The 72,089-nt window shown below is 49.0% G+C and overlaps 1 long non-coding RNA gene across 1 annotated transcript; it reads left to right on the forward strand.

Annotated features, from left to right (window-relative positions):
* Positions 1-18,063: 18,063 nt before the first annotated feature.
* LOC140899812 (uncharacterized) lies at positions 18,064-52,332 on the forward strand. The gene is made up of 3 exons (XR_012155476.1): positions 18,064-18,175; positions 18,375-18,451; positions 51,995-52,332. It is a non-coding gene; the product is annotated as an uncharacterized lncRNA (long non-coding RNA).
* Positions 52,333-72,089: the final 19,757 nt, after the last annotated feature.

Consider the following 72,089-nt stretch of genomic DNA (forward strand, 5'->3'; position numbering starts at 1 on the left):
ATGTCTTCAAAGTGCTTTCAGGCCCTTGGATGGAGTCCACCGGCCCAAGCAGAGACCTGGCTGCAAGGCTCTGTGTGTGTGGCTGAACATGCAGCTTTGCCAGCGAAGCAGGGAGAATGTACAGCAAGGCTGCTTCCCCCTGCACTTTGCTCTCCGTTAGTCCCGTAATGGTATTATCCTTCACGAGCTGACAGCGTCAGGGCCGGTCATTAGGTAACTTTGGCAGGGGTTAGAGTTGAAGTGAATACATCAAGTAGATTTATAAGGGCTGCCTGAACTCACAGAGCTCACAAGGCATGCATTTCCCTGGGAGACGACATGCAGATTTACCTGTCAGACAGCCGCATTAAGGAAACGGATCGCAGAGCCCGGAGATACCTGAGCTCTGTTTAAACCTGTCTCGCTGCTTTGGCAGAGGAGTCATCAGATGGCCACAAGATGCCATCATAATAATAAACACTTCGCTCTCCTAGATCTCAAAGGCAGGTTCCCTTAGGCCTATTGTATAGATGGTGAAACCGAGGGCAGAAGAGGATTGGAACAGCAAAGCAATGGCAGGAAAAGAACCAAGGTTTTGGGCTCCTGATCCAGGTACCTACTGGACGACCCCGGTTGTGCGGCTTCACGCTATGTGCTACAGATGTCACGAGGGGCAGATTTATGGCGCATCAGATCAGTGGGTTGCGTATGTCTCCACAGCCACTCCCAGCTCAGGTAGACCTACGCCTGCTAACCCTGATTGAACTAGTTCCGAAGAGCAGTGGTGTGGCCATAGTGGCCGGCATGGTGGGAGGGACAACCACCCCACAGATGAGCCCGTCACGGATGCTAGACACATACCGAGGGCAGCTAGCCCGAGCCACCACCCAGGCTACGGCAGTCATGCTGCTGTCTTTAGCCACTAGATCGATCAGCGCTAGTGTGCGTACGTCTACCCCATGTCAGACCTAGCTGTGGTGTAGACGTGCCCCATGTCACTGGAGAACTGTGGCTGGAGGCCTGAGAAAGCTTTGGCAGTATAATGTTCATGGCCTCTCTATGGAGGATCTCCCTTCCCCCTCCAAACACGCCCCTGGTTTGCACACCCATCCCAACTCCTCCAGGCTCCATGTCACAATACAGGTTCCTGTTCCAAGCTCTGTGTTTCTCCTTTGCAGGTGGGCACAGAGGGCAAGATTAATCCCGCCTGGGTTTTCACCCCACACTCCCCCGGGGACTCAGTGCCTTCGCGTTAGAGGAAGTGCATGAAATGAAATTGAAACCAGGGATCAGTCATGCACACGTGGCCTTCACAGACTTTGGGAATGAACAGCAAGGGGTGGACGTGCTCTGTGGATGCCTCTCGTTGAGGTACATCCTTTATTTGGCTTCCTCATATCTCTCCAGGGGGGCCAGCTAGTGCTATAAAAGCAATGGCAGATGAGCCACTGGGCCAACAGGGCCTGTACCCCAGCACCCCAGCCAATTGGGGGCCCCCTGGAAAAATGGACCCCCTGGCACCCCGACCCACTCTGCCTGCCAAGGAGCAGAGTTGGGGCATGGGGGCTTCCCCCTCTCCCCAGCAGGAGTGTCGAGTGGGTGGGGGAAGCCCCCATGCCCTGACCCTGCTCCCCCAAAACACCGGGAGGGCCGGAAAAGCCCCTGCACACCGACCCAGCTCCCCGACAGGGCCCCACAAACTCCTAATCTACCTCTGTAAGGTTGTGGTGAGAGAGGATGGACCCCTGGGCTGCCACAGTCCCAAAGACCAAAGAGCCATAAAGGCCTGTCCCTGCAGCTGGTAAGGGTTGGATTGGGCTGGCTCAGAAACACATGACCCAAGCTTTCCATAAGGCAAATCTCTGTCCTCTGTGGCTGTGAAGGAAAACACTGAGCATGACCCGAGTGTAACCAATACAGTGCTGTCTGCCTGAGTCTGAAGAAGTGCAGATTGCCTGATGCATTTGAACAGGGTGTTAAGTCTTTCACCCCTGATCAAAGCACTGGAGAGAGACTCTTGTCGGGAAGGAAGACGGGTCTGGTGGGTGAGATACTGGAGCTCTAGGTTCAGGAGATCTAGGTTCTATTCCTGGTTTTGCCACAGAGGCTCTGCATGACCCTGGGCAAATCCCTAAATCTCTCAGGATCCCATGAAGATATTAAAACATCCCTTCTTATCTGGGGTGCTGTGAAGCTAATTCTGTCAATGTTTGCGAGCTGCTTGGATACTAAGGTGGCAAGCCCTGTAGAAAGCCCTATCGATAAATGCAGAGATGCACAATCTACCAGGAGTAGCCTCTCACCTTTGGGTCACAAGTAGGGGGAACTTGGTTGGTGGACAGAGTTTAGCAGAGTACCACCATAGCTACATTTTTCCACTTCAGCCTTTGGCCCCAGGGTCCCTTTGAAACCATCTAAGTCCCCCTCAGAAGGACTCTAGAAAGGCGAGGCACTCAAGGGAATGGAGCTAAAGAAAGACCGAGAAGGAAAGGAAGAGGCACATCCTTCTTGGCTTCTCCAAATGACTGTGAAAGACTGTCCCTTTTGTGACACAACCTGCCAGTCCTTAGCAGGAGCAATGCACGGGTCACGGCCTCAAAGGAGGACGACTTCTTTCACATCTCCCACCGCGGGGGGCTTTCAGAGGCTAAATTTAGCTCTTTCTATAGGACAAGAGACAAATCTCCGTAGCTCGTGCAAAAGTAAATTGAGCCTCTCTGACCTGGAAGAGTTAAGAGAACAGTGGATAAAAAGGAATGAGTGAATATATAAAGAGAGATATTTTGTCCTCCAAATTTCAAAAGCTTTATCATAAAGTCCCCCAGAAGAGGATATTAAGGAGACGTGTTGACCAGCGGGTGGAAGTTAAACCCCTGTGATAGATTAATACTGGTGGAGAGAATAGGAACGAATGGCTGATTTTCAGCAAGTAAAAAATGACCTGGGGGGGCTGTTCTTCTGGGTCAGTGCTATTTGGGTTATTGTTCAGCCTATGTGCTAACGAGGATGACCTGGGGTGACGAGAGAGGTAGCAAAGTTTGCTGAGTGCTCATTTTCATTTTGCTTGTAAGGAGCCCCAGGAAACTTTAACACAACTGGGACTCATGTGGCCAGATCCCCCGGTGGTGGAAATTGGCTAGTCGCACTGGCTTCCATAGAGTTTTGCTGATTTCCACGTGCTGAGGATCAGGCCCCATTGCGAGCAGACAGAACAGACAGGACGCAGGTCTGATCTGCTCTGGAAATTCCCATCTGCCTGACGAGCGGTGCTACTTCCTCTGGCTTGTTTGGCTGCCACATGTCTCCCAGCTGAAAACGGTGGGTCTGAGCAGCCAAGCAAGGCCAGCTGCTGGGGTGGGGGTACGTCTAATTAGTCCACAGCCCTGCCAGAACATTCTGAGCAGGATGTTTATTAGCAGAATCTAATTAGGAGAGCATCAGAGAAGCCAGACTTGGTGCTTCATCCCACATCCATCTATCCTCCCTATACACATGCATCCCCGTCCCCATACACATCTATCTATCTATCTATCTATCTATCTATCTATCTATCTATCTATCTATCTATCTATCTATCTATCTATCTATCTCCATACACACCCATCATCTATCTACCTACCTACCTACCTACCTACCTACCTACCTATCCCTTCTGGAAGGTGCTGCAGTCAACGGCTGAGATCCGAATGAGAGATTACATTGTCCCCACACTGTCTGACCCCTGTTTCCCAGTCCCTGGCTCCTCACAGCACACTGTCATTTCCAGTAAAGCAGGCATGAGCAAACCCAGCTGTATGTTTTCCCGCAAGAGCCACCAAGGCACCCAGGATAATTCGCGTCATCTGAAAGGGTCTCACCCCAACAGTGCCCCCTCCTCCACTCTCTCACCCCCATTTCCTCACCCATGAATTAGAGCTGCATTGAACAAGAGTCGTTAGCCAGAGTTTGCTGCCTGGCACCTGAAACCAGCACCTCCTTTCATTTTAATTGTCACTCTCTTTTTCTTTTCAGACGCTGAATTAAAAGTGTGAGCAAAAGTTCATTTGTACGGGGGACATGGCAGCTGGGAATGGATCAAGATGAAGAAAAGTGTGAGAGCGGGGAAGTATGGCCGGGCTAGCAGGCTCTCAAGAAAGGGCAGCTTAATCCAGGCTCGTTCCTGAGTTTAGAGATCTCCAGCTAAACCCTGCATGTGCCCTCATTTTCTGTCCCCAGGATGTAGTGCTGAGGGAGGTTCCTCCTAGGATGTATCCCTCCACCAATATTCAGAGTGGAGCTAAGACGGCGGATACATCCACACTGGAGCTTGAGGTGTATTCTCCTGCTCGGGCAGACGGACATGCTCTAGCTATGATTGAGCTAGAAGGCTAAAAATAGCAGTGTTACCTCGGTGGCCCAGGCAGCAGGATGGGCGAGTCCTTCAACTACGTACCTCGGGTCTCGGATGGGACTGTGCTCAGGTCACTAGTCTGAGCAGCTGCCTGCGTAACCCATGTCTGCTCGGTGTGGTGCTCTGTCCCGGTCTAACGGCACCTAGAGATTGATGAGTCTGCTACCGCCTTGGCTAAGAGCCCCGCGGCTTTTAGCTCATGCAGCAGAGGCTCACACACTAAGCCTCAGGGGTCCCGGCTTCAATCCCGCCCGCCAACGCCTGGGGTCTGTCGGCCTTACTCCTGCCCCACCAGGGCGACGCGGCTATATTTGGTGCACCAACTCGATCAGAGCTAGCGCACGTACGTCTGCCCGAGCTGGGCATTTCACCTCCAGCCGCAGTGTAGGCATAGACTTCCTGGCGACCCAGCTCCAGCACGGGCTGTGACTCGAACTAGGCATGGGACGCCTCTTATTGTTCTCCAGGTGAGAGTTCATGGAGGTAGACATGCTGACTTTATTATCTCAACTGGAGATGGGCCCATGCCACCCAATCCTGTGCTGGTGGCTGGCCCATGCTGCCCCTTCCTATACTGATGATGGGGCAGTTCCACCCCTTCCCATGCCAGCAACCTTTCCCGTGCTGGCAATAAACTGAGCACCCCTTCCATCCTGATAATGGGCCTATAATGCCACTTCCCATCCCACCAATGGCCCACTCTTCCCATCTCAGTGATGGGCTTGGAATCCCCTTTCCCATCCCGACAATGACCCCATGGATGCCCCTTCCTTTAATGGCGACTAATCCTTCTATGCACTGAGCTAATGAGTGTGTGTTTATTTATAAGACTTATTCATTGTAATTGGACACATTGCCCCAAGTTTATGGGCTCCAGACCCTTGTAAAGCCCGGCCAGCAGAAGCTGCGCTTCCTTTAGGAGCTTTTCCAGAGCCGTCCCCCTCGTCTGTAAACAAAGACATTATCCGCGTCTCTGCAGTGGCTGGGAGACCTTCTGACATTTCAATCTGTGCCCAGATTTATAAGAGGGAAGATGGTGGCTCATCTGTTAAATGAAGTGTCTGAAACAACAACTCCCATTTCGATTTATTGAGACAGTTATTATATAATAATTAAGCACCGATTCATGATGGAAAACGTATTTATGGAGGTTTAACAACTGCAGCCTGCAAGAGATAAATACATGCTGTATAACTGATTGGGGTTTCACATACTGTAACCATCCTATTAAATCTCAGGGGAAGGCAGAGCTTAGTGTGTTCAGAGTTTAGGAATCAGTGGTCAGCATTAGATATTAGAACCTGCTCTGTTGGGACACGGCTCCATCTTAAAGCTCCTGAAGTCAATACCACTGCTGTTGATTTAAATGGACTCAGGATCAAGCCTGTAGTGAGGACACTCCTCTGCTGCTCTTGAAAAGTTTGAGGACCCATGAGATGTAGGCCGTTGGGTTTGTGGCTTGATGACTCTGTGATAGCTAGAGCAAGATCTGCAATATTCTTGGAAAAACCTGTTGTATTAAATGCAATGTTTATGTATTATTGTGAGTTCGGATTGCATGTAATCTCTAGGGGGCAGGTGGGATGTGATGCCTGGGAGTTCAAAGGACTACACTGAAATTGTGCCCCACAGGAATGGACTGTTTGGGACAACATGTGTGAAATGGGAAATACCGAGTGAGAGGTTAATGCAAATTCCCCACCTCTGGTTAGGCAAAAACCCAGCCTTTTGAAGCTATCCCCTGAGGAGGTGATAATTGATCTCCAACCCTTGAGAACAGGTGATCAGCAGACAAACTGTTAAAGAAGGAGGCTGATCTGCCCAGTCTGGGTACTGGTTCTGAACTGGAAGAAGTTCTGAACTTGTAACAATGGGGAAAACCCAGTTGTGGGTTTTGAAGGACAGACACCTACCAGAGCTTGAGTTTGGAATTTACCTTTGGCAAGGTAATTAGCATGTATGTAGGTTCTTTTATGGTTTCTAATGTTTTCTCTGTAATGCTTTAACCGTAAATATGCTAAATTAAGCGGCTGCAAACACGCAGCCAAGGTCACACCCATGCACAAACAGAGACAAAAGGAGAAACACACTCAGACCCACACACAGGTGCAGACACACTCACACGGATGGATGGAGCCAGAATTACACACACACACACTGTAAAAAGAACAGGAGGACGTGTGGCACCTTAGAGACTAACCAATTTATTTGAGCATGAGCTTTCGTGAGCTACAGCTCACTTCATTGGATGCAAGCTCACGAAAGCTCATGCTCAAATAAATTAGTTAGTCTCTAAGGTGCCACAAGTCCTCCTGTTCTTTTTGCGAATACAGACTAACACAGCTGTTACTCTGAAACACACACTGTAATGCACCCACATGCGTACACAGACACAGGGTATCCAGAGCTGCACCCCCCCCCCACAGATGCATGCAGTCAGTTAGGCACACACCTATACACACACGCAAATGCAGACATACCCACCCACCTACGCATATTTGCAGTCACACTCCAATGCATGACACACACCCTAGCTCTAAACACACCCACAGTGCCATTTCTCCTTCTCTATTCATGGCATTTCACTGCATCCCTTTTCTTTTCTTTTCTTTTCTTTTCTTTTCTTTTCTTTTCTTTTCTTTTCTTTTCTTTTCTTTTTAGAACAGCATTAAACCAATAAAATAATCATTATTACTGCAATTATTTCCAAGCAGATTAAATGTCTGCCAGGCTCGCAGTTACACAATAAAAAAGGGGACCTCATAAAGCATCCTAGTGCATAAAAACAGAGGAGAAAACGGAGGATGACATTTCAGGCCAATCCCTCACGGGGCTGTGTAGTTACTGGGAACATTTGCATATTTTTAATGCACTCCCTCTTTAATAAATTCCCCCCTCCAGACACATTAAAAATGGTGCATGTGCTAGACTGTCGCTGAAGAATGGGGAAGATTATTGAACTGAGAGTCTTAGTTAAGGTCCAGAATTCACAAGAAGGGGTGGGGGGCTGTGGGTGGAGGGAGGCCAGGTCATTTTTATATACACCGGCAGGAATAGCTGTCCGCTCAATTTTGGACCCTTTCTCTGGGTCTGACCGCCTTTGAACTTGACCAGAATTCCCAAGGGTTCACATTCAAGTGCTGGATTACTCGCTATTCAATTGGAATCCAAGGAAGAAAGAGACTTAAATTCTTCTGCTGACCCATTAAGCTTCTCGAGAGTAAAAAAAAAATCTCCTGTAATTTCAGCTTGTTTTTTGTTTCGGTGAGCGTGCAGCCCAGCCCCAAACTTACACGTTAAGCCTCTTATGGTGGATTTCTGTGTTGTGGAGACTGGCCTTTCCGTTAAGTTCCCATGTCGATTTCAATGCAGAAATGCAATGGCTTAGCGGCTGTTTCCTGTCAGGTTTCACCGATGGCATTGCAGGCTCGTAGTTTAAGGTCCAGTAATAAATATTAAGGGGCAGGGTCTTTGGAAGCCCTCAGCACTGGCTTAACTCTCTTGTCAGTGTCTTCCATGGAAGCACACTCAGGTTTGGGAAAATCTCCTCCCAGCAGGACCCACCCATGTGGCAGATCTTGTGCTTGCTGAGCTAGGCTTTGCACCCTGCCCCGGGGCCCCTGGGGAACAAGCCACCCCCGGGAGAGAGCTGCTCTGACTGGCCGTACAGGGAATCGTATACTGCACACTGCTAAGGGGGTGGCACAGCGGAAGTGAGATGCACTGGCTCAGTGCATGGGACTATTTCTCCCACCCCAAGGGCAAGAGCCCCGTTACAACTGAAGGCCAGTGGAGTTTCTCCTTTAGCTCAAGTGGCTGAGGCTTGTGCTTTGGTGCTGAAGATCTAAGGTTCTATCCCCCCAGAAATAAACACCAGTGAAAGAGGAAGGGTGGTCAGTAGACGTAGACTGTAGCTCAGCAGATCTGGGTTCAATTCTGTTGTCCTGCCACCGGCTTCTTCTGTGACTTTAGGGAAATCACTTAAGGGCCATTGTAAAGGTGGAAAGGAAAAGATTAATAATGCTTCTGTTTTCCTATCCTGGTCTACGTAGGGCTCATTCCTTGATGACGTTGCTTGAGGAATAAGGTGCAAGTCAACATGGCCCTTAGATGTAAGCGTTGTACAAGGAGGCCTTGGTCTCACTTGAAACCTCTGGGTGCTACTCAGGGCTCAGCTAAAATGTTTTTTGACAAAACAATTTTTCTCATAAAACGTGTCTTCCTTCCACAGAACATTTCAATTTTTTGTCAGAAGACTTGATACCCCCAAAATGTTTGGTTTTCAAACAAGATATTTCAGTCAAGACCAACTATTGTGATTTAGAAGTGCTGCCATGGTGCCTCATGGGACTTGTAGTTTGGAGGCCTCATGCTCCCACTCTCCTCTCTGGGATGGGCTGCTCAGCCAGACTTTGTCTCCCACAATGCATTGCAGCCAGGAGACAGCCAGGATGTGCCACCTCCTCTCACCAGGAGGGGAGACCATGGTGCCTGGAAGATTCATTCCAGGTTATAGAGGAGAGTGAGAGCATGAGGCACCTGAATTGAAACCCACATGAGGCACGGATCTTTATTTCATTGTTTTTTCTTAACTTTTTTGGCTAAAATCGTGCAGTGTTCCGTGAAAAAACTCCCCCATTTTCGGACCCATCCTAGACCTACTGTAATACAAAGAATGATTGAAGCGAGTGCTACCATCCAATGCCTTCTCTCCACCATGCACGGCTGAGCCCATCTGCCCTCGATGTCTGAAGACACAGAGGATAAGCATCAAATCAATCAATAAATAAGAAGAGTTTTAGTTAATGCACTTCAGCAAGTTGCCTTCCAAAACACCTCAGACTGACTCTTTTGTCGGCAGAACAGAGTGAGGGAGAAATTGTAGTTGAAACAAATACAGAAGATACATTAAGAGAGTAAGTAATGAGATCTGGGAGAAATTGCATCTGACGAAAAAGCAATCTGCAGCTTAACACGTGAGGAGGAGGAATTGTATGAACTAGATGGAATCTCCAAGAAGGAATGAAGGAGAACATTACAAACAGGCAAAGACAGTCAGGTGTATAGTGCAGACTGGGGAAGTAGTGACATTTGGAAGTAATGGAAGAGGTTATTTTATTATTCTCTTTGATGGATATTGGTCTCAGTGTTTCTTGGTTATGGACAGAGGGAATTTGGGGAAAGAGGTGTTTGTAAAATGGGCAAATAAGCTGCACTGTGGGGGAGTTTTTTCATGGTTGAGGCTTGATCAGGGATCTTGTCTTGCATAGTGCTAAGTCCCGTATGCACATACAACAAAAAGACAATCCCTGCCCCAAAGAGGTCAGAATCTAAGTAACCGTGGGATGATCGGGGCTGGTTCTCTTGCAGAGGAAGGGACCCTGCAAGGGTTGGGAGTGACCTGAGCTGTTCCCTGTATCCGAACCCTAAATCTGAACTCAGTATTTTCATGATTTGTCTTTTTCTTGCTGGTTTTTTTTGTTTGTTTTGTTTTTGTTGAAATGGTCTGAAAAAGTCCCTCCTTGGGATAGGAAGCAGAAGAAACATTGCGTAGAAGTTGGGTGAATCGGGCTATGTGACTGCAATGCCTTTGCTTTCTGCAGGCGGCCATTTCACATTCAATTCAATACACGCCGTCAGAGACACACACACTGTGCGTGCTCATTCGCCCGGAGACCTGGCTTTTGTTCTTCTTTGGTTTTGATTGTCCTTGCTATCTATGACAAGGCTTGTTTGGAATGAAAGAATCTGGCGGCCCTTTGGCTTGAAGACTCCAAGAGCTGGAGAATCCACCACTTCCCTTTGATAGTTTGTTCCAATGGTCTTTTGTTCTTTTCTTCCAAGTACAAACACAAGTGAGGGTGATCAATAACTAGATGAACTAGTGACAAAGTGAAATATAACATCTTGTGATATGCAGGTCAGACTAGATGATCTAACGGTCCCTTCTGGCCTTGAATTCTATGAACTAAAGACCTGTTCTCGAAAGATTCCTAACCAGATTCTACTGACGGAAGAGTTCTGGTTAGATTGGATAATATGGTTATTTCAACCCACTGGAGGATACCACCTCACTAAGGGCAATTCTATGACAGTTCAATTTCCTGTATTTAGTGATCGGATCCTGTCCCTATTGGAATGAATGGGATGAGGATTTGGCCCAAAGACATCATATGCATGGGGTATTCTGAGCAACCAAATGACTGTCATTTGCTTATTAATAATCCAGATCCTCACTGATATGTGCATTCTCCTGAATTTCAGGACCAGATTCTCCCTAGTTTCAGTACTCATCCAGTCCCCCCATTACCAGAGTATCAAAGCACCTTACAGTCTTGAATGTATCTATCGGGCAGTGCTTTTATTCCCATTATACAGATGGAAAACTGAGGCAGGGAAGATAAGTGACTTACCCAAGGTCACACAGGAAGTCAGTGCAGAGCAGGGACCTGACTGCAGTTCTTCCAAGTCCTCAGCCAGTGTCCTCAGCACTGAACCATTCGTCTATTTATCGTCCTCTTCCTTCTTAATTCACTCATGTCACTATAACCCAAGAGTAGCTGTGGTGAAGTCGCTGGCATTAGCCCAGTTTATAAGTGGGGTAAGCAAGATCCAAAGCAGCTCCTCGCTGTACGGCTTTGTGCCCAAGAAGTGGAAGCCTCTTCAGGAAGTCTAGCCTTTGTGCCCTCTCCCATCTCCAAAATCACTTCTCCTCCTGTGTCATGTGTCCCTCAGAATGCACAGGTCAACAGACTCCTGACAACCCAACCCCCCCCCCCCCCAGCCTTTAACAGATTGTCTGCATTCACACTGGCTGGTGACATTTCACATACCCTGGGCCTCATTAGCATCTTCCCGAGACAACCATCATTAATGCAGTGGACTTCATTAGACAGACACGTTGAGGTCATGTTGACTTTCCAAGGTCAGCCTGACATATCTGTGGAATGTTCCCTTTTGTTTGTTTCCCCCGTTGGCTTGGGAAAAGCTGAAAATGCTAATGAGTGGTCTAGGATGCCGGGTGCCAGATAAGAGGTGCCGGCTATGTTTCTTTTTAACACTTGGAGGAGCTGATCTGAAGACCAGCTTGAGTTCCCCCACCCAGGAGGAGTGTGCAATCCACTCAGTGTAGCACTCTGTCCTGTGTTAGTGGCGGACCATGGAGAGAGATGGACAAGCCTGCTATGGATTTGGGTGGCAGAGCCGAGGTATTTAGCTCAGGCAGGAGAGGTTCCTTCTTTCAGAACCAGAGGTCCTAGGTGGGATCTCTGCTCCCTGCACCCCAAACAGGATGCCGTAGGGGGTCTTCAGAACCCGAGACCTCTGGCTCTAACCATCACGCTGAGTGGATTGCCGTAACGTTGTTCTGTCTCTAGCTTCCACCATGCTGGAGTGTGAATGAGGCTTAATGTCTAGGGGAAGGAAACGAATCAGCAGAGAGAGCAGTCTCCCAGGAACGGAGGATGAAAGGCTGACTAGGTAACTCTGCACGAAGCAGCTGCTTTCAGAGGTCGCTACAATGGTAGGACATAAATGGAAGGTCTGACTATTCCCACAAGCCACAAGCCAGTGCTGTCTATATTCCCTCAGCCCCTGAGTAACGGTGCCTTCTCGTTATTCCAAAATGGCTCCCAGCTCCTGGGGTTTGCCCTGAGACAGGCTGAGTTGCTGGGTCCTGTTATGTCCTCGGGGGGAGCAGGTCCAGAGATCAGGAGCGGATAAAAGGTAACCAGGGCCCAGCTCCTCAAAGGTGTTTGGGACCCAACTCCCATGGCTTTAACGGGAGAGAATACCTAGTAGCTTTGGGGGTCTAGGCCTCGGTGAACCTTACACAAGCCCACTGGGATAGAGTGTGGCATTGCTGAGAGAGGGTGGGCTCTGCAGTTCCACTAGTGCACACAGTGGGGGAGCTCTGAGACCATGAGAGGGTTCGCACCATTGCCCTGAGAGGGCCAAATTCCTTCATAGCTCAAAGGGCCGGATCTTGGCAAGGAGCTGACTTCCCATTGAAATCAAGATGAGCCGAGGGTGTTCCAAACCATACAGGGCCTGGGCCTGTGAGATGCTGAGCACCATGAGAACAGAGGGAACTCGACGCTTTGAACGAAACCCCGGATGGAAAATGTCTGGCAGCAATTCAGACACAGAGCGAGCAGCGGGCGGGGAAGTAATGTCTTTACAGCTCCTCCTTGGCCTAGAGTCCTTCAAGACTCCCCATGAACATCCTTTTTGGTTTTAACTCATTACGCCCTGCGTGGGAGCACAGACCTTGAATCGCTGAATTAGGGTGTCCCATCCACCTTCTCGTGTGTCTCTGAGCCGTGGCTTGAGGTGTTTAACGCCAGCCCTGAAGGGAGAGGGGCGTTCTTTTGCTTATCAGGCTATTCCAGCAACTTCTCTTTGAACACTTCAGTCTCTGACACTGCCTCATCTCTATTACCTGAATCCAGCCGATATTTCGCCGACTTCCTCTGTGGCGAAAGCCAACTCAAAGACACTGGATTAAAAGGAAACCGCCTGACTAAAAGCCTGTCACACAAGGCAGCTTTATCCCTCTCTTAGTCAGAAAGAAAAAGCCATTTCCTTAACCGGTGAATGCAGGTGAAATGGTACAATTTAATTAACTCAGTAATCTCTTAGACCGAAGAAGCGCAGCCGAGATACAGCACCTGTAATTGGTTTTAGGTTTGCTTAATATATCCATAGACACCCTCCCACCCACGCAGAATCATATCCTCCCCTCCACCCCCGCCATTCCCCCTCCGGACTGTGTAACTGAGACCCCACCTCCCTGAAATCCTCAAGGATTGGACAGATGGGACCACACTGGTTGAGGCATTTACTATTGTCGTCATCATGAGGGTGGGCAAACCCAAAGGGACGTAGCCTCCTTGCAGATTGAGCCCCACGCAGACAAAGACAAAACTCTCCCATCTCTAGCCAAGAGTAAAGGTGAGCTGGAGCCACAATATTTGGATCCAAGTCTACATTTGGGAACTCGGTTGCCAGTTACAGCTCCTTCATTTTCAGGCCTCCTCACTGCCAGTGGCCGGAAAGCTGCATCTAATCAAGAGCAGCTGGGAGTGGCCCCAAAGGGCCATCCAGCAGCTGAGCACAGCTGCAGCCCATTAGTGCTCTGGCGATGCGCCTTCTCTCCCCCGGCATGGCCCCTGTGCCGGAGCGGGGAGGTATATGTGGTGTAGGAGTTGGCTTTGCCAGCTTTATGCCTGGTCGTGTGTCATCTCTGCTGGGAGAGTTCTGAGCGGGGGAGATCTAGCTAGTTTCTGAGCCCCTTTTGTGGCGCAAAGGGGGCAGGGCTGTGTGGGGAATCTGGCCTGCTGAGAGGAAAGCACCGCGCAAGTATGGCGTCATATAGAATACTAGAAATGGTGGTCTGCAAAGCACCTGGAGAGCTTATCTCCTGCAGCCTTCTGCGCTGAGGTGGACCAATAAACCGCGACCATCACTGGCAGGTGCGTGTCCGACCTGTTCTTCAAAACCTCCAGTGAGTCCACAACCTCCTTTGGAAGCCTGTTCCAGAGCCTCACCACTCTACGAGGTTACATATCAGGAAACCTTTTTAACTAAGTCCCCCTTGCTGCAGATTAAGGCCTTTACTTCTTCTCCTACCTTCAGAGGACATGGAGAACAGTTGATCCCTGTCCTCTTTACATCAGCCCTTACCATGCTTGAAGACTGTGATCAGGGCCCTCCTCAGTCTGCTTTTCTCAAGACTAGATATGCCCAGTTTTTTAAACCTTTCCTCATAGGTCAGGTTTTAAAAGCTTTTTATCATTTTTGTTGCTCTCCTTTGGACTCTCTCTGCAATTTGTCCACATCTTTCCTGAAGCGCGGCGCCCAGAACTGGATACAGTACTCCAGCTGAGGCCTCGCCAGCGCTGAGTAGAGCAGGACAATGACCTCCCATGTCTGTTCATATATCCCAGAATGATATTAGCCGTTTTTGCAAATGCATCACATTGTTGACTCATATTCAGGGTGTGATTCCCTTTTACCCCCCAGATCCTGTTCAGCACTACTGCCACCTAAGCAGCTATTCCCCATTTTGTGGTTGTGCATTTGATTTTTCTTTCCTAAGTGTACAACTTTGCACTTGTCTTTACTGAATTTCCTCTTCTTGATTTCAGACCAATTCCACAATTTTTCAAAGTCATTTTGAATTCTAATCCTGTCCTCCAAAATGCTTGCAATCCCTCCCAATTTGGTGTCATCTGTAAATTTTATAAGCATACCCTCCACTCCATTATCCAAGTCACTAATGAAAATATTGACTAGTAAGGGACCTAGAACTGGCCTCCGCAGGACCCTGCTAGACATGCCCTCCCAGTCAGACAGGGAACCATTGATAACTACTCTTTGGCATGGCATTTTAACCAGTTGTGCAACCACCTTCTGGTAATTTAATCTAGAAACCACATTTCCCTAGTTTGCTTATGACACTGTCATGTGGGACTTTGTCAAAAGCCTTACTAAAACCAAGATATATCACATCTACTGCTTCCCCGCATCCACGAGGCCAGTATCCCTGTCAAAACAAGGAATGAGGTTGGTTTGGCATGATTTGTTCTTGACAAATCCACACTGGCTATTACTTACAACCCTATTATCCTCTAGGTGCTTATAAATTGATTGTTTAAAAAATGGTTCCAGTATCTTTCCAGGTGTTGAAGTTAGGCTGGCTGTTCTATAATTCCTTGGTTCCTCTTTGTTCCCCTTTTCAAACTATGTACTATGTTTGCCCTTCTCTGGTCCTCTGGGACCTCACCCATCCTTCAGGAGCTCTCCAAGATCATTGCTAACAGTTCCAAGACTGCTTCAGCTAGTTCCTTAAGTACCCTAGACTGAATTTCATCAGGACCCGCTGACTTGAATACATCTAACTTATCTAAATATTATTTATCCTGTTCTTCCCCAATTTTGGCTTGTGTTCCTCCCCCCTTGTTGTTAATATTAATTGTATTGAGTATCTGGTCACCATTAACCTTTTTAGGGAAGACTGAAGCAAAATAGGCATTAAACACCTCAGCCTTCTTGGTTTCATCAGTTATTAAGTCTCCTTCTCCGCTAAGTAGAGAACCTCCATTTTCCTTTGTCATTCTCTTGCTCCTAACATATTTGAAGAACCTCTTCCTCTTGCCTTTTATGTCCCTTGCTAGGTGTAACTCATTTTGTGCCTTAGCCTTTTGGGTTTTGTTCCTACATCGGGGTGGGCAAACCTTTTGGCCCGAGGGCCACATCGGGGAATAGAAATTGTATGGCAGGCCACGAATGCTCACAAAATTGGGGTTGGGGTGTGTTCGGGGGGTGAGGGCTCTGGTTGGGGGTGTGTGCACTGGGTTGGGGCTGGGGATGAGGAGTTTGGGGTGTGAGGGTGCTCTGGGCTGGGACCGAGGGATTCAGAGGGCGGGAGGGGGATCAGGGCTGGGGCAGGAGTGCGGGAAGGGGTGCAGGTTCTGGCTGGGGGTGCGGGCTCTGGGGTGGGGCTGGGGATGAGAGGTTTGGGATTCAAGAGGATGCTCTGGGCTGGGATTGAGGGGTTTGGAGAGTAGGAGGGGGATCAGGGCTGAGGCAGGGGTGTAGGGCATGGGGAGAGACTCAGGGGTGCAGGCTCTGTGTGGTGCTTATCTCAAGCAGCTCCAGAAGCAGTGGCATGTTCCTTCTCCGGCTCCTATGTGGAGGCGCAGCCAGGTGGCTCTGCACGCTGCCCTGTCCACAGGCACTGCCCCTGCAGCTCCCATTGGAACATGTAGGAACTGGAGCGGGGCCATGCCACGGCTTCTGGGAGCCGCGTGGTGTGGCCTCCTGACCCCGCTCCCCAGCGGGCGCTCACGGGCTGGCTTAAAATGGCTCCGGCCCGTAGGCCATAGTTTGCCCACCCCTGTCCTACATGCTTGTGCTATTCTTTTGTGCTCCTCCTTAGCAATTCATCCACATTTCCACTTTTTGTTTTTCAGGTCATAAAGGAGCTCTTGATGGAGCTATATTGGCCTCTTGCTATTCTTCCCATCTTTCCTTTGCATCGGAAGAGTGGGCAGTTGTGCATTTAATATTGTCTCCTTGAGAAAATGCCAGCTCTCCTGGACTCCTTTATCCCTTAGATATTCTGGCCATGGGATGTCAAAAAAGCAGACGTTAACAAACTCAGAGAACCAGTAGGTAAAGTCCACTGGTCTGCTGCTCTCACATCTCCCTTTCGTTTCTACCATTTTATGATCACTTTCACCCAAATCACCTTCCCCCTTCAGATTCACAACTGATTCCTCCCTGTTGGACAGAGTCAAGCCTCCAATTGTCAATAATAATCACTCCAAACACCCGCAAAGCCTCAGGGTGCACAGAGCTGGGACCATGGGGTGCTCCATCTCACCTCCTGAGTGTACGATAGTCCCATTGTAATCAGCGCGGGGGTTTCTGCAACTGGATCAGACGTTGATGGATCAAGGCAGGATGTGAGGCTGGGACTATGAGGAAGAAAAGCCTGCACTGTGCAAAGAAAAGGAGCTTTGATAACAAAAGAAGAAAAGTGGCCAGGGAAATTATTTTTAAAACCAGTCCCATGAAACGTACATGCATTTGCAGGGAGGCGCAGTGCATGGGGATGTGTCTGGCAGAGTGAAAATCTCTGTGTGAGGAAACAAAGAACGAAACTGAACTACTGAATCTTCCAAACCAGCTACTCTTAGGAGACTGAACAATAATGGGAAATAAATCTGTATCACATTTATCTCAGACAAGAGATAGACAATAGCTGGGCATTAGATATTGTTAGAGGCTCTGCACTGAAATGCACTGGGGAGCTTGGCCTCAGGTGTGGAGTGGCCGAGCTGGCTGTTGGGGATGGGGCTATATGGGGACGATGCAGCTCACTAGCAGAGCTGGGGTGGGGAGCAAGGCTTGAAAAACAGAGGAGCCACAGAGCAGGAATGAGGGGCAATTTAATAATCCCTAGCTTTTTTCCTCAGCAGCGCTCAAAGCACTTTACAAAGGAGGTCAGGAATAATCACTGTTGCCATTTTACAGGTGGGAAAACTGAGTCACGCAGCAGGCCAAAGCTGGGGAGAGAACCCAGGTGTCCTGAGTCCCTGTCCTGTGTGTCATCCACTGGGCCACACTGCCTCCGATAGAGAGACTTCTGCACTTGGAACATCAGGGATGCAGGCCGGGAGGTTTCAGGTACATTGGCAGAGTTTTCAGAGCAGGGAGACGGGGGGTGGGGGGGCTGTTACACAAGTCGCAGAGCAAAGGGGGTGGCAGGCTGAGGCTACAAGTGAGTGCCATGACTCAGGACAGAGGTGCCATTGCAGTGCTAGACGGGAGCGGGTTACGCTCTGAATTGCAGTGGGTAGGAGGTCGGGAGGGAGGTGAGGTCTGGAGGCCAGCGCTGGAATAACAAGGGGTGATGCAGGTCCCGGCTGACATGCATTAGCTGAGCTGCGTGGGAAGCAGGTGCAAGGCCTGCCTGCATTCTAGCTGCCTCCCCCACCCTCGTGCTATTAGACCCTGACGTTCCTGAGCACCAAAAGTTAAATGTTTTTTTAACAAATCCCTTATCATTAATTCTTCCTGCTGGAAGCCTGCGCCAAGTCCCGGCCCCTGGTTGGGTTGTCACAGCGCAGACTTATCGACACCAGGCGGCGGCTCATAAACACGCCGTGTCGTCCATCATCCGGCGGAGACAATTGTGAGATGGGGAGTGAGAAAGATGGTGATGGAGCTGCCATATCGATCTCAGGCGGGCGGATTGTGCCGTCCGGTCCAGACACGGCGGATGGCATTTCTATTAAGGTAGCACCTTACAGCAGCCTGAGCTGTACCAGGCCTGGGTGCCCCACCTCGTGGCTTGTGCAGAGGGGGTTTGAGTCACAGTTAAAGGGTGTTAATTTAGCATCCAGGCCTGTATATTTGCCTGAGACAGAATTTGGGGGGTTGTTTGCCGGTTTGACTTATGATAGTCTTTTATCTTTTCTAACATGTGTGAACAAAGGACAAAGACACTGTGTGTTGCATCTGCCCACAACCAGATGGCGTTTATCGCACCATGAGAAAAGCTAAAGAAGAGAGGTAAAGTGTTGCTGGTTTGGGTGAGAGTTTAATGTCTCAAGACAAGGAGGGAGGGGCGAGGGGGGAGGCATAAGAAACACTAAAAAGCCATAAGAAGAACTAAAACCACAACCTCCCTCCCTACCCCTCCCATGGGATACAGAAGCGGTGCCAGACCCAGGACCCTCCAAAAGGGAACGTGGCCATAAATTGGAAGGGGTGGTGCCAGGACTGGGCACTACAGGCATAATCGAGCCTGCTGAGAAAGAGGAGGGGGGACAGGAAACAGCTGTACTGGGGAACAGAGCTACGGATAGGCTTGCTTGATTCACCAATAAACGTCTCATTGCCTGCACTTCGGACTCCGGTCTTCTGCTTTCTGTCTGCGTGTCCAGAACCAAAGCAGGGCGAGGGGAGGACACCACCGGGCGCGTACTGGGGGAACACAGCAGAGACGCGGGTTCCTAGAACCCCGGTGCAGTGTTGCCTGGGGCCCACGGTGTGGCTGTGTTACTCAGGTGTTAATGTGCCACAAGGTGGTGGGTCCGTGAGTGCTCTGTCACCAGGTCTACGGAAAGGGTTACTGGCAGATGGCGCTCAGGAGTCCTCTCCCGGCAGTCATCCAGAACTTTTCTCTCCTCCTTGCTGTGTGCAGCAAATCGCTAACTGGGTGGCGCCCTATCCAGGGATCTCTCACTTGATCCAGGCACTCGGGCTATGGCGACTTTTCCTGCTAAGTCACTGCTGTGAATGTAGCCCCTCACCATAGTACCCAGCAAAGAGGCACCCTTGGAAAGTCTGCATGGGACTAAAGAGACCTGGGATTTGTTCCAAGCTCTGCCACTGAACTGCTGGGTGACCTTGGGGCAAGTTACTTTGCTGCTCGGTGCCTCAGTTTCCCCAGTGGTGCAATGGGGACAATGATCTTGTTCTGCTGATGAAAAGTGCTGTAGAAGAGCTAGGTGGTGGTGTTATTACTCTGTGGAAGGCTAGGGGCCGCAGAGCTCACAAGGTTTCTTGTTGGTGTTTAGCCACTGGTCTGCACGGACGGCAGCACAAAGAAATGATGGAGCATGGGACCGCTGGAGTCCTAATGCAAGAAGTGCTGGAAGGCAGAGAAGTGGGAGGCCCCGGGAGGGAGCAGGGGTCAGTGGGGCGGCTAGGAGGAAGATAGGGGCAGTGGGGGAGGCCCAGGAGAGCACGGTGTGAGTGCCTACAGAGCCCCTCCTGTCCCCACTTCCCCCTGACCTGTGCCTGACTCCTGTTGCCTGCAGGCACCCTGTCACCTGGCTCCAGACCTCCCCCAGCCTACCAGCAGCTGTGACCCTCACACCCTCCTCCGCGGTCCCGGCTGCAGCATCCCCGGCTCCTTCTGAACTCACCCACTGCCAAGCGCCCCCGGCCCAGCCCCAGCCGGCTCTGAGCTGGGAAAGGAGCCGCCTGGCCCAGGACCGGCAGAAGTACTGAAGGGTGGTTCTGGAGCATTCCAGGGCTGTCAGGAGACATCGTGCCTCCAGAAGGTCCCGTCCCTTGTGGAGCTCCCTGGGACTTCACAGTCTCCACCACCACTAAGGAGAGGGTGGCATGTGCCCCCTTCTCAGCTGGCTACTGTGTGTGTGTGTTGGGGGCGCGAGTCACGGTTCTGCCTCTTCCTCCTCCAGCCCAGTCCCCTATGGGGTGACTAATGCTTCTTAACCAGATACGAGCCCTGAGCACAGGGGAGCACAAGGAGTGCAAATGGGTCTGCCTCTTGCACAGAAGAGAGGGTGCTCTCCTCACCCCTTTGCATCAAAGCCTGCCGACGCAATGGCCCAGCCTCCATGCCCTCTCGGGGTATAGCCACCCTGCAATCGGGGGCATGATTGCATGCAAACTGTGTATGCACACCCAGGCTAGCTTTCATCTAGCTCGCTCAGGTACTGGTAGCCAGGAAGCCGGCTCAGCACAGACTTCAGCGTGGGCTAGCTGCCCCAGTGTATATCCAGGGTCCCGGGTGGGCCCATGGAGCTCCAGGCTGCTGGAACCTCACTGTTATCGATAACTGAGCTGCCTAGATCGAAGCTAGCTCAGGTGGATCTACATTTGCTCTTGCGACACCTCTGACCGCAGTGCCACCGTACCCTAAGTCTCGGGGCGGGGGGGGCACTGGACTTGTAGGAAGCTGGTAAGAGGGTAACCCCAATGTCAGTGACCGATCCAACCTCCCAGGCTTTGGGAGTACACATCAGCTCATGGCCAAGATCATTTGGGGGGAGGGATAGCTCAGTGGTTTGAGCATCGGCCTGCTAAACCCAGGGTTTGAGCTCAATCCTTGAGGGGGCCGTTTAGGGATCTGAGGCAAAAACTGGGGATCGGTCCTGCTTTGAGCAGGGGGTTGGACTAGATGACCTCCTGAGGTCCCTTCCAACCCTGATAGTCTATGATTAAAGGTGTGTGGTGACTCTGAGTCCCTGATCTGAGACACCAGTTTTTCAGAGGGCACTGTCTGAAAACCAGGTCCCTGTTCAACATCTCAGGTGAGACGCTGAAAACCACTGTCATCCCCAAACCTTCCTCTAGACCCGCTCTCCTCCAAATCCTTCGGTCTGACTCCCGCTCCTAGGTGCTTTGTACATGTCACTGAATCCATGAGATCTGAAGGGGGAGGGAAAAAATACAGACGTAGAGCCCATGCAGTCAGAGAACAGTTTATTATTTATAATGCTCAGCTGTAAGCAATAAACACAGGCTCCAAATGTAAATTCTGTCACTTCCCCTACCCTCTCCATATAATTCCCCCGTAAATTTACATTGCTCACTGTCTGACTTAATGTGCTTCTATTTGTCTGATCTACAGATTTCTCTCTGTGTTTTTATGATAAAATAAGAAGTCTAGGGACAGTCTCTCTCCTCCCCACCCCCAGACAAGTCAATTAAATTCATTTAGAGTTTGAAGGGATAATCTTCTATTATAATGATTCACTGTATCATTGCAGGTCACAGCACCAGGTTGTAATATACACGTCTGTGCTCTCATGCAATTTATAAGGCTTTGTCCGTCCAGAATCTAGCAATATGATTTGTAGATCCATAGGAAAAGATGGGAAGGTGCGATGCCCACTTCCAATGCAAGCTCAGTTCAGCCTAGCAGATCCATGAGTCTGGAGAGCTCAATGGATAGACCATCGGCCTTTTAATCCGAGGGCTCCAGAATCTAAGATTTAATTGAAAAAAAATACCACTTAGTCATTTACGGTTGTTAAGGTAACATTGCAGAATGTGAACTGGGCATCAGTCGATGCAGTGATAGCTGCCTGAGTCTGAAGAGAGCCTGAAACAATTGCTCTTTCCATTCATTTCTGTGGAATGAAAACTCTGAAGCCTAATGATTTAAATGTTGTTTTGCCAGTATTTCAGTGTTGGTCAAAGAAAGAAGCTGGCTGGGTGTGAGGAAGGATGACCTTGCAGTCAAGGCTATATTGCAGGATGCCGAGACTTGGGGTTCAATTTCTGCCTTTGCCACAGCCCCTCTGTGTAACCTTGGGCACCTCAATTAATCTCAGTGTGCTTCAGTTCCTCATCTTTAAAAGGAGGTGATAATAATGTTTTCTTTCACTTACTCTTTGTCAATAATGCCTACTTAGATTGTAAGCTTTTGGGGCAGGGGCTGTCTCTTTGTATATGTTTGTACGACACCTAGCGCCATGGGTTGCTGATTTCTGTTGGGACTTCTAAATGTTACTGTAATAAAAATGATTGGCGGTGGGGAGAAAATGCAATTTCCATCCTATGGCAAATTCTTACATGTAAAAAAAAATCGTTCCAAATTGGGATGAAAAGTCACAAAATGGAAATTTCAAAATATTTTGATTTGGAAACATAAAAATGACCACAGCAAACGATTTCATTTTGAAAATGTCAAACCATTATAATATAATACCAAATATGAAATATGCTATATGGTATTACACACATGATATAAAATACCACATGCAACACTAAATATACGATAGAAAATCCAATAGTAAAATTAATATTTTATCAGGCAATATAATATCAAAGTGGAAACAAAACAAGCTGAGAAAGTCCAGGCAAAATACTTCATTTTGATTTCCAGTCGTTTTGACCATTTCGCGTTGAAAACGTACTCAAAATCAGCATTCTCCCACGAAACATTTCAATTTCACCAAACCAGCTTTTTCCAGTGGGAAACTGCTCCAATGAAAAATGTCCTACCATCTCTACAAATAATGAATGATTAAACAGCTCGTCAAAGAATGGCACTGCTTTTTGTGAAAAATGCATCCCTGTTTTTCGGGGAAATATTTGGAAATCTTCCCATCAGCCCTATTAATAATAAGTATAACGGTCACTGCAATCCACCGGGAGCAGCAGCTCATTCTGATGTTGCGAAGGCCTGCAGCTTAGATGAAGAGTGGATTTTGGGACAGAGCTGTGACTTGCCTGGACCCTCCGGCAGTCCAACCCCTGTTTCAGGTAGGGGAAGTCTGCACCAACAGAACACATGCTGTCCCTGCAGAGAGCTTCTCTCTAATGGTGTGAATCTGACACTGCATTCATTTCAGAATAGCAGACTGCTACATTGCTTGATGAAAAGAAACAAACCAGGCTTCCCAGGTCTGTTTGTCACTCACGGGGAGCTTAGCCGAGCAGCGACAAAATGCGTCTCCTTACGGATGCAGCGTGGCGGACTCGAAGGTTCCTTTGCAGCACTGGCAAGCCCCGTAATGGCTTCGTTTCAGCCACATAATGAAGACTGCTCATTCTCACTGATCATACATCATATTTGCAAGGATTCCTTCGGCGTGTTTGGAGAGTCGATGAGAGTTTTGTAATTTATGAGACTCTTACTGGCTTAATTATGCCGTCAACACCATCTGTCACTTAACTGATATAAGGAACGATGGGTTGCCATTAGCTGGCTAATAGTTGCTCCAAAGTGTATTGTTTTATGCCATTAAATAGCAAGAGCAAAACCAGGTTTTGCTCCCTGATATTCACGCATGCTGTGGTAAGGAGGTTTAAAAGGTTGACCCCTTGAGATCAGTGCCTATGCTTGAAAGTTTGCTCCAGGAAATTAAAAAAACAAACAACAACCAAAGCCAGCAACCCTAATCAGCTTTGCTATTGAGATGATTGTCAGTGGGCAGGGGCCGCTCTACCAATTTTGCTGAATTGCCGCCCCGGGACCCGGACCGCCGCCCATGCTCAGTGCCGCCCCAAGCAGCTGCTTGGAAAGCTGGTGCCTGGACCCAGCCCTGTCGATGGGGCATCTACATTTTCACCCTCAGGCTGTTCCATTTGTGGAACTCTGAAAAACCAAGAGATGGCCCCATGGTGCAACTATTTCCCCATGTCACGAAGGCAAAAAGCCGATGGTCTGATTCACCTTAGGTGTGTATCTGGCCCTATTTACCGTAGTATTGGAGTAACTCGCCCTCTTTAATGTATCTGTCTGCCCAGCACTCGTGAGCAGCACAGCCCCGCTTTAAAGAGGGGGAACTACAGCACAGAGAGACAAGGGACTTGTCCAAGGTCACACCGCGAGTCCGTCCCAGAGCAAAGAAGTGAACAGGGAACGCTTGCTAGCCCCCTAACCAGTGCGCCATCTTCCTCTGCCAAGCCCCCGGTTGGTAGGCAGGCACCTTCCTGAATCTCCACCCACCTTTGAAAAGCACCTGGCCTACAACACATTATTTGCATTATGGGAGCATTGTGCTAGGCGCTGTACATACATACAGTGAGAGGCAGTCTCTGCCCCATAAAGAACTTACTGTCAAAATAGAGAAGATCGAGATCAGGTGAGGAAACTGAGGCACAGAGACGTGTGTCCCTTTCCCCATGCAGCTCCAGTCTGAGCTTCAACCACCAAGCTGTCTCAGTCCTGCCCGCCCTACCGATTGAGCAGTTGGGCTTCAACCCAACTGTCCAGCACTCTCTGATATTAGTTCTTATTCCTTCTCTGCTCTGCCAAGGCGCCTGGATCCTGACATGCAATATCCACTTGTTACTCTAGTCCCAGGGACTCCACACAGCTCAGCCAGTGCACCAAACGCCCACTGGTCTGTACGATACAGAGCACTGGAAGCACTAAACACCGTTGGCCAAATCAAGTCATCTTCTTGGTGGTTTCGTCTTGACACCAGTTCTCTTATTCCCCATTCCCAGAAGGCAGCAGGCTCTGGTGGCTCCCAGAGTTCCATTCAACTGGTATGACTCCGTGCTGCGACCTACGTCCTAGTACAAGAGGTGTTAATTCACTTGCCAGCCGTTGGCCGCCGGTCAGTTTCCTGCACAGATAAGGAGCCATCAATCAGCTGGCTATCTGCAGTAGTCAAACTGTAATAAAAGGGGAGAGATTATTTGCTACAGTGCCATTCATAATAAATGTAACCCAAAGTGCCTTACAGAATTAATTAATAGCCAAAGGAGAGAGAAATTAAGAGCGAGAGGCCAGGAATAAAAGACACGTTTTGAAATGGGATGTGAAAGGATGTGCTGGAATCAGGGAGGCACATGGGAACAGGCAGGGAGTTCCAGGGGTGGGGGCGCAGTGGAGAAGACTCTTTCCTCAGTACGTGGCTGGCTAGAAGAGGAAGGCAGCTGGTCAGATCCTCAGCTGGTATAAATCAGTATCATGCCATTGACTCCAGTTGAACTCCGGGTGATTCACAGCTGGGGAATGGCCCATTGACCTCAATGAAGCTACCGGGAATTATGGGTATGGTTCAATATGACGAGCAGGGAACTGGGGTCAGGATCTCTGGGTTACTTTTCCCAGCTCTGCCTCTGACCCCCTGTGTGACTTTGGGCAGCCCCTGCTCTGTGCCTCAGTTTCCCCCTCTGTACCATGCATGTACTATTACTTGTGGGGTGTTGCAAAGTTTCATTTATCAATGGTTAGAAAACACATTGGGTGAAAGGTGCTACATAAATCCCAGCCCTCTGAGCTTGTTACTTCTCTGACAGCCACACCTGGAGGCCCCCGGTCAAACCAGCCCCGTTACTCTAGGGGCTGTACAACCACATAGTGACCGACAACCCCTGCCCCAAAGAGCTCAGACTCTAAACAGACAAGACCAACAGAGGGGCAGTGATTTGGCGATGGTCACACAGCTGGGATGAGCACCCAGATCTCCCCATTCCCCAAGCACTGGGCCACACCCCTTCTCCTAGCTATTGTTGGGCACTGCCAGTTTTATGGTGCAGTAGCTCAGGTAAATGGAGGCATTGGCAGGAAGCTGGCGTGACACAGCAGAGAGCCAGGAACTGAAGGCAAGGAGGAGAAAAGATCGCCTCTGTTTTATACTCACCCGGGTGCAAAGGAGTCAGCCCGAGGCTAAGGCACCAATTAAGTCCTAAGAGCTTGTACAGAAAGGTTGATTCCTAGATTCCACGGCCAGAAGGGACCCCTGTGATCACCCAGTCCATCTTTCAGGAACACGTCCGCAGCCCTTGGTGAGCTGTTCCAGTGGTTAATTCCTCTCACTGCTGGAAACTGATGCTTTGTTTCCCGTCTGAATTTGTCTCGCTTCAACTTCCAGCCATTAGATCGGGTTACACCATTCCCTGGTAGAGAAGAGCCCATTATTAGAGAGACAAGGTGGGTGAGGTCATCATCACTGTAATGACCTCACCCACCGTGTCTCTCTAAGAGCCTGGGACTGACGTGGCTACACCCGCATGAGCCCATTATGAAATATTTGTTCTCCATATAGGGTTTAATCATGGGCGAAATTCATCTGAAGGTCTAGGTCTTGGTCTGGCCTTGTGCCCAGGGGTGACCTTCACCCCAGGTGTCTGCTCGATTTCCCAACAGCCCCCGAGCGTGGTCCCGCAGAGGGGCAGAGAACACTGCCAAGTGAGACAGAAGCCACCAGGGAGCCGTGAGCCCAGGCTCTGACACTTTACACTCATTCCCATTTGTTAAATTGACATGCAATAAAGCAAAATGCCAATTTTCTTTTGAAATGTCTTTTATGGCAGATGTGATACGGCCTGACGGATTGATGGCCCTGGAGACTGACAGCCTCCATTTGTTCTCCTGAAGCATAGGTGGCAGCCGTGAAGGCTTCCCCAGGCTGTTGCAGCCCTGATCTGGAAGGACCACCCTTGGGGATCATCTCCCTGCTCAGTCAATCTCCGCAGTCTTTCCACTGAGACAGTGCTGCCGGCTTCTGTTAGGTGGGCATCTGCTTGCTGTTCGACTGAGGTCACCAACCGGCCATCAGAAGTTTCTATCCTAGAGTTATGTCTCAACTCCAACCACTGTGATAGCAAAGCCAGTTCTCGCAAACAAGGCCTGAGATTCTTAAGTGCTCAGCTCACGTTTAACCACCAAAATAAACAGCCGTGTTCTCCAAAGATCCCAGGTTGTTGGATATGTAGCTTTGGAAAATCTGACCCCAGTGTCACACCGGGAGCTTTGCACCCCTGAAAATGTGGCCCTTCTTTGGGTGCCTAAATGGGCATTGAGCTCTGTGGGGAATCTAGCCCCAATTATGGGCACTGAGGCCTGGGGAACATGGCCTAGAGCACTTCCCAGCAGGGGAGAACTTTGAGTCACTTACTGAGCTGGTTCCAAACCAGTCACCTCGAAGTGCCAGGCACCATCCAGGACCAATAGGTCAAGCCAACCAGTCCCCCACGGAATGATATTGCCAAATGAAAATAGTGTCTTCAGAAGCCACATGTGCACAAGGGTCACGTTGCTGGAGAGCCCAAGGCAATCTCTGCAGAAGTCCCTTGGGGAAACCACAATCTCCACACAACACCGTGAAGTCTTTTGAAGATTGTGCTGGAAACTTGAAGAGGTCGCCCATTCGGTACCCAACGACAGCTTTCTGTCTGCCCCCCCTTATCCTCAGCCACCCTGTTGACCAACTCTGAAATGTGCTGGAGGCTCTGGTTTCCCCTAGAAGAGTCCCACATCTCTGTATCCTCACTGGTCCTCCACAGATGGGCTGGAGACCCCCTTTGACACAGCAGCTTTAACCTGGCCACCTTCATCCACACGCATTGCAATACATTTCCTTTAGTAGCTGATCATATATCCCTGACTCTCCATTGGGACCTATGCTGGGCATGTGAGCAGGGATCCAAGGGGGTCACTGAGCGTGATGGGCAAGTGAACTGGTGCACGTGGTAGGGATCTCCAGGGTATATTTGGAGTGTAGCTGGGTTGCAGCGTTTGGGTAAAGAGGAGAAATGAGTCTTCAGCTGTGTAAAGCAGATGGGCAGATGCAGCTCTCCTGCTGCTGAGGGTAGCACACAGGCCTATATCGTGGCTAGCTGCACTGGGAGGATCAATAAGCAGGACAACAGCCAGCACATAGCTGTGGTCACTGCTGAAGCCCTAATTTCCTCATACTTTGTGTTTCTAACTTCTAAGCTCTCCCATCCAGTGAAAACAGTTTCTAGTCTGTTGAGCTGTGCTTTCATGAAGATGTTTGCTGTGGGTAGAGCTCACTGGATCTCATTTCTTGTCATCGGGGTACCCAGCAAATCTCAGGAATCTCCATTTCAACAGACCTGCAACCCAGAGCCTTAAGTCCTGTTTCAAAACTTCTGCTGTGACAGCAGCAGACAGAGAGGGAGGCTGGCCATGTGATTAAGGCACCGGGCTCTGACTCAGAAGAGCTCACTTCGAGTCCTACCTTCAGTCAGAAATGCCTTGGGTCAGTCATTTAATCTCTTCGTGCCTTCCATTTCCCAGCCCTACACTGGGGATAATAATCCGTCCTTTGTCTTATGTATTCAGATTGCAAATTCTCCAGTGGCGTGCTTTGTGTCTGTACAGCACCTAGCGCCATTGGACCCTGGCCTCAGTGTGCGCCCTCTGGATGCTACAGTGGGTGCCCCTTTGCCTTGGGGTGCTGCCCCCTGGCAGTGTCCCCACACTCTGGGTCTCCCCTCCCCGGGGAACCCCCCAACCCTCTATCCCCACCTTGCCTCAGTGGCTACTGCCAGTCAGCATGTAGTCCCTGCTCACTGGGGCAGGCTGCAGTCTGTAAACCACTCATCACTGGCACGGGGGGTTTTGGACCTGCTGCCTTTGCCTAACGCCAGGCTATACCCCTGTAGCCTCAGTACCTGTTTTGGCCTTTCTATCAGGCCGCAGCCTGGGAAGTCACCAGGCCTGAGCGCCCCAGCCCTGCGCCATTCCCTGAGCTCCCAGGCAGCCAGGTCCGCCTCTCTCCACAGCTAGAGAGAGACTGCCTGAGCTCCTGGCTAGCAGCTGCGGCCTGATTGGGGCGTGGTCCCAGCTGTGGCTGCTTCCCCAGTCAGCCTAGCCTCCTCTCTTAGGAACAGGGTAACTGCAACAGGAGGAGATATATATATATATATATATTTAAAACACTTTCTGCGCAAGCCTTTCCTGGACAGTTAGAAAGAGCCCTGTGTATTCTGCTGACTCAGCGCTTCTGGAGGACTCCACCGTTAGCCGGCAGAGAGGGGAGTGGGCGTTTCGTTTCTGCTGACGGGCTGAACATTAACATAACAAAGGCAGTATTTTTCAGAACTGGGTGAATATGCTGAGAGGTGCAAAAATGGCTAAAGCAGACAACAAATAAGTGAAAAGAGAAAAGAAAAGGAGGACTTGTGGCACCTTAGAGACTAACCAATTTATTTGAGCAAAAGCTTTCGTGAGCTACAGCTCACTTCATCGGAATACAGACTAACACGGCTGTTACTCTGAAACCAACAAATAAGTGGACTTTCTTTCTCGCTTTCTTTCTTTTCGCAGTGTCGTGCCACCTCAAATACATTCTGGCAGCCAATCATGTCTGAAATAACCCTGGTAAAAAGTTCTCCCAAACTGCGGTGATGTCTTTCCCAAGAGCATGGCGGGTGTAAGAGGAGAGATGCTGCTCTTCTGAGTGAGGCCCAGAGAGCCAGAAAGCAGGAAGAAACCTCTTGCATGGGGTAAACTGCCCCTGCCTCCCACACAAGACAGAACCAATGCTGGAGAGCACATGGCATCCCCAAAGACACGCCAAGGTGAAGGACCAGAGAGGCACCCTCCAGGCCTTGAAGGGCAATGCCAGCTTCTCAGTAAAGTCAAAGGGAGATGAGGAGGATGGCAGCAGAGACGTCACCAACGTTCCCGCCTCTGCCCTCGAACTGTGGGACTTCAGGAGAACGCTCCTTGGTGCCTGGCCAGGCCTTGCATGCATGCAGAGTGTTGGGCAAACAAGCACAAAGTAAAACATGCCTAGCTCCTGCATTCATGACAGTGCTGCTCAGTGGCTACCACATACGTCCTGCCCAGGAGCGGTTTAAGGCTTGATAACTTTTTAACCCAGCAAACCCAGCTGTCATGGTCTGAGAACATCCCCTCCCTGGGTCTGACCGACCATATGCTCCCGACACAACCAAAGAGGCTGTTACGACAGAGAATCCCTCTCAGGTTTTTACCGCGAGCACAGTGCATGCTGGGATAAGACGGGAGGCTACCCATGATAAAGCTCATGAGGTTACGTGCCTCACTGCTGACTCTCGGTGCCATGTGCTGCCCCGGTGACACGGCACAGCCAGCCTGTGATGGACTCTACCAGCTGGTTAAGTCTGTCACCACATAGCTAGCACAGCTGCTGCACAGAAGGAGTTAAGGACGCTGCAGTCGGTTGGCACACTTTAAACATAGCTATCTTGACCTCTGCTGGGCCTCCCACCTGCAGTGGGAATGTCCAGTACAGGGACCTTCCACCCCTACCAGCCCTGCCTTTTCCTCTTGATTCATTATGATCTGTTACAACACAATGTACCAAGGAATTTTTATCTCACGGACAGTTATAAGGACAAGAGGCCAGATTCTGCTCTCAGCTAGGGAGGAAGGACAATTTGCTGCGAATATGCTGGATGAGCCCTCAGAAAACCGGCATTCAAGTCCTAGCTGCATGTGTGAGCTGGGATGAGACCATGAATCCTTCTGTGCCTTAGTTTCCCTGTCTGTAACATGGGGGAAAATGATACATTCAGAAATTCACAGCAGGCCTGTGAAGATGAATTGATTTTTATGGCGATGGGGCCACATAAGCAGGAAGAGAGATAGTTACATAGGTGTATCTCAGTGCTGATTCACCAGTTCGCTCCAGTCCTTTACCTGCTGTCTGGTTCTCCCGCTCCTCCTAGCATCTCAACCAGACATGCCCCCTGCCCAGTGTACTTCAAAGTGACATCGACCAGATCTGGTAAGTTTCACCTTGCTGCTCCATCCCCCTTGATGTGCAGGTCAATTTCACTTGAAACTGCCATGCTGCAGACACAGGGTGGGACACAGCTGAAGCAAGGAGATGGCTTGTGGGACAGACGAGGCGGGGAGTTAAGTGGAAAGAAAGCAAGCAAGCAAGAAAGAAAGGACGTTGGATGGAAGCAGCAAAGGTAGGAAGTGGAAGGGGAGAAGACACCGTCTGTGGAATGGGACAGACAAAAGGAAAAGGGAACAGCTCAGCAGGGGCCTAGGGATGAGGTGGCTCAGGAGGAAAAGGCAACAGAAAGAAACGGAGCCCGACTGCCTTAGAGTGTTGTGCAGTGTTGGCCACTATGCAAAGAGTTCATGGCCCAGTTAGAGTCTACATGGCCCCAAGCAGGCCTTATAAATCCTTTGTAGCCTGATCGCAGGCAGCTGTGATGTGGGTAACGGCAGGCAAGGCACTAGAAGGAGGAAGTCCAAAGAAGACACATGCAGGGCAGGAGCTCTAGCAGGGGAATGGAAGGAGTAAACTTTGCTCTGCTTTTACTAGGAAAAAGCAGTCCTATGGCATGAGCATTCAGTGTAATGAACAGTGTTTGGGGTAAGGAGAAAAGTCAGCTGAATATAGATCCTTTCAAAGCTGCGCCTTTGCTCAGAGCAAATGCTCCCATTTGTTCAGTGGTTCATAATAAACCCTTTCAGACACTAAGTTGTTCGGGGGGGGGAGGGGGAGAATCCACTCTGAGAAATACGCACACGTCGTGACTGTCATAACTAGACCAAGCAGAAAATTTTCCGTTGGCTTTTTGTCAAAGGGAAATTGTTTTTGCTTTTCAGCTTTTCCCCGAAAAAAATCAATAAAAATGATTTTTCTTTTCCTTCTCGTTGACATTTTTCCACAGGGACAAAATAAATTTCCTGACTCTCTCTAGTCAGGGGCTTGCAGAACTGACAAATCTTAAAATATGTATTTTTGCGTAACTCTCATTTGTCCCATTGTTTCCTTTTACTCCCCCATCTGTTTGTGTCCATCTGTTGCCTCTTGTCTTATAGGCAGATGGCAAGTTCTGTGGGGCAGGGACTGCCTTTTTGTTCTGGGTTTATGCAGCTCCTAGCACAATGGGTTTCTGGTCCATGCCTAGCCCTCCTAGAGGATACGTTGGTGATAAATAAATAATAATAATAATTAAGAACTATTTTGTTACTGTGATGGGGTGTTCACCCCACAATAGCCCTGAAAAGGTTAAGGAAGCTGAGAAAGGCCACACAAGAGGGGAATAGGCAAGAGAAACAGCCCTGACTGGGAGATGAAGCTCAGGGGAGACCTGTGTATAAAGCCAGGCAGCTGGCAACAGAAATGGCTGCAGCGAGGAAGTCTGCAGCCACGTGCTGTGCATTAGAGAGGGAAGTGGGGAGCTCAGGGAAAGAGTAGAGCCCTGGGAGCCTGGTCCTGAGGGAAGGGTGGACCCAGATGAGAGAAGGGTGGAGAAGAAAGCCTTGGCGAGGCAGAGCAGGAAGCAGCCCAGGGAGAGAGCAGCAAGGCTGGAGACTTGGCTGCGTGTTGTATGGTCACTGACCGGACCCCTGAGTCATGGGTGGGCCCAGGTTCCCCTACCAACCACTGATGGAGTGGCATTTCCTGGGCAGCTGGTCCAGTGAGACTCGAAATCACATAGTGCCCTGACCGGAAGGCCGACTCATGAAGAGGAAGGTACTGCTCCTGGCATGAGAGAGGACAAAGGGTTGAGAGACCACAAGGGAAGGCATCAGACTTGGAAGAGAGCTATTTCCCACAGCATCCAGGAGGAGCTGCCCCCCACAGTGAGTTGACCCCATGACAAAACTGTTGCCACAAAAAATGTCCCCAGGTTTTGATTTTGAAAACATGCTTTTTTTAATTATTCATTTCACATTCTACTCTGGCTGAAGAATGCAAAAATTATTTATCTGGTAACATCCTAAGCCAGATCTAGTCATTAGAACCAGTCTGAAGTGGAGGGTTCTCCTCTCCCATGGGGAGTTTTGATGAAAATGAAAAATAAAATGAAATAAATTGTTGCCATTTTCCACTGGAAATTGTGACGTGTAGTTGAAAAACCAGGACCTTAACATTTTTGGCTGAAAACCGTAAACTTTTAATCCCCAAAGTCTTCAGTTTTCAGCCCAAAAATGTTCAATTTTTGTTTTTCTGACCAAATGTAAACAGTTGTCTGCAAAAAAGTTTCACTTAGTTGAAAGTCCAATTTCCTGTAGAAAAAACAGTGGTAATGGAAACTTGTCAACCGGCCCCAGTCATAATGGAATTGCTTACTCTTAGCGCTGGTTTATACAGCGAATTAGTGTGTGGCAAGCAGTACACAAAATGCATGAGGGAGGTTTTAGTATATGGCAGCAGGGTCCACACGGGTGGTCAGAGCATGGCAGGCTAGTGTGCTGTATACTTACACCCCAGCTTTCCGCCCACTGCGTATAGATAGATGTGCTCTATATTTTAGTGTTCTGTGTAGCAGAGGGCAGAATCTGATCTGTAGCCTTCTGTCTGCTCAAACTGAACTTCAGATTAATAATGAAAGATCTGGGGTGTTTTTCCTCGTTCTCCTTAGGAATAATAAATAAATAGCTCCCTCACATTCTGCAAAGGAACGAACCACAGGTACTTAGCACATAGGTGAGCAAAGTACTAAAATATTCTATTCCTTGGTGGGTCTTTAATGAAACACTTACAAGATCAAACAGAAAATGGTGCCTCTCAGGGCCCTTTCAAAGCTGTAATTAATTGCAAAGTAACTAGCATGTACTTGCTTTCACCAGCACCCCAGAGAGCAGGGCGATACCTTGACAAAGGTGCAAGTGCAAAGGAAGGTTAATTAACATTAAAAATTAAGTGGCTAATTACATTGTTCTGACAGCTCAGTTCACTCTCCAGGAAAGGTGGTGCTCAAGAAGGTTTTCATCCCAGCCTGGCCCCTGGGGTTATTTCTGGGGCTGACCTCAGAGATTCATAGACTGTACAGCCAGAAGGGACCATCATGATCATCTAGTCTGACCTCCCGTACATCGCAGGCCACAGAACCTCACCCACCCACTCCTGTGATGACCCCGAATCTCTGGCTGAGTTTCTGATGTTCTCAAATCTTGATTTAAAGACTTCGGTACAGAAAATCCACCATTTCTTCTAGTTCAAACCGGCAAGTGACCCATGCTCCATGCTGCAGAGGAGGACAATAAAACCTCAGGATCTCTTGTCAATCTGACTTGGCGGGAAATTCCTTCCAACCCCAAATACAGTGATCAGTTAGACCCTGAGCATGTTGGCAAGACCCACCAGCCAGACCCCTGGGAAAGAATTCTCTGTGACTGATCTGTGAGGAACTCCACTAGTAACCTCCCTCCAGCCTGACAGTTCACCTCTTGACAATCTCCTCTTTAACCAGTTCCTTACCCACCTCTCAATTCTTTTATTAGCTTCCATCTTCTCCGATTTAACTAATTATTTCCCATGTGGAACTGTATCAAATGCTTTATTGAAATCCAGGTAGATTAGATCTACTGAATTTCCTTTGTCTAGGAAATTGGTTGTCTTCTCAAAGAAGGAGATCAGGTTGGTCTGGCATGATCTACCTTTTGTAAAACCATGTTCTATTTTATCTCAATTACCATTTACCTCTATGTGCTTAACTACTCTCTCTTTCAAAATTGGTTCCAAGACCTTACATACAATTAACAGACCTGTAGCTTCCCAGATCAATTTCCCCCCCTTTCTTAGATATAGGTACTGCATTTGCAATTCTCCAGTCATAGGTACAACCCGCGAGTTTATGGATTTATAAAAAATCCTTCCTACTGAGCTTGCAGTTTCATGTGCCAGTTCCTTTAATGTTCTTGGATGGAGATTATCTGGGCCCCCAGATATGGTCCTGTTAGTCTGTTTGAGTTTGGCTTCCATCTCGGATGTGGTCCTTTCTACTTCCATATCCTCATTCCCATTAATCCCTCTGTCCACTGTCCCCAGGCTCCTCATTATCCTTATTAAAAACTGAGGCAAAATAGTCAAGTGTTGGCCATGTCTAGATTATCTTTAATTTCCATCCCATCCTCAGTGTTTAGCTGTCCCAATTCTTTCCTTGTTTTTTTGTTTTTTGTTATTTATATGGTGAAAGAACCTTTTTAATTTTAATTTAATTTAACTTGGTTTTAATTTCCTTTGCAAGATCGAACTCTGCTTGGCTTTTGGCAGTTCTCATTTTCCTCCTACACATTCTGACCTCCAAGAGGCAGCTTTCCTTGCTGATCCATCCCATCTTCCATTGCTTGTAGGCTTTCTGCTTTCTCTTAACCAGTTCAAGATGCTTGCTCCTCCAGTTTGGTCTGCAGCCCTTCCCGGTGAGTTTTTTCCCCTTGCTTGAGTGAAGGCTCCAGATAGTTTTTGCAAATTTGATTTAAAGTAATTCCAAGCCTCCTCCGCATTCAGATCCTTGAGTTCTCATGCCAGACCACAGTCATTTTACTGCCAGTATCGCTAATCTGACTGTTACTGTCAGTGGTATTAGCACCGTCTTTTCTCTTGTCGGCCATTCTCCTACCCTCTCTTGGTCCTTTCTCCATTGCTGTACCCTCTTTTACTTGACTTTCCTCGAACTCAATATTACAATCGGACGTGAAGGTTACTCAACCCTAACCCTGAATTCCTAGTTTAAAGCTCTTTTAATCAGTTGTGCCAACCTCCATCCCTAGCAGTCTATTTCCCTCCCTACTCAGGTGGGGTCCATCCCCTGGGAACAGTCCTCTGTCCGCAAATGCCTCCCAGCAGTCAACCATCCCAAAGTCCTCCTTGGAGCACCATTGCCTGAGCCACCTGTTGATCATCATAATCTTGTCTTGCCTTCACTCTCCTCCTCCAGGAACAGATACAATCCCACTGAAGATCACCTGAGCCTCCATTTCTTTAAGCACCTTCCCCAGCTGGGCATTGTGTTCCTTGGTCTGTCCCAGGGAGAATCTAACAGTATCATTTGTTCCCACAGGTTTCAGAGTAGCAGCTGTATTAGTCTGTAGCCGCAAAAAGAACAGGAATACTTGTGGTACCTTAGAGACTAACAAATTTATTAGAGCATAAGCTTTCGTGGGCTACAGCCCACTTCATCGGATGCATAGAATGGAACATATAGTAAGAAGATATATAGAGAGATATATACATACAGAGAAGGTGGAAGTTGCCATACAAACTGTAAGAGGCTAATTAATTAAGATGAGCTATTATTAGCAGGAGAAAAAAACTTTTGTAGTGATAATCAAGATGGCCCATTTAGACAGTTGACAAGAAGGTGTGAGGATACTTAACATAGGGAAATAGATTAAATATGTGTAATGACCCAGCCACTCCCAGTCTCTATTCAAACCCCTAGGATCGTCTTCAGCTTCAGGTCCATATCCCAGCAGACAGCACACCTTTCTGTTCTCTAGATCAGCTCCGGTGACTAGCCTGTCTGTTCTTCTTAGTAGGGAGACCCCAGTCATGTAGACCTGTATCTTCTCAGTGTTGGTGAGATTCTCCAGCCTTCCCCGTCTTGCCTTTTGTTCTCACTTCTGAGAGTCATTCTCCGTCTTCCTGGAGCTCTGAACTCTGGCTATCTCCATTGTCTCTTCCCCTCCTCTTGTAGGACTAGCCACTCTTCTCTTCTATCTTGCCCTCCCATCTTCTGTTATTGCCTGCCTCTCCCTTTCATTTTCCAACTCAGCAAATCTGTTCTTCAGCCCTGTTTCTCCTTCACTAGCCAGTCTTTTCCTCTGCCTTGTTCTTGTAGTCACATGCTACGGCTGGCATCTTTCCTCATCCGGCAGTCTCCCCTCACAGTTCTCTGGTCCAGCTTGCATCTGCAAGTTATGAGGTTTTACTTCAGCCCCCTCTCTGCTGCCCTCCATCATCACTGGGGGGAGGGATAGCTCAGTGGTTTGAGCATTGGCCTGCTAAACGCAGGGTTATGAGTTCAATCCTTGAAGGGGCCATTTAGGGATCTGGGGCAAAAATTGGGGATTGGTCCTGCTCTGAGCAGAGGGTTGGACTAGATGACCTCCTGAGGTCCCTTTCAACCCTGAGATTCTATGATCCGCTCAAATTGCCTTTGAAACGCAACCAGTTTCTAGCTGCATCTCCAAACCTCAGCTTTTCTCTTCCATCAGATCTAGGTATCCTACAAACGAAGCACCTTTCAGGTACCCGCTCCAGGAGAATGTACATCCCACAGTTCCCATCTTCATTGTCTCTTCCATTCGTCAGGTCGTTACCAGTGCTGCCTCTGAAGCTGTCTAGCCTTTCCTCCTAAGCTCCTGTCAAGGAAAAAAGCCCCACCCACAAAATCACAGGGTTGGAAGGGAGCTCAGGAGATCATCTAGTCCAACCCCCTGCTCAAAGCAGGACCAATCCCCATTTTTTGCCCCTGTCAAGGTTCCTCCCCCACTCTGAACTCTAGGGTACAGATGTGGGGACCTGCATGAAAAACCTCCTAAGCTTATCTTTACCAGCTTAGGTCAAAACTTCCCCAAGGTACAAAGTATTCCACCCATTGTCCTTGGACTGGCCGCTACCACCACCAAACTAATACTGGTTACTGGGGAAGAGCTGTTTGGACGCGTCTTTCCCCCCAAAATACTTCCCAAAACCTTGCACCCCACTTCCTGGACAAGGTTTGGTAAAAAGCCTCACCAATTTGCCTAGGTGACTACAGACCCAGACCCTTGGATCTTAAGAACAATGAACAATCCTCCCAACGCTTGCACCCCCCCTTTCCTGGGAAATGTTGGATAAAAAGCCTCACCAATTTGCATAGGTGACCACAGACCCAAACCCTTGGATCTGAGAACAATGAAAAAGCATTCAGTTTTCTTACAAGAAGACTTTTAATAAAAATAGAAGTCAATAGAAATAAAGAAATCCCCCCTGTAAAATCAGGATGGTGGATATCTTACAGGGTAATTAGATTCAAAAACATAGAGAACCCCTCTAGGCAAAACCTTAAGTTACAAAAAAGATACACAGACAGAAATAGTTATTCTATTCAGCACAATTCTTTTCTCAGCCATTTAAAGAAATCATAATCTAACACATACCTAGCTAGATTACTTACTAAAAGTTCTAAGACTCCATTCCTGGTCTATCCCCGACAAAGACCAGCATATAGACAGACACAGACCCTTTGTTTCTCTCCCTCCTCCCAGCTTTTGAAAGTATCTTGTCTCCTCATTGGTCATTTTGGTCAGGTGCCAGCGAGGTTACCTTTAGCTTCTTAACCCTTTACAGGTGAGAGGAGCTTTCCCCTGGCCAGGAGGGATTTTAAAGGGGTTTACCCTTCCCTTTATATTTATGACAGCCCCAGATCAACTTAACAGCCCCCTCAAGGATTGAACTCACAACCCTGGGTTTAGCAGGCCAATGCTCAAACCACTGAGCTATCCCTCCCTCCCCAAACTCCTCTCCTTTCATCTCTGCTGGCTGCTGGGCTCTCTGCTGGCTGCCGGTTGGCCTGCTGACCAGGAAGCCCCGCCCCCTAATGAAGGTTCAGCTGTGACCAAAGGCTCCACTTGTCTCACAAGACACTGCCCCCTACCAGAGCTTGCAAGCTGAGAGCAATCTGCAGGGCGGGGCCCCAAAGGTGGTTTCATGAAACATGAGCGACACTCCGGGATCGATGGAGGCTCCGTGTGGAGCCCCGGCTACAGGACAGCGCACCGTCGCTCCGCTTCAGGAGCCCGTTGCAAGTCTCAGAGTTACAATTTGCCTCCCGGTTGCCCGCTCTGAGGGGGTCATACTCTGTGCCAGCCACATGGCTCCTAGCCCTGGCCACATCGCTGGTGGTGGGGGCACCATCAAAGCTCCATCCATTCCCTGCACACGCCCCCCCCCGCTCCTGGGCGGGGTGGGCATGGAGCAGCCCTGTAGAAGCTGTTCCCCCCAGCCTGAGTCAGGGCTACCAGTCCTGTCCCTCAGTGCACAAGGGAAGATGCTCAGATACTGTGGTGATGAGGATGGGATACAAACCTGCATGGAAAAGAAGAGGAGGAAGAGAAGGAAGCCCTGAGGGGGATATTTTTAGAGGAGGGCGGTTCAGTTTCACACATGGCTCATGCCCGCACCCCAGCCTGCAGGGTGGCTGAGCGAAGGCCCCTGCTCTCCCGGTCCCCCCATGTGCCTCCCTTCTCCAGCTTGCTTTACCTGGGGGTTCAGCCATAGAACTCCTAGCTGTGGGACTAGCCAGGCTTTGAGGTGTCTCTATAAGGGTACCTCTACACTGCAAAAAACAAACAAAAATCCCTGGCAGCAAACCTCGGAGCCCAGGAGTAGCGTGTCGGGCTCATGCAGCAGGGCAGAGTAGACAAGAACCATGGGGTTTGCAACCCTTCCCCTGGATAGCGCTGCCAATGCACCTGGATACTCACTCACAGCACCCCCTGCTTTCTCAGGCCTGGGCTCCCCACACCCCGCTCAGCCAGTGCCCCATAATCCTCACCCACGGCTAATGCAGCTCAGGCCTGACACGCAGCCCCCCCACCTCTGCTATTGCCATCCTGGGTCTCTGCACACTGCTTTCATGGCAAACACGAATCCTGACCTGCACCATCCCAGGCTCCAGAGCAGAGATGGCCAGTCGTGGTGAATGGCACCGTGAGCTGGGCAAAGGGGCGGAAGTCGGCATCTAGAATAAGCAACTCTGAATTCCCAAAGCAGGACTTGAACTCAGCTCTCCCGAGGCAAGTCCCTAATTCACTGCCCCCCTGAGCCCACGCTGGGGTGTCCCTACCTTGCCCATTCCACCCCCTGCTGCTGGGACAAGCTGGGTGTAGACGGAAATGTCTACCTCTCCTCCCTGCAGGGGGACGGGTTCAGAGAAATGTTTGCCTCTGGCTGCAGAATTCTCTCCCAACAGCGCCTTCCTTAGAGACATTTAAAAGCAAATTGAAAACCTTCTTATTTGCAAAGGATTAGCGTGGCTCAGGCCCAGCTGAGTTGCCCGGAGAGTTGGTTTGGGGGTTTATTGTATCACAGCTCACGGCTTTTGTGAAGCGTTTGACACGAAAGGTGCTTTGGAAATAGTTTTCCCTTTGCCGAAAGGCGAGCGAGGAGCTGATTGCATCGCACGCACCAGCGAGTCTGTGCCTGGCTCCCAGCCTCCCCCACCGGGGTGTGGGGAGTAGGGGTGAATACGTGACTCTCGCCCTCATGGTTCCCCTACGGCTTTAGTTAACCAAAGTGATCACTCTAGATAAGCTACTACCAGCAGGAGAGTGGGGTGGGGGAGAGAAAACCTTTTGTAGTGGTAAACACCCATTTTTTCTTGGTTTGTGTGTATAAAAAGATCTTCTGTATTTTCCACAATATGCATCCAATGAAGTGAGCTGTAGCTCACGAAAGCTTATGCTCAAATAAATTGGTTAGTCTCTAAGGTGCCACAAGTCCTCCTTTTCTTTTTACGAATACAGACTAACACGGCTGTTACTCTGAAACCTGTCATTATGCGAGGTGAAAATAGCATCACACAAAAGCTATTTGACTAGTAATGGAGAGTCCAGCTGCTCTATCCACGTTCTGGAGACCGGGAAGCCAAGAGGAGCCTCAGCGAGCTCTCTGAAGGACTGGCTGGGTCAAGAATCAAATTGGTGTATGTGTGAACATTGAAGAAAGGGATTAGAAAGAGTCTGAGAGAGCTGCTCCTACTTCGGGCTTTAGGAAATTAAAATATAACCTCTCTGGCTCACCATCCCTGCTCACAGGCGCTCAGGAATCCTTGGGGACATGCAGCCACCAGTGTGACGCTGGCAGGGTGTATTCAGTCCAATTCACTTGTGTATTAGTACAGAGCAAAGTGATTGTTACATGTAGAAGTGTTTGGGTGTTTAAACGTCATCAAACTAATGGGGTGTTACATGCATTGTTTTTACTTATCAGAGTCCTGCCATAATGTGTTAGCAAACATCTACATTGCAAACACCTCTGTAACTAAATAACTCACCAGCCATCAAAGAAACCTTGCAGAATGCAAACGAAGGACTTTATCAGAATGGCCACTGTGTGTGATGACCGGAGGTCAGAGACTCAAAGTGCATTCCCCACCCACCGTCATCAAAGGAAAAGCCCATGTGGGAGAGATACTGTCAATTGACTTTCTGGCAGAAGAAGCTGGATTTGTGGAAAGATCTGGCACCTCTACAGTTTGGACTCTTCCAGGGAAGTGTATCAGATGCAAGGTGGAGATCCACAGAGACAATCCAGGTACCCGGAAAAAACTTTTGGGAAAAGAGCAGTTTATTACATCCCTGCCACCATTTGGGATTACGAACTATGACTCACCTGTGCATATATTTAACCTCTCTTAACTCTCATTCTTTTCCTTAGCTAATAAACCTTTAGTTCATTGGCTATAGAATTGGCTGCCAGCGTTGTCTTTCATGGAAGATCTAAGGTACCAGTTGATCTGTGGTAAGTGACTGATCTCTTGGGACTGGGAGCCATTGGATGTGACGTGATTTTTGGTTTAAGTGACCTTTTATCACAAAACCACTTTGTCTGGGAGGCAGGATAGGCTGGAGAGTCCAAGGGGACTGTCTGTGACTCCAAGGTATGACTGGCATAGTGATCCAGGAGTGCAAGTGTGTTACTGGTTTGGTGAAATCGAATTATAGAACACACCACCGGCTTGGGGTGTCTTCCCTCTTTCCAACAGTCTGGCCCGAGGTCAGCACTCGCGGTTGTGAGTCACTCCAGACAGCGTGACAAAGCCAAACAAAGCAAACACAATAACAACAGATGGTTTTATGTGTGGTGTGAGAAAAGCCCAAGCAGTGTCCCAGAATTGTGCCCAACCCCACAGCTGTCATGTGTGAACTATTACTGTGGCCCACAACTGAGTCACCCATGTGTCCAGTTAGAGTCAGGGGTAATCTAGGGGGCTGGCTCTCCTCTGCCCATCTGCTCCCGCCCAGAGAAGGCTGCATTTTAGGTTGTGCTCATGACTGGGTCCAGTTTTGTTCTGTGACATCAGCTCCGCGCTACCACGTGCTACGGTTCTGTGAAGTCAGCTCTACACGGCTGATTGTTGCTCCCGCCGTCACCAGCCCAGTCCCGTCAACCAGCCCAGGGAATGGACCAGTTGCTGATGACCTGTTCTGTTCAGTCCCTCTGGGGCACCTGGCCCTGGCCACTGACGGAAGACAGGACACTGGGCTAGATGGACCTTTGGTCTGACCCAGTGTGGCCGTTCTTATGTTCTTATGTTCTTAACCACCAGAAGGAGAACCCAGAGCAAACCCTAACATCCCCCCTCCCTGGGGCAGCCCGCCTCATCTCTACAACACAACCCTCCACCCTCTCTTGCTGAGCTTGAATGCCCGTTTCCAAACGCTCTTCCACCACCTGTGCATTCAGTGCAACCCGCTCACTCCCGGGCATGCGTCGCACACTTCCTACGCCCTTTCGTAAGTACGGCCGCAGTCATGACAATCAGAACACGGGCAAATTCCCCTGAAGGACACCCAGACACACTATGGGTGAGCAACATGACTATTCACGTAAATGAGGCTTGCTAGAGCTGGCTCTTCCCCTTTGCCCCATAGCAGGAGCAGAGAATTCCCTCCCCCTAAGCCTTCTAGCTGGGGAGTTTACATCTGCAAGTGGGTGGGGTGCACATGTGAGGTTGTGTGATAACAGTAGCAAGGAGCAGGCATCTTTTGACACGGTCTCCCACAGGATTCTTGCCAGCAAGTTAAAGAAGTATGGGCTGGATGAATGGACTCTAAGGTGGATAGAAAGCTGGCTAGATCGTCGAGCTCAATGGTTAGTGATCAATGGCTCCATGTCTAGTTGGCAGCCGGTATCAAATGGAGTGCCCCAAGGGTCGGTCCTGGGGCCGGTTTTGTACAATATCTTCATAAATGATCTGGGTGATGGGATGAATTGCACCCTCAGCAAGTTTGCAGATGACACTAAACTGGGAGGAGAGGTAGATACGCTGGAGGGTAGGGATAGGATACAGAGGGACCTAGACAAATTGGAGGATCGGACCAAAAGAAATCTGATGAAGTTCAACAAGGACAAGTGCAGAGTCCTGCACTTAGGACGGAAGAACCCCATGCACCGCTACAGACTAGGGACCGAATGGCTCGGCAGCAGTTCTGCAGAAAAGGACCTAGGAGTTACAGTGGACAAGAAGCTGGATATGAGTCAACAGTGTGCCCTTGTTACCAAGAAGGCCAATGGTATTTTGGGATGTATAAGTAGGGGCATTGCCAGCAGATCGAGGGACATGATCGTTCCCCTCTATTCGACACTGGTGAGGCCTCATCTGGAGTACTGTGTCCAGTTTTGGGCCCCATACTACAAGAAGGATGTGGAAAAATTGGAAAACGCCCAGAGGAGGGCAACAAAAATGATTAGGGGACTGGAACACATGAGTTATGAGGAGAGGCTGAGGGAGCTGGGATTGTTTAGCCTGCAGAAGAGAAGAATGAGGGGGGATTTGATAGCTGCTTTCAACTACCTGAAAGGGGGTTCCAAAGAGGATGGATCTAGACTGTTGTCAGTGGTAGCAGATGACAGAACGAGGAGTAATGGTCTCAAGTTGCAGTGGGGGAGGTTTAGGTTGGATATTAGGAAAAACTTTTTCACTAGGAGGGTGGTGAAACACTGGAATGGGTTACCTAGGGAGGTGGTGGAATCTCCTTCCCTTGAAGTTTTTAAGGTCAGGCTTGTCAAAACCCTGGCTGGGATGATTTAGTCAGGGATTGGTCCTGTTTTGAGCAGGGGGTTGGACTAGATGACCTCCTGAGGTCCCTGCCAACCCTGATATGCTATGATGCTATGATTCTATGATCTTCCTTTGTTCAGAGAAGCAAAGTTCCATGTGCTTGGGCACAGGCTAACATAATAGTACTAACTCTGGGCTTGATCCTGAGAGGTGGGTCTGCAGCTGCTTTGGAGTTTTTCATGCTCCGTACATGTAAAGAGCATTTAAAAGCAGCCTTGAGCAAGCATTTAAGACTTTTCCTTGTGCAGGCGAATTCCTGACCAGCATAAACTTTACGTAGCTTTACATGTCTTTGTGTCATGCATTCTTCCCTTCCCCCTACCCCCCTTCAACATAGAGGATGTGTCTGGGGCTCATTGTTGATGGGATGGGATAGGTGGGATGGGGCCTGAGTGCACACCACCCGGACCAATCCTCAGACAGTAGAGAGGTTCCTTGTGACCATTGTAGCTGACACAATTTAGAGCAGCCACTAGGGTGCTTTAAATTTTGCCAGGGGCTGTTTTGGCCTGAGGATCAGGATTGGTATGAGCAGTTCAGGCAGGATCCCAGTGGTTTCAATGTGAGCTGTGAGTATTTGGCACCTGTTTGGGTCAAATCATCTATGAACAATACATAGGTCCAAAGACAGATAATGCGCTTGTCACGTTCTAGCATCAGGGGAAACCATGCGTCCCCTCAAGGGCCCTCCTCCTACAGCTGGGTCTCCTTATGCTAAGCTGTTTCAGGACACTTGTTTCCCAGTATGGCTGGCAAAGGAAATCAACTTCAACAGGAGAAAGATGTGGTTCAGCAGAGATTGTGCAGCGAACAGCAATGGAAACAGCAACCCTTCCCACTCTTACTTGTCAACTAGGGACCTTCTTTGGTTACAACCCACCAGCTGATTCAAGAAACGCAGAGGAGACACAGCACCAAAGAAAATTATGCATCCACTGAAGTGAGCTGTAGCTCACGAAAGCTAATGCTCAAATAAATTGGTTAGTCTCTAAGATGCCACAAGTCCTCCTTTTCTTTGTGCGAATACAGACTAACACGGCTGCTACTCTGAAACCTGACTAGCTGATGAAAATCCCAAACCACGAGACTATTGGAGGGGTCTCACCAGAGCTTGGGATAGGAAAATGTAAGGCAGACCCATCATCTGGAGGCTTCTGTGGTACAGGGGCTCTCTGCACAGGGGTGAATTTCGCCTCTCGTTCCTAAATGATCAGTCTGTGATGGGTGGAAAAGGCCCAGGTTCTCCAAGGGTATTTCCTGAGTGATGCTGACTTAAAGTAACAGCTCCATCAGCTCAGCACTGCAGAGTACTTGTGTTGTCTGTTGGAAGTGCAAGCCATGTAGCAATACCCTGTCAGTCCCTCCCAGCTTTGATAGCTCCTGCCAGCGTTCGGGTCCCACTGGAAGCACTAATGGATTTGGCACTGGCAATCCATGTAGCTGTGGCTTGTTCCTGATGTCACCATGACGCAGGGATGGAATTAACAGACGCAGGGATGGAATTAACAGACGCGTAGTACGAAGAGCACTTAGCTACGACAACTGCAGCAGACAGTGTCTCACAGCAGCGCCGGGTCATGAACCTTACAGGGACATAGCAACCACCCACCATTGCATTGTTCAGATTGCACAATGAATATAGTACTCCAATCTTAAAGGGAATTCAAGAGGAGGGGGGCAGGATGGCTCAGGGGATTGGCAGTGAAATATGGAGCCTTCCACAGCTAAGGTTGTGGTCTGAATTTAGCTCCTGTTCATAGTGGCCAAGTGTTGCACCCAGCAAATGTTTTTTGGTGGCATCTCTGAAGCAAGTTGTGTTCCATCTCCACCCATTTGGAGCTTCTTAATTCAAAACACCAAAACTTGATGGTCAACGACATAACCATGAGCCATACTGATCGTGTGCACACTGTGGGTAAAATTCACCCATCTGCAGAGGGCCAACACTAGAGCTATGCCCCAGGTATGCCCTGCTGAACATCACCAGCTGAATGAATTGTCACATATCACTCAACAAACTCCCAACATCTTGTTCTAGGCTACCTGGAAGGATTCTCACGAAGCTGGAAGAAATGCACATCCCTCCTCCCCGGAACATTACAAGCTGGGTGAAGAGGTTCAGTCCAAAGGTACCAATGGACAGATGTCGACATCACACCAAGAAAAAAAAATCTCCGCAGCTTGAACTAGTTCTTGCTGACAGCCTCAGAGGAGAGATCTAAGACTGCATAGGCCAGGGTGACTGAAGTACACTCTCCTCCTTAGAGCAGGTCCCACATGGATAAGTAACCCAACATGTCCGAATCACAGAAATGTTTGGGGCCTGATTAACTCAAGTTTGCATGAAGAGCCTGGGCCAGCTTCTATTTTGGCCCATCTTGATTTGCCTGTTCCTAGCTGAACCCTAGGAAGAAGAGGTGAATTAGCGCATAATGCGGTTCACCAGCATTAGCGATAGGCTGAACTAGGGAGCCTTTCGCTCCAAGATCATGGGTTCAGATCCAGAACAGGTCAGTAGGGAGTGAAAGTTGTTTCTATTCAGTGGCTAAGAGTGCTGGAAGTTGGCACCATCTAATGGCTAGTGAGGGGTTCATGGAAAGTGGGTTGATAGGTATCCATGTTACTCAGTTGCTTATCTGGTCCCCATCACCATGGTACATGGACACTTCACAAACTGTAGTGTATTTGGCCTCAAACTCTTCCCTGTGCAGCAGGGCAGGGCTATTACCCCTGAGGTCCAGAGACAGTAGGGCCCAGACCATCCAAAGGTATTTAGGCTCCGAACGTCCATTGATTTCAATGGAAATTGGGAGTCAAAATGGCTTGCCAAAGAGCACACAGGAAATCTGTGGCACAGCAGAAAATTCAACCCCAAGGCCGGTCAGGCTGGCCCCTTTCATTCTCTCATCCAATGAGGACAGCACCCCAGGTGGCCTAGGCTTGATCCCACCCACGTCCCACAGCCTGCTGGCGATCTCATTGGAAGCTGGCTGCTGCTGCATGGAACGATGGGCAGGTGGGCGGGCGCACTTGGCTGGCATGGTTCACGGAGACCCTGATGCCTGCCCCTCCTGCAGCAAGGGGGAGACCCTGGCACATTCGCCTGCAGCCCCTCCTCTGGAACCTCCTGCTGTGGTTCTAGCAGCATTTGCCCTTCACTCTCCCTTCCCCCCGATCCCTTCTCACTTACGCACGCCCCATCCACGGCACCACAGAGTTACAGGGCCTCCTGGCGCTAGCCAAGATGGCCATCCAGCAATCCCAGAGTTCCTGTGGCTGGCTTCCTCCACGGAGCAGTGGGCTCCATCCCACTCTCTTGGGATGCTCTGCTCTGCTCTGCTCTGCTTGGTGTCCCCATCCAGGTCCCTTTTTTTAAACCTATGGCTACTCCTGTTCCTGTTTTCTCATTGTTTGTCCACCACACGTAACTGTCTCCAAGCTCCTGTGGGTAGATGTTTAGCTCTGTGGCGTTCTGGTGGCAAAATTCCTCCCAGGCCTCCATTCATGGTGCAGGGAAGGCTTCCAAGCCACCAGAGGATAAGCAGTGAAAGCTCCCTGTCAGTCCTGTCAGAAGCAGCCGTCGTGTCTTCACTTTGCCTTCTGCAAAGCTCCAGTTGGCTGGAGGATTGCGATTTGTCAGCCTGTTGCACGGTGCTTCTCTCCAGCCTTCAATCTCACCTAACGAGAGTGAAACATTTAGTAAGCACAGAGGAGGAACCAGAAGACAAAAAGCATGTTAGGAATTTCGGTAGGAACAGATTCAAGCGAGAGAAGTGACCGCACTGAAATATTTGCCTTGGGCAATGCACCTTAGTCTGACAAGCTACATACAGGTGCTCCTCAGGGTGGGCATCCATCCAGGTGAGGAACTGACAAGAGATGGATTATCCTATCAATATTTGCTCTTTCTGGTCCCATAGGATGCCAGAAGATTCCTCTTTCCAGCCATGAACATTACGAGGTAAAACTGCATCTTCCTCACATTAGACTAGTGCCTAGAGGCTCCAGCCAAGATCAAGAGCTAGATGGACCTTTGGTCTGACCCAGTATGGCCGTTCTTCTGTTCTGATCAAAGCCCCATTGTGCTAAGTGCTGTACGCATATGTAGCAAGACAGCCTATGCCCAACGAGACAGGGGTGGGTGGAGAAGCAGAGCTGAAGGGACTTGCTTGAGAACATCCACCAGGAACAGCACCCTGGTCTCCCGAGGTGAAGCGCATTGCCTTACCCACTAGACTACACTTCCACCACCGTGCCTGGGCACATACAGGCGTCGAGACACCTCCCTCACCCAGGAGACAGCAGAAATTGCCCTTTACAGGGCTGGGTACTGCCAGGAGAAGCTGCCCTGTCTGGTCCCAGACAGTTGGGAAGCATCAGGATTTACAACAAACTTGTTTCTTAGCTAGCCGATCTTGCTTTACTTGCCCCAGCTTCTCCAGTGGCTTGTCTCCCTCCACTATTTTGCCAATAATTCTGGGGGTATTTCTTCAGTCTGACAGTGAAAATGCTGCAGCTCAGGTAATAAACAGAACATTCGCCACGCTGTGTCAGGATGAATGATGCTTCCCTGGAGAGGAGTCCCAGAGGCCCGGGCAAGAGGAGTTACTCTCCTGAGCCACATCTTCACTGTGCTCATCAGAATCATCTCTTCCAGCAAAGGAGATTGTCACCTCTGCAGCACTGGAATCATGAGGGGCTGGCTCGTTTCCATCTGCTGGATTGAGCAGGTGGGGAGAACATCTCGGCTGTGGAGGTGCCCGAGAAATGTTTTTCCTGTGGTGTAAAATTTTTTGAGATTTGGCCCTTTTTTCCTATCCAGAATCTCGAAACCATTGGTGAGCCAAAAATCGGAAGAAGAAGAAAAAATCTGTTTGGCTCAATCAAAATGCTCCATTTCAATAGGTTTTATTTGGCCCATTTCATATTTTTTTTTGTTTTAAAACAATTTTTTTTTCACTTTCAAAAACTTTTTTTGAATTGTATAAGATAGCTGCATTTTTCAAAGGGGTGAAATCAAAATTAAATATTTGGATCGACCCCCCGACAAATTTGGGGGTGAACTTTTTCCAAAGAGTTTTGAAATTTCCCAGTTTCGTTCCTAACAGAAAGCAAGCAAATGCCAAATTCCTTTGTGAAAGAGAATTTCCATCCTCTGCACCACTCTGCCTGAAGGTGGTTGCAACCGTGAGGGTGTCAGCCACTGCAAAATGGACTCAAGGTAGGGTCCCTGGGAGGAGCCTGTTTCTGTCCCCTGCCACTCCAGTCTCTGCTCTGGTCCAATAAAGAAAAACTCACTTCTACATTTTTCTGACTGTGCTCCAGAAAGTGCAGGGACTCTGTGCTGGGCAGGTCTAGCAACAAGCTCATCCGATAAAGCAGCAAGCCCCAGCTCAGAGGGGCTTAAAAAATAATACCAAGATTTATTTTAAATGAGTAAGTACAAGAAAAACCCTCCATGAACAACTCCACTAGACTCAGGTTCCTCCAAGTGATCCTTCCTCCTGCAGCTCCAACTCCCAACTGGAAGCCAGAGACTTTTATGAAATACTTCTACCCAGAATCATTTACGGGGAAGGGAATTCCCTCCTTTGTCTTTGTGGGTTATTGACACCCCAACTAACGCATCAGCAATCTTCCCCTCCCTGCTGGCTCTACAAGACCTTCACCCCACCACACACCCCTTGCTCACCAGAGACGGCAGCGGGCCCAACTCGGGGAGGGCCCTCTCCATGCCTCAGTTTCCCCATCTACAATAAATGGATAATTATGCTGCCCCTCCCCATTTCACACTGCTTTGAGAACTAGGGATGGAAAATGCCTGTATACATCATTTTTAAAGCCACCTATGAGAATTAGGCGATCAACCTCCATTGATATTCAATGGGCATCTTAGGTCCCGTTTGAAAATCCCACATCATCATCACCATCATCATCCTAATTAAGCCAGAGTCGCACTGAAGAGGACCAGCCATAGTACCACTCACTTCCAGTAGCACCACAGATGGCTGGCAGGGCTGCTCAGTGGGTGAAAGGTAGTTAAGCTACTAGCCTGGGCTCTATAAACCTGGGTTCAATTCCCCGTCTTGCCACAAGTTTCCTGTATGTCTTAAAGTTACCCAGATAGTGGAGAACTATTGAAGAACAGTTCTGCTGCTCGAGTTCCTCCTGTAGGCAAGCTGTTAGTCCCTCAGGGTACATTTTCACTGTAATAAAAGATTTGCAGCGGTGGGGCAATAAAATAGCAGTGTCCATGTTCAGGATCAGGCCGGAGCCTGGGTTTGCAGATCCCGCAAGGTGGGGACGGTGTCTGGGCCTGAGCCTGAATGTCTACGTTGCAATTTTATAGCCCTGCAGCCCACGTCAGCTGATTCAGGCTCCAAGACTTGGTGCCAGGGGTTTTCTATCACAGTGTAGACATCCCTTTAGTTCCTTATCTGCAAAATAGGAATGATAGTGCTTGCCTACCTCCTGTGGCTCTCATGCCATATAAGCACCAATCAGAGATAAGGGTTTGAGAACTTGGCTTACTATTCTCCACCGAAACCTCACCATGTAATTGCCCTGCTACCCTGGAGATCCAGCCACCTGCCTCCAGGCCGAAACGAATTCTCCAGCCCCGCTCCTTTGCCCCACCCCAGCCTCTAGCTCTCCTCGCCGTCTCCTTGCTTCGTGTCTCCCTTGGCATTTCCCCCCGCCCCCAAGCGAATTAATGGCAGAAACAATAATAATCAAGCTCTTCAGGTGGAGAAGAGGGAGTGCTGCTCTTTCATTTTTCGATTGCGCTTTGTTTGTATTTGCGCGCACGTGAAATATCTTCTAATAGGAGCACAATGTGCTAGAACATTGGAAATGCGTTCAGGCTGTTAGGCAGTTGCCCTAGCTGGCATTACGCCGATGGCTAATTAGGCTGGTGCTCGTCCCAAAGTGATGAGTTTGCAGGGAGGCTGCTGCGCCGAAGGAGATGGATGTCGCATGGCTTATCAATTTTCAATCTCAGCGCAGCGAGATCTTTATCAGGCCACCGAGAACAACATTTTAATGGCATCCATTGCCAATCGCCAGTTGCTGCTGCTTCCGGGCTCATTTGGATTTTTTCGATTGGTTTTTTTTTTCCCTCTTGTGCCCGGCAGGAGAGGGGGAAAAAGAAAAAAAACCAACAACAAGAACCACCTCAAAGGGTTTGTTTCAAAATTGCTGATCTCCTTTCATCTCTTCCCCATCCCCTTCCCGACCAAAAAGCTCATGCCTTTAATTTTGAAAAAAGAAGCCTTGAACAACAAGGAACTGTCTGATATAAACACTGCAGATAAAGAGATGACACTGGGAGGAAACCTGGACTGAGACCAAAAAATTAGCAGTTGAAGAATCGGCTTGCTGTCATTTAGTCATTTCTTTGGAGGAAAAACAGAGTAACATTATTGGGCCAAAGCCCTACCTGGTGTAAAACAGCACACTCCAATGAGCTATGCAGATTGGTGCCAGTTGAGGAGCAGGCCCAGTGCATCTTTTACACATTTGTCAGTTACACTTTAGATTAAAGGTCTGTTAATAAACGGTTCATTAATAAACGAAGAGACGTTTTAATCAATGGTTATAGAGTCCAGCAGGTCAAGCTGTTGCTTCTAACCATTTCGAACACAGATGTGTTTATAACCAGCACCCTGCTCAGGTCTGAAGCACGCGTTAATCAATAATAAACTGTTTGAAAATGGAAGGTTAATTTGAAATAGGACCCATTTATCTCCTTATGGATACACAGGTGCCACACCTCATCTTAGAGAGCGGGAGAAAGTATGTGTGTGGGGGGGAGGGGTTGTCTCAGTCCTGTGTGTGTGACATGTAATAGGGCACCATGGCAGGACACACACAATTACAGTGGGGTTGATTTTCAAAGCACTCATGTGCCTAACTCCCTTTGTAATTCCACGGGTGTTAGGAACCTCACAGGAGTTTGTGCCTTTGAAAAAACTTACCCCATTGCTATTTCAGGCTCAGCTACTCAAAGTGGCCTAGGGGGAGTTGATACCAATTTCCCATTTTTCTCAGAACCAGGTTTCCAAATCTCAGAGGCGACTTTGAAAGCCTCACCTAAGAGCTCCAAGAATGAAGAGCAGTGACGGGCTCAGTGCATCGTGGTGTGAGTTAGGCCTTTATGGCACCACAATGGGTTGCCACATGCTACTACTTCTCATATCCCCCTGTACTGGTCTCATATCCCTCCTCCTGCTTTTTGTATCTCCTCCCACTCCCAATCACCCAGGTGGCAGGGAGTTGGCTGAGAAAGAACAGCATCAGCAGGGAGATGGGAGGCGGTTCTCAGGATGCATCTGGGTAAGGAAAAGGGATATCCTGGTATGGAAAATGATGAGAATCTCTGACCTAGAGGAACGTGATTCTATTTCACATAGGGCCATAGAGAATCTTTAGGGCAACCGAAATGTTCTTCCATTTATGTAGGACTCTGACTTCCTTTGCTTGCTGTGGAACATCTGCTAGGTCTTGGAGGTTGCACTGGATTTGGCACTACAAGGTGTTTTGTTTTCAAATATTTGGATCTGTTTCTGATTGCAGCAGTGAAGAGGTCTTGCAAAGAGGAATGGAGACGGCTGGAGGTCAGAGTGGAACAAAAGATCACGAGAAATGGAGGAACGAGGACCAGTCAGCCTGTAGCAGGAGGTGAGCTAGAGGAGCTTGAGGGATGGAGGAATTCTGCATTGTGCAGCATATAATGAAAACCGAAAGGGGCTTGCTTTTTACTTCCTTTCATAGGAGAACAAGGAGTCAGTCAATGTAATCAGTGGTGGATATATTTATCAGGCTGACAAAAGGCCAGGTAATTTACAAAGATGATCACGCTCAGATTGCAGCTAGCTGGAGGCCTTCGCATTACAATTCCCAGCTCCCCAGACACATACAGACAACTGGACATAGCCACTCATACAGTCACACTTGAACACCCATACGTGTGATGGCTCTGTATTAATGAATACAATCAAGAACAGTGTGCTGATTTCCAGAAGTGCCGGCAGGCACACTTGTACGTTCACAGCCAACACTCCTACACACATGCACATGCATACCTATCTGTACCTGTAGACACAAACACACACACTCATGTACACTCCCATATATAAGGTCTTCAAGGGTATGCACCCAGGGATAAACATACACGGCTTGCAGTGTGCACCCTTTCAATCTAATCCATGTGTCTGCACACATTATTAGCCTGGTTACTCCCCGGCATGGGGGAGTATGGAGCCCCCTTATTCCCATATGTGAGCTACCTGAACAAGAGATAGCAGCGCTGGGGGAGAGTGATGGTGCTGTGAGCCACTGCTTCCCATCCTGCCGTAGGCCAATGGGAGGTGGGTGGGCCAGGTGGGCAGTAGGCAGAACTCCCATCCCTCCCTGGAGCAAAGGGGAAAGGGGAGATTCCACTGTGACTCTCAGAGGTACCGTTCAGTCCCCGCTCAGGGCCAGGGCAGTTCCGCTAGGGACCACCCTCTATTGGGGCTGGATCGCACCAGCCCTCTGCGTGCACACCCCCCATACATATGTACGCTCCCGGGAACTCGCACCTACGTGTTTACCCTGCACGCCCGTTTCCAAGCACAGACTAATACTGCAATACATGCAGGTGCCACTCCACCCTTTTGGTCATGGTGCACCCGTGTTGACGTCAGCGCCGTGCAGTGGTCAAATATGCAGGGGTGCGGGAGGCATTCCCCATTCTATGCATGAGGGACCCTACGGATATGAGACATAGATCATAGAATCAGAGACTATCAGGGTTGGAAGGGACCTCAGCAGGTCATCTAGTCCCACCCCCTGCTCCAAACAGGACCAATCCCCAACTAAATCCCTAACTAGACCGATGCAGGGCCATATCCCCAGCTGGTGTAGACCGTCAGAGCTCCATTCCAGGATGTTAATGGTGCCTGTTATGCCCATAAATAACATATGTATCACCCATATTTCTAGTTGTGTACACCCCCCCCCACGCACCCACCCACAAGTCTGTCAAGCCCACTCTGCGCTAATCTATCAGGCCCCGGTACTCGGCAGATAAATAAATAAATAAAGCAACATCCACCATCCTTCGGCCAGCACAGCTGGTATCTTAAAAAGCAGTTCAGAGCTAATTCCACCTCTGCATTGAAGACTTTCAATGACTGTTAATGAATTTAAATGCCGGGGATTTTCTTGTGATGCTTCATTGCATATGCTCTTCACATTAAGATGCTAATTAAGAACGCATCCGTCCAATCCTGGAGAGACGCGGGCACTGAGTGGAATGGATTGAGATGGTGTCTACAGGGCCGGTTGGTGGTATTTTTGTTTTTATCGGAGCTTGATAAATGATATACTGGAGGAGGTTAACTAGACTCATTCCCCAGTGTAATTTAAGACTCATTGCAGTATACCCATGTTGAAATCTAATTGACTGTCTGACTTCTGGACAACCAGTTTAAGAGTCCTTTTAAAATAGATTCAGGGCCATCTCTGGAACCTCATCCCCTACACCATCCACCCACCAAATTTTGTCCTCAGCCTTGATTGGTTATGAGAACTGGAGAAAGAATCTTCTCTAGGAAACAGTTTACTTCACAGTGTCTGAATCCAGGATTTTGTATTTGAGAGCCAGTAGAATTTTCCACTCCATTGTCCACAATACCAGGAAGCACAAGAAACAGATTTCCTCAGACTATCGGGAATCATAGAAAAACTTTGCAGCAAAAAGCAACGAGGAAAGGAAATATTTTGGGAAACTTCCCTGGCCACTGCTATACAGGAGGTCAGACTAGATGAACACAATTACTCTCACCGTTACAAATTTACACCTTATTGCCAGCCTGAATTGGTCTAGCTTCAACTTCCATTTATTGTATCAGTTATACTTTTCATTGGTAGATTGAAGAGCCCATTATTAAATATTTGTTCCCTATCTAGATACTTATAGACTATGCTCACATCACCCCTTAACCTTCTCTTTGCTATGCTAAATAGATTGAGATCTTTGAGTCTATCACAATAGGGCATGTTTTCTAATCCTTTAATCATTCTCATGGCTCTTCTTTGAACCCTTTCCAATTTTGTCAACATCCTTCTTGGATTGTAGGCACCAGGACTGGACACAGTATTTCAGCAGCAGTAACTCTACTGCTAAAGACAGAGGTAAAATAACCTCTCTGCTTCTTCTCAAGATTCCCCTGTTTATGTATCCCATACCAGTCACTTCATTATCTTGCCCAGGATCAATAGCATGCTGACGGGCCTATAGTTATCTGGGTTATCCCATTTACCCTATTTAAAAATTATCACAATATTAGCTTTCTTCCAGCCTTCTGGAACTTCCCCAGTCTTCCAAGACTTATTGAAAATCAACATTAATGGTCCAGTGAGCTCCTCAGCCAGCTCTTTAAAAATTCTTGGATGCAAGTTATTTGGACCTTCTGGTTTAAAAATGTCTAACTTAAGTAGCTGATGTTTACCATCATCCAGAGATACTAATGGAATGGAATGAGTGTTATAATCACCATATCATCTGTTTTTCTTCAAATACAGAACAAAAATATTTATTAAACAGTTCTGCCTTTTCTACATTATTACTGATAATACTACCATTTCCAACTAGTAATCAACCAGTACCATTGTCAGGATTCTCTTTGTTCCTAATTTATTGAAAAAAAATCATTCTTATTGTCCTTAACTCTGCTAGCCTTAGATTTCGCCTTATGTACCTTGGCCTCCCTTATCAATTTTCTACAATTCCGAACTTCTGCTTTATATTCATTACCATCTTCTTCCCCTTTCTTTCATTTGTTATACATTTATTATTATTATTATTTTTATAGCTGCCTTCACTTCCCCTCTAACCAGATCATTTTTTTAACCAACGCAACCTTCTGCCTTAATTGTGACTTTTAAGAGCATCTAGTAAGATGTCCTTAAATGATTCCCAATTATCATTCAAATTTTTCTGGTTACATTTGTGTCTGTGTGTTCTCTGATCAATGCAGTCATTGGGATGTAGGCTTCATTCAGGAAACTGCTACCAGATAAGGAACAAGCCCCTTGACTTTGTAAGGAGGGCTTTGGCTTCAGGACTTGTTGGCCTTCTGAGTGGTAAATATCCTCCTCTAATGTAAAAAAAACCTGCCAGGAAATCTCAGCTACAATGCTTTGATTGAGAAATCATCATTTTTAAACCTTTGGACTGAGCCGAAGCCGTCAATTGCTTTATAAAGTCAAGGCAAGGTTTACAAATCATGAAACCTATTAATCTAATCCTAAAATAAATGTACAAATTCTAAAATGGATTTGCAGAGCTGAAGGGGGGAAACATGGATTCTGCAAATTCTGACAATTATTCCTTCGTTAAAGAGCTTTTTGCTTTCCAGGGCCTGAGAGTGGCTTTGTGTTTGGGACACTTAGCAAGTGCAATTGTTCCATTAGGATGTCTGTGGCATCTCATTATTATTGGGATTGCAAATGCTAATTTTCACATTTCAACTCTACGCTCAGACCTCCGAGAGGATTCTTTCCACTTAAGCAATTAGCCGCTGTACTACTGTCCAAGTACGTCCAGAGAGAAGGTAGGTATTATTACAAATTATTTTGATAACGGTAGTACCTACGGGCCCCAAAGTGAGAGCAGACACAAAGCACTGTGCACACATAGTAAGAGATTGCAATCTATAGACAAAGAAAACAGAGACTGACACCAGTGGCTCAATGTTTAAGTGGAAAGAATTTTTCTAGGAAGTCTGAATGTAGAAGTCTGAATGTTCTCTCTATTTTTTCCCCACCCATGTGCAGAATAAATTTTGTTATGTGCACCAAGGTATTGTCTGCTGTGTGTCACCAGTAGCAACAAAAAAAACCCTAGGTATAATATACTGTATATTTTTCAAACATTACCCTAGGGATAATTACTCCAGCCAGGACAGGTTAGGCATTTTAGAACTCACTAAATTAAATGTATGTGTAAAAGAGAAATAAAAATTATGAAATGCATAGACCGGTAAAAAAACTAAAATGGCACACTTTGAAAGAATAAAATTACAGAGAATATGTGTGCATTGCAGGAAGTACCAACAACAACAGTGTTGGGAGGTGTGTGACACAGACAGTGTGTGTGTGTGTCTTTCACAGAGTGTGTGAGAGACACACAGAGACTGTGTGTGTGTGTGGGACTCACAGAAACTGTGTGTGTGACACACAGGGACAGTGTGTGTTGTGACACAATGTGTGAAACACACAGAGACTGTGAGTGTGTGCGTGTGTGTGTAACACAGAGATAGTGTGTGTGAAGCTGCTGGGGAAGTTTCGGAGAGACTCCCGTATGCTGTCTATTTATGGCACTCACTGAAAGCTCTCCTCCTCCTGAACCATGCCCCCCCCCCCGCCGTTCTGAGGAGCCGGGGTACATGGGCAGGGAGGAGGGGAAGAGACAGTGTGTGTATGCATGAGTGTGTGTGTGAGAGAGACAGACAGAGACAGAGATTGTGTGTGCTGACTGCTGGGGAAGTCTCTGAGACGCCCCACGGCTCTCACCTGAAGGCTCGTTCAGACCTCAGAGCTGCTGCAAGTCCTGAGCCCTGTCCCCTCCTTGCTCTGTGAAGATGGGGTACAGGGGCTGGGGGAGGGGGACACCCTGACATCAGCACCCTCCTTCCTGCCCCCCTCTCTGCACAGCCAGCAGGAGCAGCTGCAGGAGCAAGGTGGCTGCAAAGCAGCGGGGGCGGGGAGGGGCACCTGAACACATGCTGCCGGCTGGATGTGCGCGGCTCTGCTAATCCACTGCGTGGCCCTTGAATCTCTCCTGGGCAGCTGCCCAAGCACACAGCTTACAGGGAACCTGGGTGTCGAGTTGAATTTGAGATAACAAAGGGGGGTATGACAGAGGTGTATAAAATCATGGCTGGTGTGGAGAAAGTGAATAGGGAAGTGTTATTTACCCTGTCACATAAGAGAAGAACCTGGGGGGGGGGTCACTATTCTCCAATGCACTCTGTGCACCAGTCTGGAGAGTGCACACCAGTACATGGTATTCACCAGTGAGCATTACCCACCATGCACCAGAATGTGATAATCATTCGTGTAAAATACACACTCTACAACCAGACAAGCACTGCGCTCTCCAATGAACTCACACAGGAAAATGATAAAAGACAAAAGCACCACGGCACCCGCGGGGGAATACTTTTCACAAGGCGATCGCTCTACATCTGACCCGTCAGTCCCCATCCTCAAAAGGAACCTGCACAACGCTTTCAAAGGACGAACCTTGGAGCTTAAATTCATAACTTCTCTAGACACTAAAAATCATTGTCTTAATAAAGACACTGGATTATGGTTTATTACAACAATCTGCAACCCACTAATCTCCCCTTTTTGTCCTATGACTACAGGGGTGTCAAAGGGCCACTTCACTTGAACGTTCCCTTCAAATAGGTGCTAACTACTTAATCATAGATTAGAATATCAGGGTTGGAAGGGACCTCAGGAGGTCATCTAGTCCAACCCCCTGCTCAAAGCAGGGCCAATCCTCAATTTTTGCCGCAGATCCCTAAATGGCCCCCTCAAGGATTGAACTCACAACCCGGGGTTTAGCAGGCCAATGCTCAAACCACTATGTTCAATCTTGTATTTAGCCTCCACCTCTGGAGCTCAAGGAGGACAGCTGCCAGTAAGTAGCAGTAGTAGGCTGCAATCCTGAATGTTGATTGGCCATTGGCAACAGCATTGTAAGGCATTTGTCCTGTAGTGGCCAGAGTGGAGTTCTGATGAGGTGGTGTAGATGAAGCACAAGGAAGAGGTTATTCTGAAGCTTCTAGAAGGGGAAGAAAGGGGTGAGGGAGCCTACAGAGGCAAAGGGTGGCCATGCTGAGATGGTTGTTGTGCTGTTACAAGCGATGTGGGGTCTAGCACCGCGGTTTCAGTCCAGCCCAGGTCAATAGTGACTGAAAGATGTCACCACATGATGGATGTGCAGGGGCCTCTGGGTAAAGGAACTGGGCCAGTCCTAGTGGGCACAGGTCCACTTCACAGAAGTGCCATTGTGTGGCACTTTTCACAGATCAAATGGGGGTGGAAAGTGGGCTACGCAATCAGTCAACAGGTGGGTCCCGCCCATCAGCTTGTTGGGGCATGTTGGCAGGGCAGCGTGGGGGAAGATTGCACTGCTGCCTCCCTCTCCCTCTCTGAACATTATGATAGCCACTAAAAAGCTTAAATGAATGTGTGGCCGCATCATGGAAGGTGCGATACCTACACTGAATGAGAGACAGTCCCTGTCATGACGAGCTTACAATCAACCGGACCAGACAGGCAGAGCGGAAGAAAGGGAGAATCATTAGCCCCATTTTACAGATGAGGATCACTGAGGCTAAGGGACTCTTTGTGACTGAGCTGGTAATTGGATCCAGATCCTCTGAAAACCAGAGCCTGAAGCACAAGTCCATCCTACCTCTCCCAAATAGATCATTTCATTGCCAATCTCAAGGCTGGCCAGCTCTTGGGTTATCAGCCTAGAGGAGAGGCATCTGGTATGTCGGGAAGACCTTCTTCCTCTCCCGTGTCACCCACACACCCATCCGCTCCCATTAGCATGCCTTGCCCCAGATGTCACACCAACAGGCCTGTGACTCAGGGATGCCCCCCCACAGCCCTTCATGGAGGTCAGATAAGGAAGCCAACAACTCATTTCCCTCCTCACTGGCCCCCTGCTTCCCAGATCATAGGCTCTCTTGCCGTGTGAGCTGCTTTTCACTCACAGTCTGGTTCATCTCTGAAGCAGGGGAGCTGATGCGAAGGGGTTGGGATGATGGCCTTGATAAACCCTCAGCCATGCTACAAAATGTTCCCTGGTTGTTGCTTTGTTCCTTGCTTTTAATGCTTAGCCAGAGAGAAAGAAAACCTCCGTGATGAGCTACGAAACGCGCTGTGTCTCTTCCCCCCCCCCAGCTCTCTCCAAAACAAATGCAACCAAAATCCAAGGGCCTTAATGCAGAGAAAGGCTAATCAGTAGCAGGCATGCCGTGGAGTCTGAGCAAGAAAAGGAGCAAAGATGGGAGAGAGAGAAAGCCAGAGGTGTTTATTAATGATATGGGCTGAGATGCCCAAAACCAACTGGGGCATTTGGAAACTCGGTTCCCATTAAAATGAACAGGCACTCAGCATTTAAATCCTTTAGGCAGCCAGTGTTTTAGGGGCAGCCTGAGCCACCCTTGCTTTTGTTGAACAGTCCCCTATGCCGCAAGCAGTCTGAGGTGTGATGTCACGCAAGCAGTGATGATGTCACCCAAGCAATGATGACATCTCAGGCCTTTGGGGTGACGAGGAGGAGCAACCCCTGCTGGGCCACTTTGTTCAGCTCCCTCTAGGTTAGTGAAACTCCACAAGTGGCCCCAGCAGAGTAGTGGCCGTGGGGCAAGGGAAGGAGGAGGAGGGATGGAGGAAACTGACACTCTGTTGTGTCTGATTGAGTAGAAATCGATAAGCTCACTCTGCTCATATCCATTATAATAGAGTTGAGGCCGGGGGGGCTAGTTTGTTTCCTGACCTAGAGGTGTGCACATGTGGGCAGGAATGGGTGTGCACATGTGAGTATGTGTGTTTGCGTGCGCACCAGACTCATTCTGATAGAGAAATTAGCAGTGGAAATGATGCTTTAAGTCATCTGGTGCAATCTTGACTTCCTTCTGGCCACTGCAGCTGTGGTCCCCATAGTCAAAGCCCCACGGATCATGAGATGAGGCTCCTGGTTTGCATGGTAAAGCAACATAATTTGCTCTGGGATTAAGGACACCTGGATTCTCTTACAGGTGTACCACAGGCTGGCTGTGTGACCTTGGACAAGCCACTGCCCCTTGTCTGTTTAGATTATAAACTCTCCAGGGTAGGGTAGCGACTGCCTCTTCCTGTGTGCCTAGCACGTTGGAATTGAGGCCTCAAGCTGTGACTGGAATAGAAAGAAACAAAAATGATTAGCCTCTGCTTTAATGGCGTGTAGGCGCTTTCCCTAGCTAACCTGAGCTTGTCTGCAAGGGGACATGACTCCAGAGTAAATTAAGGCATGCATTTAAAGCACAGTAGGTGTTGTGGAGTAAGGGTGTCCACCTGGGGAGATGTCCACCAGAAGATCCAAAGACTTCTCTCCTGTGCACCATTTGTGACCTGCAGGCAACTGTGGCTGGCTGAGGACATCTTGGGAGCAACCGAGGGGATTTAAAAAACACAAAACAGAATTTTTCTGATGCGGTCAGGGATTTTGGTGGCACAAAAGAGGCTTCTGGGAGAAATGATACAGCCTTCTGGCCAGGGGTAAAACCATACTGTACATGGACCCTCCCCTACGATCTCATTGCCAGGCCAGGTTTGGATGACTCAGGCTATGGAGATGCCACCACTCTGCTATGGCAGTTGATCCCCAGAACACCCGGTCAGTGTTTCCCCGTATCCTAGAAGAAGCCGAGCGGTTGGCGATGCGGGAACTTGGAGCGTTTAGCTCTGCTTTCCAGGCCAGAGAAAGAGCTTGGGAGCCTTCGCTCGGCAGAATTCAGAAGGCCACTGGGTGTCACTAGCAACCCACATGCAAGCCGCCTGCTTTATGCCTGTGGAAGTGAACATGCCCGAGAATCAGGAAGAGCAGTGATCTCAAAAACACCCACTTCACTGCAGCACAGGCCTCTCCATCAGGGCACGCCATAGCACCGGCTCGACGGGGAATGCATGTTCACTGTGATGCCTTATAGCACAGGGGAGTTTAGTATCTCTCCTAGGGTGACCAAGCAGCAAGTGTGAAAAATCCGGACAGGGTGTGTGTGTGTGTGCGGGGGGGTGGGTGTGGGTAATAGGCTTCTATATAAGAAAAAGCCTCAGATATCAGGACTGTCCCTATAAAATCGGGACATCTGGTCACCCTAATCTATCCACATCCACTTTAACAGGTAGTACGTGGGGCACAGGGTTTTCCCGAGCTGCAGCAGTAACAAGGGGTGATACAGCTCTGGGATCTGCAGCAATGATCCCTGTATTACACATAGTTGTCCAGCCAGAACTCCTAGGTTTCTGCCTGCATTAGCTGCTGCCTGTATCCACATAGAGCCATGATGCTGCCCCGCCTCTTCTTCCCTGTCCATTTCTCGGGATGCCTGTCTCCACAAGGAGTCCCTGGTATCCCAGAGCCCTGGAATTCATGGCTAAGCTGTCTCCTGGATCCACACAGAGTCCAGGGCAAAATCTGGATCCAGAGTCCCTTGTGTGTGACCTCCCTGTATCCACACAGAGTCTGTCTCACAGTCACTCCTTTTGCATGCGGGCCTTCTCAAATTCCTCTTTTCATGAACGCCTGTACCCACAGGGAGTTCTGCTGTGGGTACGGGCATTGGGACCAGGCAGTCCCGATAGGTGACATGCCTGACCAAGCTGATTGCCTTCTATGATGAGATAACTGGCTCTGTGGATATGGGGAAAGTGGTGGATGTGATATACCTTGACTTTAGCAAAGCTTTTGATACGGTCTCCCACAGTATTCTTGCCAGCAAGTTAGAAAAGTATGGATTGGATGAATGGACTATAAGGTGGATAGAAAGCTGGCTAGATCGTCGGGCTCAACGGGCAGTGATCAACGTCTCGATGTCTAGTTGGCAGCCGCTATCAAGCGGAGTGCCCCAGGGGTCAGTCCTGGGGCTGGTTTTGTTCAATATCTTCATTAATGATCTGGATGATAGGATGGATTGCACCCTCAGCAAGTTTGCAGATTACATTAAGCTGAGGGGAGAGGTAGATAAGATGCAGGGTAGAGATAGGGTCCAGAACAACCTAGACAAATTGGAGGATTGGGCCAAAAGAAATCTGATGAGGTTCAACAAGGACAAGTACAGAGTCCTGCACTTAGGACGGAAGAATCCCATGCACCGCTACAGACTAGGGACCGAATGGCTCGGCAGCAGTTCTGCAGAAAAGGACCTGGGGGTTACAGTGAATGAGAAGCTGGATATGAGTCAGCAGTGTGCCCTTGTTGCCAAGAAGGCTAACGGCATATTGGGCTGCATTAGTAGGAGCATTGCCAGCAGATCACGGGAAGTGATTATTCCCCTCTAGTCGGCACTGGTGAGGCCACACCTGGAGTATTGTGCCCATTTTTGAGAGAGTCCAGTGGAAGGCAACGAAAATGATTAGGGGGCTGGGGCACATGACTAATGAGGAGAGGCTGAGGGAACTGGGCTTGTTTAATCTGCAGAAGAGAAGCGTGTGTGTGGGGGGTGGGCTCTGACAGCCTTCAACTACCTGAAGGGGGGTTCCAAAGAGGATGGAGCTCGGCTGTTCTCAGTGGTGGGAGATGACCTAACAAGGAGCAATGGTATCAAGTTGCAGTGGGGGAGGTTTAGGTTGGATATTAGGAAAAACTTTTTCACTATGAGGGTGGTGAAGCACTGGAATGGGTTACCTAGGGAGGTGCTGGAATCTCCATCATTAGAGGTTTTTAAGGCCTGACTTGACAAAGCTTCTGACTGGGATGAGTTAGTTGGGGTTGGTCCTGCTCTGAGCAGGGGGTTGGACTAGATGACCTCCTGAGGTCTCTTCCAATGATTCTATGAAGTCCCTCCGGCAACATCTATCTCTCAATATGCCTTGCAGAACTCTTCTCTTGACTGTCACCTGTAAACCGTGTAGGACCAGATTTGCACAAGAGCTCAGCTACCATGTGGCAATTTACAGATGGGAAACCGAGGCACTTAGAGACTAAGTGACACATCCAAAGTCACACAGGAAGTTGGTGATGGAGCAGGGACTTGAATGCTGGTCTCCCAAGTCCTAGGCTAGAGATCCCTGACCAGTGGCCCTCCTTCCTCACAGCTGATCAGCTCTTGGGTGGCCGGGTTCCATGTGTTCTTGTAAAACAGGAGAGTGTGTCAGCCCCACTTAATGGGGTTACTCAGGGCCGCTAGTGGGTGAGGGGATGCGGAGAGCCGTGGATGGCTGGTGCTGAGTGATACGTTTGAAACTCTTGTTCGATGGCCGTTATTCCTTGGCTACAGGTATCAGCCCCGTGCCCGCAGCTCGGGGAGTTAATGGTGGAATCAGCATGACGGCACGAGGCTGGGTAGGAGACAAGCTCCATCAATCTTTTTGCCGTGTACATGAGCCTTTGATTAAAGGTTGCAGGGTTAACTCGCTCCTGTTCACTGTTCTAAGTCACGTGGGGGATGGAGGGGGGAAGGGAGAGAGAAATAAAAGTCCTGTTATTAGAGAAAGACCAGGCTAGATCAGCTTAGGCAGCACGAGCTGCTACTATCGGGAACCTGCCTCTTCACCTGCACGAGCGAAGAGCCTGGGAGTAAATGAGTTTTGAAAGGGGAAGTCAGGCAGGTTAATGACAGAGCTGGAGGAAAAAGGGGAACATTCAGAGGCTGAATTCCCTCCACTTTGCTCTCCTCGTGTCCCGTTCCGCTGCTCAGCTACCCCCTCAGCCTGCCCTTTGCCCCCTCCTTGCTGCTCACCGGGCAGCTGCTCCCTATGAGAACCCTTTGCCCCTGGATGCCGTAACCCTGGTACAGGAGCTGAGCATCCCTCTGGGGCAGAAAGGGGGAGTCATGTAGACGCAGCCACCCAGGCCTTTGCCATCCATGTACACCCGGACTGGATTCTCATTTATGCAAAGGCCCCATGACACTGCTCTGACACCACTCCCCCATGTAACAGAGCCGCTTCTGTAGCCTTATACAGGAGCCCTAAGCCAGCCCCGCTGTCAGCCCCCCGTGTTGGGAATGTGCATAGGATCAGAAAGCGGAGGAAGAGAAGACGGGGGCAAGGGATGGGCCAGGGGACATGGGTAAGGTCAAGGGCAGACTGGGGGCAGAGAGTGGGAGGGAGAGGGTGGATCAGGGGTGTGGCAGGGACTGGGAAGCAGGTAGGCTTGGAAGGATTTTGTTTTTAATCGGTAAATGGCAATCAACGTCAATTTCACGAAACACACAGAAACCCCATGGGAAAATACTTCCATCAATAACAATCGAGATGTACAGAAAGGCAAAGTAAGAAAAACACAGCTTGAGAACATATTTTGAATGTGATTGAAGGCTCTTTACTCTGTATAGTGTGGCATGTGATGTTGGCCATTTGTGTTTTAATGGATTCAAAGCTTGAATTTTTTTGAATCTCAACACCTGCTGGCCTTAAATAAATAAACATGAGGACACAGGTGATCCAGTGGATATAGTGGACTTGGACTTTCAGAAAGCCTTTGATAAGGTCCCTCACCAAGGGCTCTCAAGCAAACTCTGTAGTCGTGGGATAAGAGGGAATGTCCTCTCATGGGTCTGTAACTGCTTAAAAGACAGGAAACAAAGGGAAGGAATAAATGGTCAGTTTTCACAAAGGAGATAGATAAATAGCGGGACTGGGACCAGTGCCGTTCAACATATTCACAAATGATCTGGAAAAATAGTGGCAAACTTTGCAGATGATATAAAATTACTCAATAGTTAAGTCCAAAGCAGACTGCAAAGAGTTACAAAGGGACCTCACCAGACTGGGTGACGGAGCAACAAAATGGCGGATGAAATTCAGTGTTCGTAAAAGCAAAGTAATGCACATTGGAAAACAGCATCCCAACTTTACATACTGTGGCAAATTGCCGGCACTACTTTGATGGGTCTCGCGCTTTCTCTTCTTGGGGGGGTTCAGGGCACCGTTTCTCACCCCTGAACTGGGGTATTAACTGCCCCGCTAGTGTCCTAGAGGAGGGGAGTGGAGAGGGAGGGACCCGGGCCCGCCCTCTACTCCGGGTCCCAGCCCAGGGGCCCTAGGGATAGCGGTAAATCGCTTAAACTAGCGGTTCCTTCCCCTGGGCTACTTCCGTCTCCTGCCCTTCAGCTTGTGGGGCTTCCTGCCCTCCCTCTGCACAAACCAGGTGTCCCTTCACCGAGGGTCTTGGTCGTCTTAGCCCACCGCAGCACTTCTCCAAATTCTCCTCTGCTTCCCTCCAAACTGCTCTCTGCTCCAGCACCAATCCACTCTGCTTCAACTCCTTCCCTTGTCTGATTGAAGCAGGGGGTTTTTATCAGGTGGCTGGCTTCAGGGGCTTTAATTGGCTTCAGGGGCTTTAATTAATTTATAGCAAATCTACAGGGAATAAGGCTCCCTTCTAACACTCGCCTGCTGCCCTCTGGCCATGCTGTATCACGATACGAATGATGGGGTCTAAATTAGCTGTTATCACTCGAGAGAGATCTTGGAGTCCTTGTGAATAGTTCTCTGGAAACATCTACTCAATGTGCAGAGGCCGTAAAAAAAGCCAACAGAATGTTAAGAACTATTAGGAAAGGGTTAGAGTGTAAGACAGAAAATATCATAGTGCCATTATTTAAATCTATGGTATGCCCACACCTTCAACACTGCATGCAGTTCTGGTCACTCCATATCAAAAAAGATACACTCAAAATGGAAAAGGGACAGAGAAGGGCAACACAAATGTTTAAGGGTCTGGAACAACTTCTGTATGAGGGAAGATTAAAAATCCTGGGATAACTCAACTTGGAAAAGAGACGACTAAGGGAGGATATGATAAAGTCCATAAAATTTTGGCTGGCACGGAGAAAGTGACTAAGGAAGTGTTATTTGCCCCTTCCCATAACACAAGAACCAGGGCACACCTAGTAAAATTAACAGGCAGCAGGTTTAAAACAAACAAAAGGAAGTATTTCTTCACACAATGCTCAGCCAACCTGTGGAACTCATTGCCAGGGGATGTTGTGAAGGCCAAAACTATAACAGGATTAAAAAAAGAATTAGATAAGTTCCTGGGGGACAGGTCCATCAATGGCTATTAGCCAAGATGGGAAGGGACACAACCTCATGCTCTGGCTGTCCCTAAGCCTCTGACTGCCAGAAGCTGGGACTAGATGACAGGGGATGGATCACTTGATGATTACCCGTTCTGTTCATTCCCTTTGAAGCACCTGGCATTGGCCACTGTCAGAAGACAGGATACGGGGCTAGATGGACCATCTAGTCTGTCTGTCTCCTACACACCTCCCTCCCTCCAGTCTACCTGTGCGTTACTTTTATGCCTCTCACCTTACAAGCTGCTTAACGGATTGGAGCCTTCCAAGATCCATTGTTCATTAAGTGTTTCTTGGTTGGGCACTTAATTGGTCTGACCCAGTATGGCTGTTCTTATATTCTTATGGTTTGACACCCCTGTATGTTCCTGCAACTGTGAAAATTTAAAATAGATTTAAAAAATGCTTTAAACCCATCATCTTATATAACTGTGGAAACTTAAATTGATAAAAATAAAAATAAGTAACTAAAAAGGCTTAAAATAACCATCACCTTTTTTCATTGCAATGCTAAAAATATAAAAAATTGAATTCTGCAAAGCCTAGATATAGAAGATTTGTGGGAGGGGTAGCCAGGGCTGGGAGCAGGGTATAGGCGGGAGGGGGCAGGTCACGGGTTGTGCTAGGGTAGGAAAAAGGGGGAAGATCAGGGCATGTCAGCGGTAGAAAGGCACATTGTATTCCAACTAGTCTCTGCTTCCCAGGGTCCATAGGGCGGCATGGGAAGAGAGGGTAATTTAAAGCAGCCCTGAGGCTGCTCTAGGTGATGCTGGATCCATGCAGGCCCCAAAGGGTCCCAGAATACAGGGAGCATAAAAGTAGTTTGAAGTCGCCTTCCCCCACAAGGCCAAGAACTGGAAAGGGGCAATAAGAATGTAGAGGGGGGTCCGTGGGTCAGACTTGGAGCATAGGTCATCAGCACTGGGTCACCAGTTCAAACCATGCCGAGCCAAGGTCGGTTTGAATCCAGACGCCATCAGGACATGGACACCTGCCAAGAGAGCATCCTTCCCGAGGGACACATGCTGCTGCTGCTGCTGCCCGGCTGAACGAACGAGGTTTGCACTGCCCGGATCAAGGAGCGATTCATCTCTATTTAACTGTGATCTGTATTCAATTCCTGCATGTATCCATGACGAGGCCTGTCACTCCCTCCCCGACGGATGGGGCTTTTATAGCCAGAGGGTCTATTCATGGCCGGAGAGCTGGGTTATGATTGCTGTGCTCAGCCGCAGCCTGCTGGATGCAGGACGAGCCAGTGTCTCGCCTGACGATCACTGCTGGGCCCCATGCACCGTCCAGCTCTTCGTCCCAGCTCAGGGCGAGCAGGGGCTGCATCCCCCCAGCACGCTGTCTCAAAACTCAACCACTGGGAACTTTTTTGGACTGTCCTTTCAGTGTTCCACGTTCTTGTACACCGTGCGTAAAGAACTGTGCCTGTGAATATCTGAATATCCCCTCCCTGTACACCCCATCCATCCATCTGTCTGTCTGTCTCCTACACACCTCCCTCCCTCCAGTCTACCTGTGCGTTACTTTTATGCCTCTCACCTTACAAGCTGCTTAACGGATTGGAGCCTTCCAAGATCCATTGTTCATTAAGTGTTTCGTGGTTGGGCACTTAATTTGCACACTCCTTTCTCAAGAAACTGACCAAATGCTTTACTAAGGCTACTTAAAAATCAAGCAAGTACACAGCCGATCTTCATAACTTCGAATACAAAAATGATACATGCATAGAAATAGGATGGATAGATTTCTGCTTAACGGAAAGGTCTGTAAGCCAGAGATGAGCTCAGAGGCAGTGCGCTCCGTGACACCACCCTGCCTCAGTTTCCCTTTTCATCCTTCATCTCTCTCATCTATTTCAGTTGTGAGCTCTTCAGGACAGGGACTGGGTGTCGCTGTGCATACGTACCATGCCTGGCACAATGAAGGCCTCTAGATACCACTGACATCAGTCACAGAGAAACAGGATTGGGAATCCAGATTCCAAGCACCGTGAGAGTGTATGTGTTGTCTGGGCCTGGTGCAGGTGAATTTCCCAGGCCCAGCTCAGCCGGAGCTGTGCACATGTATCCAAGGGGAGAATCCGGCCCCTTAATATTTGAGATCTTCAGCATTTATGAGGCTTCGGTTATTTTTCTGCCAGCAATTGCAGGTCTCCTTCTGAGGTTAATTAGTTGCTCTTCCTTTTTCCCTTCTGCCGACACCCGGGCCTGCCCTCCACTCTCGCCCGCCCGCCATCAGATGCTCACTGAGTTATCAGCTCACACAGGACATGCCAGCACTGTGCTTCCATTCTTCGTGAGCAGTGGTCCAGGAAGCTCCTGGCCATCCGGGAGCACTCAAGGGGACAGGCAGAAAAGCTGATGGTACAAAACAATTAACAGGGTCAGACGCCAATCCCAGCAGACTAGCTGGTCGATGTTCAGTATCAGCAGCAAATGCTGCTGCCTCGTCAGATGGCGTTTAGCATCTCGCCCTCGCCCATCACCTTCCTCATCCTCTCAGCCTCCCCTCCGCTGCTGCCTTTCCTCTCGCGAACTAATCCTTTCTTTACCTCCACCCCTGCTGCTCCTATTGATGCTGGTCAGGGCTCCCTCCTGGCCACCAGTCTCACAGCCATCTCCACAGCTGGATTAAGGCAATTTGGAGACCAGGGACCGCATGACATGCTGTCCCTGGGGCTCTCCCCTCACTTGGACTGGCATTTACAAAGCACCTCCAGGAGTAGAAACAGGTCCTCTCTCCCCACATAGTGGGGCAGGGATAGCACCTATAATTTCTCCCAACAACAGGGGCATATCTGCCTGGATGGGTGGTGTGACGGTGCACCCCATAAGGCTTTATGGAAATATGCTTATGAATGTGTATATGACATAACTGGAATATGTTTTATGCTACATATGCCATGTAACATCTCTCTGTAAAGGTGATGATCTACTGAATCTATCCATCCTATTTCTATGCATGTATCATTTTTGTATTCGAAGTTATGAATATCGGCTGTGTACTTGCTTGATTTTTAAGTAGCCTTAGTAAAGCATTTGGTCAGTTTCTTGAGAAAGGAATGTGCAAATTAAGTGCCCAACCAAGAAACACTTAATGAACAATGGATCTTGGAAGGCTCCAATCCACATAAGAAGTCTACTTGAGGACGTTCAAGGTCGCATGTGAACCATGGCTGCTACCTGTAAGTTCTGAGTCGTGCATGGACATGTGACTGGCCCACGTGACTCCGGAACTCCATATTGTAGCTGGGATTCTACACAAGGGGAGGGAGGAATCTCCACCCATGAGAGAAAGTCTATTTAAACCCCTGGGAGACCTCTACATTTTGTCTTCAGCTGGCTCAGGAGATAGCCTCTCCACCCCCAAGGATACCTGAAAGAAACTGGAACAAAGGACAGTAATTACAGGGGGTGTGAGTGATTGATGGACCCAGACTAGAAGGAGACTAGTCTGTGAAAGGAAGTTTACTGGAATATCTCAGAGGGTGAGATTTCATCTGTAATCACTTTCTTACTGTATTAGGCGTAGACTTGCGTGTTCTATTTTATTTTGCTTGGTAATTCACTTGTTCTGTCTGTTACTACTTGGAACCACTTAAATCCTACTTTCTGTATTTAATAAAATCACTTTTTACTTATTAATTAATACAGAGTATGTATTAATACCTGGGGGGGGGGAACAGCTGTGCATATCTCTCTATCAGTGTTATGGAGGGTGAACAATTTATGACTTTACCCTGAATAAGCTTTATACAGGGTAAAATGGATTTATTTGGGGTTTGGACCTCATTGGGAGTTGGGCATTTGCATGGTAAAGACAGGAACACTTGTTAAGCTGCTTTCAATTAAGCCTACAGCTGTTGTCGGACGTGGTTCAGACCTGGGTCTGGGTTTGCAGCAGGCCAGCGGGTCTGGCTCAAACCAGGCAGGGCACTGAGGTCCCAAGCTGCCAGGGCAGGGAAAGCAGGGGCAGAAGTAGTCTTGGCACATCAGTTGGCAGCCCCAAGGGGGTTTCTGTGATCCAGCCCATCACAGGTGGATGGACTGGTCCTGCTGCCCACATACACAGGCCTCTCCTGGGGAGGAGCCCCCAGCCCAGCAGGTTTTGGATTTAACACCCTGTTGTGATGCAAGTTGAATCCCGCCCCCACCCCTATCAGAACAACTGGCTCAGGCTCTCTGCAAACTCAGGCAGATGTTGCTGTCTATCTACTTAAGTTGGAAAGCACTCTCCCAGCTGCAGTGTAGATATACCCTGAGGTAAGAACTTAGGAGCATGTCTACCGGACAGGGCCTATCCAGCATAGCTCTGTCACTGTAGCTATGCCAGCAGGCCTGCCTGGTGTACACACAGCCTATGCCAACGGAAGAGGTTTTCTGTCACTGTAGAAAGACCACTTCCCTGAGTGACAGAAGTTACATCAACGGAAGCATTCTTTCACAGCACTAGCTGCGTCTCCACGGGGTAGGTCAGCATAGCTCCACGCTCACTGGTGTAAATGTCGGTGTGTGTGTTATGCAATGTGTGTGTCTGTGTTATATGTGTGCAGTGTGTGTGGGTTGTGTGCTGTGAGCGGAGGGTTGTGAATGTGTCGGGGTGTGTGTGCTGTGCAAGGCGTGTTGTGTATGGTGCAGTGTGTGTGGGTTGTGTGCTGTGAGCGGAGGGGTGTGGATGTGTCGGGGTGTGTGTGTTGTGCAAGGCGTGTTGTGTATGGTGCAGTGTGTGTGGGTTGTGTGCTGTGAGCGGAGGGGTGTGAATGTGTCGGGGTGTGTGTGTTGTGCAAGGCGTGTTGTGTATGGTGCAGTGTGTGTGGGTTGTGTGCTGTGAGCGGAGGGGTGTGAATGTGTCGGGGGGTGTGGTGTGCAAGGCGTGTTGTGTATGGTGCAGTGTGTGTGGGTTGTGTGCTGTGAGCGGAGGGGTGTGGATGTGTCGGGGTGTGTGTGTTGTGCAAGGCGTGTTGTGTATGGTGCAGTGTGTGTGGGTTATGTGCTGTGAGCGGAGGGGTGTGGATGTGTCGGGGTGTGTGTGTTGTGCAAGGCGTGTTGTGTATGGTGCAGTGTGTGTGGGTTGTGTGCTGTGAGCGGAGGGGTGTGAATGTGTCGGGGGGTGTGGTGTGCAAGGCGTGTTGTGTATGGTGCAGTGTGTGTGGGTTGTGTGCTGTGAGCGGAGGGGTGTGGATGTGTCGGGGTGTGTGTGTTGTGCAAGGCGTGTTGTGTATGGTGCAGTGTGTGTGGGTTGTGTGCTGTGAGCGGAGGGGTGTGAATGTGTCGGGGGGTGTGGTGTGCAAGGCGTGTTGTGTATGGTGCAGTGTGTGTGGGTTGTGTGCTGTGAGCGGAGGGGTGTGAATGTGTCGGGGTGTGTGTGCTGTGCAAGGCGTGTTGTGTATGGTGCAGTGTGTGTGGGGTGTGGGTTGTGTGCTGTGAGCGGAGGGGTGTGGATGTGTCGGGGGGGTGTGGTGTGCAAGGCGTGTTGTGTACGGGTGCAGTGTGTGTGGGTTGTGTGCTGTGAGTGGAGGGGTGTGGATGTGTCGGGGTGTGTGTGTTGTGCAAGGCGTGTTGTGTATGGTGCAGTGTGTGTGGGTTATGTGCTGTGAGCGGAGGGGTGTGGATGTGTCGGGGTGTGTGTGTTGTGCAAGGCGTGTTGTGTATGGTGCAGTGTGTGTGGGTTGTGTGCTGTGAGCGGAGGGGTGTGGATGTGTCGGGGGGTGTGTGGTGTGCAAGGCGTGTTGTGTATGGTGCAGTGTGTGTGGGTTGTGTGCTGTGAGCGGAGGGGTGTGAATGTGTCGGGGGGGTGTGTTG

This window comes from Lepidochelys kempii, chromosome 17, assembly GCF_965140265.1.
Source record: "Lepidochelys kempii isolate rLepKem1 chromosome 17, rLepKem1.hap2, whole genome shotgun sequence".
In the NCBI taxonomy this organism is placed as follows: domain Eukaryota; kingdom Metazoa; phylum Chordata; order Testudines; family Cheloniidae; genus Lepidochelys; species Lepidochelys kempii.